Raw genomic sequence first — 72,089 nt, 5'->3', positions numbered from 1 at the left:
ATCCAATTCAACTCAACCACTTAAGAAATAAATATGTTGATTTTTCCCCATTTTTATTTGAATTAGAAACAAGGTTGTTTTACATGTCAACCCCAGGTCCCTCTCCCTCCCATCATCCCCTACCAACCCACAACTAAACCCTACCTATCACATACCCTTTCTGCTCACCAGGAAGGATAAGGCCTTCCACAAGGGGTCATCAGAGTCTGTCATATACTTTGGGTTAGGGCCTAAGGCACACCCAGGTTTCTAGGCTCAGAGAGTGTCCCTCTATGTAGAATGGGTTCCCAAAGGCCATTCCTGTGCTAGGGATAAGTACTGATCTACCAGAAGAGTCCCTATAGATTTCAGAGGTCTCCTCACTGACCACCACATTCTTGAGGTCTGGATCAGTCCCATGCTGGTTTCCCAGCTATCAGTCTGGGGACCAAGAGCTCCCCCTTTTTCAGGTTAGCTGTATCTGTGGATTAACCAAAGATGGTCTTGACCCCTTTGCTCATCACTCCTCCCTCTCTACAACTGGATTCCAGGAGTTCACCTCAGTGCCTAGATGTGGAACTCTGCTTTGGCTTCCATCAGCTACTGGATAAAGACTCTAGGATGGCATATAAGGTAGTCATCAATCTCATTATAGGGGAAGGGCATTTAAGGTAGCCTCTCCACTATTACATTGATTCTTAGTTGGGGTCATCCTTGTGGATCTCTGGACATTTTCCTAGTGCCAGCTTTCTCTTTAACTCTATAATGTCTCCCTCTATTAAGGTGTATCTTTTCTTCCTCCTCTCTATCATTCCATGACTCAACCTTCCTGATCCCTCCTGTCCTCCTCTTCTCTCTTCCTCTTTATCCTGCCTCTCTCCCCACTCCCCCTATGGTCCCAAATTGCTCCGGAGCTCTTGTCCCTTTCCCCTTCTCTGGGGGACCATGTATGTCTCTTTTAGGGTCCTACTTGTCTCTTAGCTTCTCTGGAGGTGTGGATTGTAGGCTGGTAATCTTCTATTGTATGTCTAATATCCATATTTCTGAGTAAATACATACCATGTTTGCCTTTTTGTGTCTGGGTTACCACATTCAGGATCTCAGGATGCTTTTTTCTAGTTCCATTTTTTGACTGCAAATTTAAAGATTTCATTGTTTTTTGTTGTTATTGTTGTTCTGTTTTTTGTTTTTCTCTGCCAAGTAGTACTGCATTTCATAAATGTGCCACATTTTCTTTATCTATTATTCAGCTGAGGAGCATCTCTGTTGCTCCAGATTCTGGCTGTTACAAAGAATGCTTCTGTGAAAATAATAGAACAGATGTCCTTGAATTATGAGTGTGCATTGTTTGGGTATATGCCTAGGAGTGGAATTGCTGGATTTTGAGGTGAACTGATTCCCATTTTCCTGAGAAACTGCCATACTGATTTCCAAAGTGTCTGTACAAGTTTCCACTCCCACCAGCAGTGAACGAGTGTTTCCCTTTCTTCACATCATCTCCAGAATAAACCGTCATTGGTATTTTTGATTTTAGCCATTCTGACAGGAGTAAGATGGTATCTCAGAGTTGTTTTGATTTGAATTTCCTGATGCCTAAGGATGTAGAGCAATTTCTTAAATGTCTTTCAGGCATTTATATACTTTATTAAGAATTCTCTAGTTCCATACCTCATATTTTAATTGGATTCTTTGGTATTTTGGTGACTAGCTTCTTTATATTAATTTCCAACTTCCATGTTTTTTATCCAAATGTAAGGCATGGGACAGCTAAGAAAATTTCCTGGCAAGGAGGTAGATATAGCTTCCTAGTCCTGCAGTCTCTCATGTGGACTAGCGATTAGCAGCATACAGAAGTTAGGCTGACATAATTGTTTAAGATCCGTCTCACACACACAGAGAATTCTTCAGATGCTCTCTAAAGCAGATCCAAATTGAAAAAAAACAAAAAACAAAACTCTATGCAGGATACAGTGTTTTTAACACTTGGGTACAAAAGAAATGGGCTTAGACTGTCATAGAGAAACATAGTTCATTAATAATAATAGTAAGTCTTTAAAGAGAATAAAAATAGTATAAAATGGATAAGTCACATAAAAAATTTGCACAGACTCTGGATCCTAAGGGTCACTTAGTTGATTTTGAATTTTTTTTAATTCTGAAGATTAATGACAGCTTCTGAAGGCAGCAGATTGTGGAAGGGATTGATAACTTCAACCAGCTGAAATTCTCTAGAGATATCCTGTCTTCAGAATTAAATATGGAACATGTGTTGCATTGGGGAAGAGTTTCTGCCTTGTTTTTCCCACCAGAAATGAAAACATATGGATCCAATCAAAATCATTAAAGATCAGATTTGAACAGGGATAGCCCCAGAAAATCTTAATTACTGATACAGAGAAGTAAACCTAGAAAATGACAAGAGATCTAAAGTATAATTTACCTGCTCAAACATTAAATTATCATTGGCTAGCCTGTGTAGAAAACAGAGTCCATACTTGTATTAATGCAGATATTTATATTACCTTTGAAAATTTGTGTGTTTTTAGAACAAAAGAAACAGACAACAATGAAAAGAGGAATTCCAAGTGATCCAGTCTCCTAGAATGCCTCAGTTGCAGTTTCCTCAGATTTCTATATCAAGAACAGCTTCAAAAATGGTGACTGAATTGGTCCAGCTTCACAGATTATTCTAGCCAAGACTGCATGCAGATAAGTCTTGCATCCAGAACTTGACTACTATTCTAAATTTCTCAAGGTCACCCAAATTTTCCATTACCCCAGGACAAAAGGAAGCAGTCTAGAGAACATGATGTCCACATTCTCAAGATGTGAGTTGAATGGTTTTGGTTATTTGATGGATTATGAATGTTTGTCATCATTTACAGGAGCTGAAGATGGATGCCCAAATATTATAAACATTGGATGAGTGTCCTGGCAGCCAGCTGTTTCTGTCATTTCTCACCGATTTGGAAGTTGTTTGATCTCTGCTTCCTGTTTACTTAGGTAATATTATATATTTCTCAGGTATTTGATGGGATTAAAGACTAAGTCATGATAGTGACTGTTTCCGAATATCATTATAGAAAGCAAACAATGTACAAAATTTTGGACACATTGACAGATGACACATTATGAAGTATTTCCTCTGAATTTGCCAAATACAAGAGGACTGGATATTGTGAATATAATTCTTACCTGATTATTGCTCTTACTGTTTATAGTTTTATTACATTAGAGTCAAAACATTTTCTTTTTACTTTGAAAAAATCAGGAAATATTGTGGAACATTTCTTTCAATGGTGTGAAGATGTGTCACTATAATTGATTTAAGAATGTGCTGAGTGGTCAATAGCTAGGGAGGAAGAGGTTAGGTTGGATTTCGAGGGACAGTGTAGAAGAATGGTAAATTCACCTGCAAGATGGTGAGGAAGCAGGATACAGAGCACAGAGTAACATAAACAAGACAGATGAAAGAATAGAGATTTAAAATATAGGTTAATTTAATTTATAAGAACTAGTTTGAAGCAAGCCTAATTTAAGCTACAGCTGAGATTTTATAATTAATAATAAATTTCCATTTCGTTTTCATGATCTGGAGGTCTAAAAGAAATATCCTTCTATAAATATACTTTTTAAACAAATTTACAAATAACTGAATTCTTATTATCAGCAAGAAAGCATAGCCCTTATGACACAATCCTTAAGGAGAAAATAAATAATACATTAGGAGTATGCAAGAAAAGTTACCCATTAAATGCAAGGTATTCATGTAAGTTAACAGGAAACATTCCTGGAAAAACAATCTCCAGAGAGGGTTTAGGTCAAGTTAGTGGTACACAAGTCAATTAATTTCATTGAAAGCATTAAGAGTGTTTCCCAAAAGTAAATAGCATTCCTGTACTGATAATTGCTTTAATTTTTCTAATGCTGTATTAATGAAGGAGAAATAATATCCCTAAAGAAAATCGTAAACACTGTGTTAGTTTATCTAAGCTAATTAACAGTGCTGCTCCCAGCTCCCCCAAAAAGACAGCCAAAGATATTGGAGACACATTTCTTAATCTAGTAAACATACTTCTGAAGCATTTGATAATACTACTCTTGATCATCTTAGCCAGTAATAGGAATGTTTTACTTGGTGAAAATTAAACCTGAGAAAAATATTAGAGTTCTCCAAGAAAACTTTCTGACACGTGCCTCCCTATGAGAAGTATGTACATCCAAATAAAATTGAGTCTCCTATTGAAATGAAATAAAATAAATATTTATATTTAATATTCTCTATATACCAGGAGTATATGGCTTTGTAAAATTTGATTAGAGAAAATGTTAAATTATCCAAATTTTCATTGAATATTAGAGATAGTAAAAACCATTAAATCTGTAAAAACAAAAAAATAACTATCATTATTACCCTTTCTTTATTATCTATCTCTTAAAAAGTAAGAATTTATCTAGAAAGTCTTCATTTCCAATGGTTTATATAGAATAATAAAATATTCAATTTAGTTAACTATTAAAATTATCAATATAATAAACAGTACTGGAAAGAGGCATTTTTCAAGCCATTAAATTAAAAGCTTAAGCAGATACCTAAAATATAAAGAGAAGAAGTATTTCAGTTACATATTGTTAAGACTATGTAGGAAAAATTAAGCAAAGTGTGCCACCGTGAAAGATATCAGAAGTTCTACAAAGAGCAATCTTTTTAAATGACCTAATCTCCCCAAACATCAATATAGTATAAACCTGGATATTTATTTTACAATAGATTGGAGTATACCTCAGAAAACTTCACTATTGTGAAAAATCATATCTGAAAATACTTTTAGCCAGTGGTGGTGGTCCACGCCTTTAATGCCAGCACTCAGGAGACAGAGGCAGGCAGATCACTGTGAGTTCAAGACCAGCCTGGTCTACTAGAACTAGTTCCAGGACAGCCTCCAAAGCCACAGGGAAATCCTGTCTCGAAAAACAAACAAACAAAAAATCTTTTAGCAAGAAGTCAGCATTTCACAGATAATCAAGAGGCATAGTCTCCCAAAATGTATTGGTTTTTCAAAAATCAGTGGTCTTGTTAAACTGCAATCAGAAGACATGAATGTCCCAGGCTGAGCTATATATATGTTTATAATATTTCTCCTCAGATGTTGTCTCTTCCCATTTGTAAAACAGGCTGAAATGGGTGAATGTTCTGTCCAGTAGACATGTCAACCAAAGAATCCCATGTATAGTACCAAACACTGAATATTCAGCTTCTGGGAAATTCATTTTATATATTTATATATATATATATATAATATATATATAGTCCCCCCGAAAAAAATCTAGTATTTTAGGTAAAATCATGATTTCAAGTATCTTAGAAATACTTCCAAATTTTAAAATTAGTAGTGATTGCTAATTACAAAGTATAACAATTTTAATTGGATTATTTGTTGCGTTGGTGAATAGCTTCTTGAGTTAATTGTATATTTTGAAAATCAGCCCTCTGACAGATGTAGGGTTGGTGAAGATCTTTTCCTATTTTTTGGGCTGTTATTTTGTATTACTAACTGTGTCCTTTGCCTCATAAAAGCTTCTCAGTTTCAGGAGGTCCCATTTATTAATTGTCAGTTTTAGTGTCTGTGCTACTGGTATTGTGTTCAGAAAGCTGTCACATGTACCAATTCATTCAAGGGTACTTCTCACATTCTCTGCTAAGAGGTTCATTGTGGCTGGATTTATTTTCATGTCTTTGATCAATTTGGGCTTGAGTTTTGTGTATGGTGATAGATATAGATATATCTGCAGTCTTCTACATGGCAGCACCATTTGTTGAAGAGGTTTTCTTTTTTCACTGTATACTTTTAGCTTCTTTGTCAAAGATCAGGTGTTCATAGGTGTGTGGATTAATATCAGGATCTTCAATTCCATTCCATTGGTCTACATGTCTATTTTTGTGCCAATATCAAGCTGTTTTCCAGACTATAGCTCTATGGTAAAGCATAAACAAAGGGATGGTTATGGCTCCTGAAATTCTTTTATGTAAAGGGTTCTTTTGGCTATCCTCAGTCTTGTGTTTTTCTATATAAAGTAAAGAATTATTCTATTAAGATCTGTGAAGAATTGTGCTGGGATTTTCATAGGGATTGCATTGAATCTGTAGATTGCATTTTGTAAGATTGCAGTTTTTACTATATTGATCCTACCTATCATAGAATATGGAAGTTCTTTCCATTTTCTGGTATCTTCTTTAATTTCTCTCTCTAAAGACTCAAAATTATTGCTATATGGGTCTTTCAATTGTTTGGTTAGAACAAAGTAGAAAATAGGAAAACAGTACAAAGAATCAATGAAACAAAGAGTTGGTTCTTGGAGAAGATCAACAAGATAGACAATCCTCTAGCCAAAGTAACCAAAAGGCAGACAGAGAGCAGGCTAATTGACAAAATCATAAATGAAAAGGGGGATATAACAACGGACACTGAGGAAATCCAGAGAACCTTCAGGTCATACTTTGAAACCCTTTACTCCACAAAATTGAAAAATATAAAGGAAAAGGACAGCTTTCTGGATGAATATCACTTACCAAAATTAAACCAAGATCAGATAAACAGTTGAAATTGACCTATAACCCCTAATGAAATAGAAGCAGTCATCAAAAGCCAGCCAACCAAAAAAAGCCCAGGGCCAGATGGCTTCAATGCAGAATTCTACCAGAAATTCAAACAAGAGCTAATTCCAGCACTCCTCAAACTGTTCCGCACAATAGAAGCAGATGGGATATTGCCAAACTCTTTCTATGAGGCTACAATCACTTTGATACCCAAGCCACACAAAGATATGACTAAGAAAGAGAACTACAGACCAATATCCCTCATGAACATCGATGCTAAAATACTCAATAAAATATTGGCTAACTGAATCCAAGAACATATCAGAACAATCATCCACTATGATCAAGTAGGCTTCATCCCAGGGATGTAAGAATGGTTCAACATAGGAAAAGCCATCAATGTCATCCACCATATAAACAAACTGAAAAAGAAAAACCACATGATCATCTCACTATATGCTGAAAAAGCCTTTGACAAAATCCAACATCCCTTCATGATAAAGATCTTGGAGAGAACAGGAATAACAGGAACATATGTAAACATGATAAACACAATATACACCAAACCAATAGCCAACATCAAACTAAATGGAGAGAAACTCAAAATGTTTCCTCTAAAATCAGGAACAAGACAAGGCTGTCCACTCTCTCCATATCTCTTCAATATTGTACTTGAAGTTCTAGCTAGAGCAATAAGCTGAGAAAAGGGTATCAAAGGGATACAAATTGGAAAGGAAGAAGTCAAACTTTCATTATTTGCAGATGACATGATAGTCCACATTAGTGACCCAAAAAACTCAACCAGGGAACTCCTACAGCTGATAAACACTTTCATCAAGGTAGCAGGATACAAAATTAACTCAAAAAATCAGTAGCCCTACTATATACAGATGATAAATCCAATGAGAAAGAAATCAGGGAAAAATCACCTTTCACAATATCCACAAGCAACATAAAATATCTTGGGGTAACACTAACCAAAAAAGTGAAAGACCTATACATTAAGAACTTTGAGACTTTAAAGAAAGAAATTAAAGAAGATATCAGAAAATGGAATGATCTCCCATGCTCTTGGATAGGTAGAATTAACATAGTAAAAATGGCAATCCTGCCAAAAGAAATCTGCAGATTCAATGCAATCCCCATCAAAATCCCAACACAGTTTTTCACAGACATTGAAAGAACAATAGTCAACTATATATGGAAAAAATAAAAACCAAGGATAACCAAAACAACTCTTTACAATAAAGGATCGTCTGGAGGCATCACCATTCCCGACTTCAAGCTCTACTATAGAGCCATAGTTCTGAAAACAGCTTGGTATTGGCACAAAAATAGACAGATAGACCAATGGAATCAAATTGAAAACCCTGATATTAACCAATAGACCTACAAACACCTTATTTTTGACAAAGGTGCTAAATCTATACAATGGAAAAAAGATAGCATCTTCAACAAATGGTGCTGGCACAATTGGATTCAGACATGCAGAAAATGGCAGATAGATCCATACCTGTCACCATGCACCAAACTTAAGTGCAAATGGATCAAAGATCTCACCATAAATCTAGCGATACTGAATCTTCTAAAAGAGAAAGTGAGAATTACCCTTGAACAAATTGGCACAGGAGACTGCTTCCTGAACATTACACCAGTAGCACAGACACTGAGTTTTGCAAATAATAAATGGGACCTCCTGTAACTGAGAAGCTTCTGTAAGGCAAAGAAAACAGTCAGTAAGACAAAGCCACCACCCACCGAATGGGAAAAGATCTTCACCAATCCCACATCTGACAGAGGACTGATTTCCAAAATATATAACCAGCTCAAGAAGCTAGCCACCAAAACACCGAACAATGAAATTAAAAAGTGGGGTGCAGAACTAAATAGAGAATTCTCAACAGAGGAATCTGAAATGGCTGAAAAACACTTAAGAAAGTGCTCAAAATCCTTGGCCATCAGAGAAATGCAACTCAAAACAACTCTGAGATACCAACTCATACATGTCAGAATTGCTAAAATAAAAAATACCAATGACAATCGATGCTGGAGAGGATGTGGAGAAGAAGGAACACTCCTCCATTGCTGGTGGGAGTGTGACCTTGTAAGACAATTCGAGATATCAGTATGGTGGTTGCTCAGAAAAATGGGAATCACTCTACCTCAAGATCCAGCCATTCCTCTCTTGGGTATATACCCAAATAATGCATACTCATACAACAAGTACATATGTTCAACCATGTTCATAGCAGCATTGTTTGTAATAGCCAAAACCTGAAAGCAACCTAGATGCCCCTCACCTGAAGAATGGATTGAGAAAATATGGTACATTTATACAATGGAGTACTACTCAGCAGAAAAAAAAGCAATGGAATCTTGCAATTTTCAGGCAAATGAATGGAACTAGAAGAAACCATCCTGAGTAAGGTAACCCAGTCACAAAAAGACAAACATAGTATGTACTCACTCATATATGAATTTTAGACATAGAGCAAAGGAATTCCAGCCTATAATCCTCCTATAAACCAAAGAAACTAGGAAACATGAAGGACTCTAAGGGATAAATGGTCCCCAGAAATGGGAAGTGGCATGAACTCCTGAGCTAATTGGGACCATGAGGGTAGGGGAGAGAGTGCTGCCACAATAAGAGCAAGAGAAGAGGAGTAAAGGAGAGGAAATGGAGGAGCAGAAATATTGAGTTGAGTGAAGAATAAGGAGAGAGAGCAGGATGAGAGATACCATACCAGAGGGAGCCACTACAGGTCTGAGAAGAGACCTGGAACTAGGGAGATCTCCAGAGACCTACATTGAGGACATGATCTAACAATCCAGACAATGGTGGAGAGCAAAACCTAAAAGCCCTTCCCCTCAAATGAGATTGATGATTTCTCTTTATGCCATCCTAGAGCCCTCATCCAGTGGCTGATGGAAGCAGATACAGACACCCACAGATATACACTGAGCTGAAATCGGGAATTTATTTGAAGAGAGGGAGGAATGAAGAGCGAAGGGGTCTGTACCAGGTTGGAGAAATGCACAGAAAGAGTTGGCCTGAACAAGGGGGAGCACATCGACCCCAAATGCTGTCTGGGAGGCCAGTACAAGACTTATCCAGACCCCTGAACATGGATGTCAATAAGGAGGCTTCTGCACTCCAGGGAGCCTCTGGTAGTGGATTAGTATTTTTCCCTGGTGCCTGAAGGGACTTTGAGAGCCCATCCCACATGAAGGGATACACTCTGGCCCTGGACACATGGGGAAGGGCCCAGGCCCAGAACAGGAAGATTTGGAGGACAATGCAGAGCCCCCATTGAGGGCCTGATCCTGCTTGGGGAGTGGTGGGTGGATGGATTGTGGGTAGGTTGGGGGTGGGGGAGTAGGGATGGGGGTGAGGGGAGGGAGAGGGAGAGGGAGAAGGGACTTATATGTGAAACAAACTTATTCCCTAACTTGAACTAATAATAATAATAATAATAATAAAGAATTACTTCAAGGTATTTTATGTTGTTTGGTTGTTTGTGGCTATTTTAAAGTGTGATGTTTCTCTGATTTCTTTCTCAGCCCTCCTATCATCTGTTTAGTAGAGCTACTTTTTTTTGAGTTATTCTTATATCCTGCCACTTTTCTGAAGGGGTTTATCAGCTATAGGAATTCCCTGGTAGAGGTTTTTAGGACACTTAAGTATTCTATTATATCACCAGCAAACAGTGAAAGTTTGACTTCTTCCTTTCCAATTTGCATCTTCTTGATCTCCTGTTGTTGTCTTACTGCTTCAGCTAGAAGTTCAAGTATAATATTGAAGAGATATGGAGAGATTGGAAAGCCTTGTCTTGTTCCTGATTTTAGAGGAATTGCATTGAGTTTCTCTCCATTTAGTTTGATGTTTGCTGTTGGTTTACACTGTATTGTTTTATGATGGTTATGTATGTTCCTGTTATCCCTTATCTCTCTAGGACCTTTAATATGAAGAGGTATTAGATTTTGTCAAAGGCTTTTTCAGCATATAGTGAGATGTTCATGTGATTTTTCTTTGTCAGTTTGTTTATATGGTGGATTACCTTGATAGATTATTATTTGTTGAACTAACCCTGCACCCCAGGGATAAAACCTACTTAATCATGGTAGATGATTTTTCTTATATATTTTTGGATTTGTTTTGCCAGTTTGTTATAATTTCTGCATCAATATTCATGAGGTATATCTGTTTTCTTATCTAGGAACACATATACTAGCATTGTATGTAATAAACTATTTCCTTAGGTAATACATTTTTTTAATTAGAGGTTATTTCTTTATACTATAGCTAATGTCACATTCTTTATATCATTTTTTTTCTGCAAACTGCATGAGGCTTCATTGTTGTTTAACGAGCTAACTCCATGTTAGCTCGGGTCTTTCACCCACCCGCCAAGGCAGATGGCTAGCAAAGACAGCTCGAACCAGGTGCCGAGAGATCTTGTAGGGCAGCATAAGGGGAGAGTCTAGGGGTGCACACAGGCTCAGGATTGGTGTGCCTCCAGCCTTGGAGGACTTGCCCTGTGTTGATTGGCCAATTGGTTGTTATGGTCTTTAGGCCCTCGCAGACTGGTTGCTATGCTCTGCGTTTCATTGCTGTGCGCTTGTCAGTAAAGCACACCCAGAGCCGTAAAGCATAGTGCCACCAGCTAACTTCTGATTTGTTCCTTGCCATGAGGCAGGCATCTGACTTAGCATTTTAACCAAGGAAAATGGGCGGCGAATTCTTTACCATTCTACTTCCTGCTGACTTTGGGATGAAGTTAGGGACCCCAGAAGGTTGAAATCCTAGTGAAAAGAAAAAAAAAAGGGAATTTAGGCAATGGGGAATCCATCAGGGGCTGTTGTCAGACTCTGTTGTGGAGACAACAGGGGGTGTCCACATCAGCTGGACTGTTCACATCCACAGCAAGTCCAGGGCTCACAGTATACTTAGAACAGCCTATAGTCAGCAACTGATACTCAGATATCTGCCAGAAGCAGAAAGCTGTTTAAGACATGTTTAAACTAGGAACAGAAGTTAAAACTTATTTACTGAAGCCCACAGTGCAGAAAAAGCAGATATCTGGATATCGGTTCAAACAGCAGGAACATATTTATAATTTTGAGTCCTAGCAAAAATATAGATTTGGGCTATAAGCATGTACATTTTTCTTCTGTCCAGAGAGACTGGTATGGATTGGACAGAGGTGCCTTTGGCCTGATGAAAAGCCCTTTATGTTTGTACTTAGATGACAACCAAAATAAACCTAAAAACCTTGAGCTTGTGCCTGAACAGTAGATAGTCATTATTTTATCAGCTAACATACTGACTAGTCTATAGTGGATCTGACTGCCTGATGCTGTTAAGCTGACAACCAGTAATATTTCAGAGATCTGAGAAGGGTATATTTTATCTGAATCTACTAAAAAGTGACAGAAGCCAGTCCATATACAGTTAGCCATACCCAAGTTTCTCCATTACCGCTGGAAGCAGATGTCTCAAAGAACAGAAATCTTCGCCAGGCCTATAAGGTGAGAGGTTGTTTTCCTCTCTGTGGAAGAGGGACATGGAAAAGACTGACCTTGTTTTGTCTGGGCAAAGGGGGCACAATTAATTTTCCAGTGTCCATCAGCTTTGTCCACAGTCTCAGCCAGGTCCTGGCAGGTGGCAGGTATCACATCTGAGCATATTGCTCCCTGGTCCAGATGCAGGAATTGGGGTGTTTCATAATCTTCTTTGGAGTGACTGTCAGGATCTGGCAGTCTGTCTGATTTTATAAACTTTAAAGATAACAATTTAAATGCCATATTCTGCAGGTCTCTGAAGCATTAGAGGTCTATCTGTCTGTTTTAGTTACTTGCCCTATTAACACAAGAAGATAGATGGGTAGGTATGGTCTTATTTCTGTAATTAATTTTCAGCCTGGCTGTAACTGGTTTTAACTTATTACATATTTGAAACTTAACACAGCTGAATTTAAAACTGCATAGAGTTACCGTATAGTCCCTAAACAGTAGCTATATGTACACATTTTAGCTGTTTTCATAAACTTCTTTCTGAGACAGGATTTTTCTGTGACTTTTGAGCCTGTCCCAATTCACTCTGCAAACCAGGCTGGCCTTGAGCTCACAAAGATCCACTGGCCTCTGCCTCTGAGTGGTGGGATTAAAGGCATGTGCCACCAATGACCTAAACATAAAGGTGTGTGCCACCAATGCCCTAAACTTAAATTCTGAAAACATAAACTGTAACATCTTATAATAGATTAGCATCTTTCATAAAACAAGAACTTTATATTGTCAGGCTTTCTTAAAAATGATTCTAAATTGAAGCTCTTTAAGTACAAACATTAATAAAAAGACATTAAAAAACCATAAACATTTAAAAAACTGATTTTAAAAAGAAATCTGAATTCCCTTAATGTCTTTCTGTAATATATAAAAGCATTAACAGTTTAAATCTTAACTGCAAAACTTGTTCCTAAGATGGTTCCTCTAATTTCCATGTGGTCACCTTTAGTCAAGATGGCGGTTTAAGTATCTTTTTTTAACTTTAGCAAAATGGCTACCAATCATTTTGTGCCATGTAGCTGGCTACAAAATGGCAGTGACCCTCACCATTTATTTTCGCTACATGCTTGTAACAGAACTTAGGTTACACCAGGAAACAGAACATTTTAAAACAACTATACATAATTTACTTGAGAAATAAACAGGAATTTTTAAACAGAATTAACTTAATATGGTTAAAATTTTAACTCATATTACTAATTTTTAAAATTTATTATTTGTAGACATGAGAAACAATAGCAAACAGTATTGGATTAAAGTCTCTTTATTCCAAGCACAGCCGGGTGAAACACAGGCCAGAGCTAGGTTAAGAACCCAGCCAGCGCAGCCAGAACAAAGAGAGCGCCCGGTCCCCACGTGCAGCCTTTTAAGAAGCCCCTCTTACGTCATGCCGGCTTTCCTTCACCCCGCCCTTATGGGCGAGTCCCCAGGTCCACCTGGTACCTGCCCCAGGACTAGTGGGCGGGGCTAGGGTTACTCCCTACAATTCCCCTTTTAGTCTAAGAGAGGATTAAAACTTAATAGTGTAAAATATCCAAAACTAACAATCATAAGGGTGGAATACAAGAATATACAATAATCTGCTATGATACATCCTATGTCTATTTTAGCTAAGTCTTAAAGTCTTACACTATCCTAGTACACAATAATGGGGAACGGGGGCATAGCATCTTCTAGGTTACTTCCTGCTGAAACGGGACGAAGATGGTCATGTGGGGGCCCTGTGGAAAAAAAAAATGCCAGTACAGGGAAAGTCTCTAGTGAGTTATATCTAGTCCATGTTAGATGATTTGTTTGATTGAAGATCTACGTTGAAATCCTCAACTTGATTGAAGTCGTCATTCGAGGTTCTGGTTGGAGTGTCAGTCGAAACGGAGTGAGTTGAATCCAGTGTAGTCAGGAAGGTGTAGTCCAATTCCTTTTCCGGAGCATGTAGGGATTGCTGTCAGGATGGGTCTTGATGGCTGTATGGGACTCAAACATAAGTGTCATCAGAGAAATGTTCGCTTGTTTATGTATGTGTACTGGAAAAGGTACCTTGATGAACCTTGACTAACAACGATTCTGAGAGGGTGTAAAAGAAAAGCCAAGAAAAACAAAGATAGTCCTCTTATTCTTTATTTATTCTGTATTATAGCAATTGGCTTCTTGATATAACACAGAAACTTTTAAATGTTGTTAAATAACATACTTGGATTTTAGAGTAGGAAAGCCAAACCCAACTCTAAATCCAGTCTCGATTTAGTTGAATAGGGACCAGGAAATGAATAGACATAGAGTTATTCGAGAGACAGCTGTAAATTTTTACCGTATATCACGTTCCTTTTGTTCGATGGTTATAGCTACGTTCTTTCCTTGAGTATCCATACATGTAATGTCCTTTGACTTATAGAGGGCAGTTCCTCAGAAAATACCTGTCAGTCATCCTTGTCGAGGGGGTTGTCTCCTTCAACTCGAATCTTGATCAATTTTGATGGTATCGGTAGAGCATGAGACTCTTAATCTCAGGGTCGTGGGTTCGAGCCCCACGTAGGGCGCCAGATATTGGATTAAAGTCTCTTTATTCCAAGCACAGCCGGGTGAAACACAGGCCAGAGCTAGGTTAAGAACCCAGCCAGCGCAGCCAGAACAAAGAGAGCGCCCGGTCCCCACGTGCAGCCTTTTAAGAAGCCCCTCTTATGTCATGCCAGCTTTCCTTCACCCCGCCCTTATGGGCGAGTCCCCAGGTCCACCTGGTACCTGCCCCAGGACTAGTGGGCGGGGCTAGGGTTACTCCCTACAAAACAGTTTACATTTTTTTCTTTTAATAACCTTTTCTCTGACCTTCTATGACTTGCTTTAACCCTCTATAACTTTCTATATACATTTGGTTTATTTCTCTGATTTTCTTAGACATTCTTAGACAAATTTCTCTTTTCCTTTTCCTATTTATTACTTTAGTACATTCTCGTTTATTTCTCAGTCAACATAAAAATTCTTATCAAAGTCCCTTTTATAGTTTTTAATAACTTAAAGGCTGTTTTTTAGAAATCCGGATCAGGACAGATAAGTTTATATGCCCCAGCTCCATGAACTCAGGGCAGAGACCTGGGTGGGGGGTGCTGCTGGTAATCCCAGACCCTCGGCCAATGCAGGGGTGGGGAAAAGACCCCCACAGACCCCCTGAATATCATGTGTGTGGAGCACAGAGAAGGCTGGGCAGCCAGACAGATGGCAGCCTTGCAGCCATGTTCCCTCAGAGCAGGGAAACTCCTGCCCCAAGTCAGGACCCACAGCAGGACGGCAGTTGGGGCAGAGACAGTCCCACTTTGCATGTCTCATAGACTCACAGGTGGGGATAGAAAAACAGACTCACATTGGCCAGACACAGCTGTGAGGGCTACAGCAGTGGTTGGAGTTCAGAGTAGCAGCCTTAGGGGACTCGGCCACAACACATCAGATAATAAACCTGCTCAGTCACCCAGCCCATTCCAACCCTCCAAGCCCTACAGAAAACTGTACAGAAACAGAGACTGGAGAAGAAAGTTACCTAGTGTGGTGCCACGTGACTCAACAAAAGGGGGTGTCGTGGTGGATGCTGAATTGAAAACCAAGGATGAAAGCACAGAGACAGAATGGGCAGGAAAGAACAGAAGCCAACCCAATCCATCCAGGCCACTTATAAGACAATGGCACCAGGAAGCCTGGCGGCAGAACCAGGCGGCTACAATCAACTCTAACTGAGGAGGGTCCAAGTGTCCTTGGCCTCCATTTATACCTCCTGGGTTTCCACAGGACAGCAGTCTGTGATCCTCCAGGTGCCCATCACAGTTTAGGTGGAATCCAGGGATGGGGTGGTTAGTATGGAGACAGACACAAACAGCAAAAATAGGACAAACCGCACTGCAAAGGAATGGTGCCCCAAACCAAAATGACAAACAATGCTTGGACTTTCATCCAGGGAGGAACCAAGGGGTCCCAGAACATGTCTGCTTTCCCTATGGTCCAAATCAAATGACCCACAGACTTTCGTCTAGGACGGGACTTCAGAGTCTCGAAACACGTCTGTTTCCCCCTGATGTCCAAATTACAAATTCCAAATACAAGTAAATACAAGTACAAGTCCTGCGCATGTACAGATCAAATTCAAGTCATGGCACCAAACCAACAGAACAGCAAGACACAATCAGAACATTGAACATATAAGTTGCAAGCTCAAATTATCTTACCTAAAAGATCGAATACACTCAGGCGAGGGGTGGTCTCAAATCCAGGATGAGGCCCTATAGTGGGAAATTACCAATACGGAGTAAGGGAGAAATGCAAGGGTATTTAATAGGGAAAAGCCTTACTTACAGAGCAACCTAGCCAGCCGGCATGGCAGCAGTCTGTATGCAAGTCCAAAAGAGAAACCGAAATTGAAAACACAGTCACCCTACATCTCCTGACCATGCCCTCACAACCTTGTGAGGGCATGGTCAGGCACCCCTGTAGCCAGCCCCTAAATAGGTGTGGCTACAGCTTCCCCTACAATTCCCCTTTTAGTCTAAAAGAGGATTAAAACTTAGCAGTTTAAAGTATCCAAAATTAACAATCATAAATGTAAAATATAAGAAGATACAACAATCTGCTTATTATGTCACATTCTAACTATCTATTTTAACTAACCCTAAAGTCATATGAAAGAGGTGTCCAAGCCTGGACACCTGCTTCCAATCCCAACCATAAACAATAGGAAGCTATTCCTAACTAGGTATATACACTATCATAAGTGACAACAATGGGGAAAGGGGGCATAGCATTCTCCAAGTTACTTCCTGCTGAAATGGGATGATGATAGTCATGTGGGGTCCTGTAGGAAGAAAATATTAGTATCCAGTCCATGTTAGATGGGATTCTCTTGATTGAAGATCTTGCTTGAAATCCTCAACTTGATTGAAGTCAGTACCCGAACATCTAGACAGAGTGACAGTTGAAATGGAGCAAGTTGTATCCAGTGTAGTAAAGGGGGTGTGGCCCATTTTCTTTCCAGGGTGTCAAGGGATTGCTGTCAGGCAGGTCTTCATTGGCTGTGTGGGACTCAAACATAAACAGCAGAGAAATGTTTGCTTGTGTATGTACACATGCTGGGGAATGCAACCATGAGAGCATAACAATTATGAGAGGGTGTACACCTTGAGAGAAAGATCCAAGAAAAGACAAAGACAGTCCCCAAATTCTTCTTTTATTCTGTATTACATCAATTGACTTCTTGATACAACACAGAAACACTAAAGTTTAGTTAAATAACGTGCTTGGATTTTAGAGGAGGAAAGCCAAATCCACCTCTAAACCCAGCATTGGATTAATTGAATAGGGACTAGGAAATAAAGAGAAATTGTTCTCTTAGAGACAGCTGTAAAGTTTACCATGTGGCACATTCCTTTTGTTTGATGGTTATAGCTACCTTTTGTTCCCAAGTATCTACCCACGCAGTATCCTTTGCATTCTCGAGATGAGTTTTCCTGAGAAGATAAAAGCAAAACACTTCCCTTTCCTTTGCTGGGGTTTCTAGTTAGTTTATAAGATATACTTTAGTAGAATACCTGTCATTTGTCCTAGTCAAGAGTTTTTTCCTTTTCCACTTGAATCTTGATCAACTTTGATGGTATCCAAAATTTTTCTTCTCCCATAGAAACCAATGCAAAACCTCTACCCCAATGTAACACATGTCCTGGTTTCCATTCAGAGGTTAGTAAATCTTTGAAGTATACCGGCTGATTGAGTTCAGCATGATTTGTTGGCATCAGTGTAGAAGGTAAGAACTCCAGAAATAGGAGTTTGTCATACAATACGTGGAAGAATCCAGACTGTCTTTTTTATGAATTTAATTCTGTCAGTTTTGGGATAATTGTTGCTAATTGTTCCCAAAATGTCAGTAAGAGCTATTTGCCAATATTCCTTATCTTTCATAAGGAAGAAATTTCTTCATTAGTTAAAGGTACTATAATTTCTGCTGGATCTTTTCCAGTCAGCTGAGGAAGTCTTAATTTACCCTTTAAAATCAAATCAGAAATCTTTTCTATATATGTCTTTAACTTTTTATTCTGTTTATGTGGCAGAAATATCCATTCCAATATAGTGTCTTCCCTCTGCATCAGAATTCCAGAAGGGTATTCTCTGGATGGCAAGATAACCAGAATACAGTCTAAATTAAGGTTTATCCGATCTACATGTGCATCCAATATTCTGTTTTCTACCCATTGTAACTCTTTTTCTGCCTCAGCAGATAATATTCTAGGACTGTTTAGGTCCTTATCACCTTTAAGGGCCATTTTTAAATGCTTTAAGTCATGTCCTTCTACACCAATAATCGTCTGTAATTGAGAAATTTCCCCTAATAATTTCTGCAGAGAATTAAGAGTTTGATACTGATCTCTCCTAATTTGTACCTTTTGAGGTCTGATTCTTTGTAAGTCTATCTTGTAACCTAAATAGCTAATAGAATCTCCTCTTTGTATCTTTTCTTGGGCAATCTGTAATCCCCAACGAGGCAGAACTGCCTTCACCATTTCAAACATACGTTCCAAAGTTTCCTTATTAGAATCTGATAAAAGAATATCATCCATGTAATGATAAACAAGAGATTGTGAAAATTTCTTACGAATTATTCCCAAAGGTTGCTGTATAAAGTGTTGACACAAAGTAGGGCTAGTTAGCATTCCTTGTGGCAAAACCCTCCACTGATATCCCCTAACTGGCTGTGAATTATTAAGAGTTTTTACAGTAAATGCAAATTTTTCTATATCAATTTCCTGTAACGGTATTGTGAAGAAACAGTCTTTTAGATCAAAGACTATGATAAGCATTCCTTTAGGTATTAAGGAATGTAATGGCATTTCAGGTTGCAGAGATCCCATTGGTTGAATTACCTTATTTATAGCTCTCAGGTCTGTCAGTATTTTCCAATTACCTGACTTCTTTTTTTTGACAAATACAGGAGAATTCCAAGGACTGGTAGATTCCTCTATATGTCCATCATCTAGCTGTTCCTGTACTAACTTTTCTAAAGCCTCTAGCTTCTCAGAGGTCATAGGCCATTGTCCTACCCAAACCGGTTCATCTGTAAGCCACTTCAATGGCAGGGCCTTTGGCTCCTCTCAAGGTCCATCATTTGTACCTAGTTTCTGTACAGCATGGATGGTTCGTAACCGTATTCCATAGCGACTTACCAGATCTTTTCTACTATCTAAAGATTGTACATAATTTGTATCTGATACTGGAGGAATATTAACCTGAGTATTCCATTGCTGTAAAAGATCACGACCCCAGAGATTTATAGCTATATCTGCCATGTATGGTTTCAGTATCCCTTTCTGTCCTTGTGGTCCAATGCAGACCACTGAGTTAACACTCTGTCGAACTCTAGATAGAGTTCCAATTCTTAAAAATTGTACATTTGCCTCTCTAAGAGGCCATTTCTGAGGCCAAGACTTTTGAGTAATAATAGTTACATCCGCCCCAGTGTCCACTAAGCCAGATGTAACTTTATTATTAATTTTCACTTTCAACTGAGGCCTTTTATCATTAATAGAAGCTTGCCAAAATATTCGTTTCTCATTTTGTCCATTCACACTTGATTCTTCATCACTATTCAAACTACCATCTAGAGCAGTATCATTTTTCACAATAGGCAAAGAACTATCTATTCTTCCTGTGAGAGACTGTCTCCCACTGCTACTGGGAATGACCCAATCTTTCTCGATGTGGGGGACTTCTTGAGGTCCCCCTTGGCGTTTCCCGACCTTAAGGGGTTTCCTTGTATGTCCCTGGTCCATCTACATTCATTGGTCCAGTGTCTACCCTTACCACATCTTCTACACAATCCAGAAGGCAATGGCCTTTCATATGAGGCATTGTTAGTATTCATTTGTCTACAATTTCTCTTAGTATGTCCCATTTTACCACAGTTGAAACATCTAGGTTCCTGGAACCTTCGTGGTGTCCATGTGAAGGCTCTTCCTACCCAAGTTTCTGGTTCATAGTAGTAGTAACCTCTAGCCTCTTGGTATCTATGTTGACCTCTGTAAGGTACTTCTCCTTGCCAAGCCCTTACATCCTCACCTCTAGACCTTTTAATTTCCTGTTACCGTTTTAAACCTTTGGAGATGACTTCTCCTATTCAAGTTCCAGTATCTTGCACATTATAGTCAATGTTGGCTGCATACAAAACCCATTCTTCTAGCGGAGCTGATATGATCTTTAAAGGCAAAAGTATTCTTTTGCATATATGGTTTGCATTTTAGTATATATAATTGATTGTCTTGTTTCTGGATCTGTTACCTGTAATTCTACTGCCCTAGTTAACCTTTGTAAGAAATCCTGGAACTGTTCTGTAGGTACCTGTTCTATTCTGGTATAAGCTTCTAGGCATTCTCCTGGCTCACGAACCTTATCCCAGGCATTTAATGCTGCTTTCCTGGATAGAGACAGTATATTGTCATCATATTCAGCCTGAACCTGTGGGTCAGTGAACTTTTTCAATGAGAGACCCTGTCTCAAGTCACTTCACACACAGAGAGGAATATCTGCTTATACTTTCACTAACAACTACATAACACAAACACACACACACACACACACACACACACACACACACACACACACACACTCGCGCGCGCGCTCGCGCGCGCACACACACGCACACACACACAAAATACACCAGGATACTTTCCTCTAATTAATATATAAGTATTGTTTTTTTTTGTTTGTTTGTTACAGAGAATCACTATAGTGCAGGCTGGCTCTTTAAATTAATGATCCTCTATGTTAAGCTATCTAGGGCAAGGATTATAAGCATGTGTTGCAAGAACTGTGCCCATGTAGTATTTTTCAAGATTATAAATAATACAAAATTGTATTTTTAAATTAAATGTATTAGATTGTATATAAAGTGCTAGAAAATGAGTAACACGTGTTCTAATTCAGACAAATATGCTTAATATTTCAGATAATTCTTAACATCAAACAAGTGATAAATTTACTGGGATACATTTAAAGTCCTGTCTGAAAACTTCAGCCAAAACATATGAAAGGAACAACTGCAAATGTTTAGTGTGCAGAATATGTTGAAATAGTTTGTATCATATGCAACTGAACTAACTAGATTTTATGAAACCACATCTCTTTCCCATAGATAGGCATTATTTGTTTGAATAAAAATCACTTAGTGTATACATATTTTACATGGGTACATTAATCTAATGACTCTACAAGTTTGACCTTAAACACAATAGAGACTAGAAATCCAGTTGCTATTATAACTCATCAGCTCCTCAATGCCTGCGGCCACAACAAACAAAAAACGAGGAGATGAACATGAGCTAATATATGAGGTCGCAAGTCAATAGAAGAAAAAATACATAAATATTTAATGGGCAAAATTCCATTTTATCGTTTCAAATAAAAGTGGGTTTAATCTAGGTTTAAAATAAAAAGAAATAAATTGAATACAGACATTTACTTTTGTATATGTCTGCAAAACATTTAAGATAAGGGAAAAATATTTCTAAGAAAGAGCACTTTTTTTCCTCAGAGTGAAGGTTTCTATATTCTGAAAATTAATTTCTAATATACTTAGTTTCATGAACCTAGCTCCTCTGTTTAGTGCCACTATATTTAAATTTAAAGCAAATTTTCTCATCATTTTATGTCTAATATTTCTTAGTTACAAAGTTGGAGTTTTTGATATTTCAAAAGAAAAAAAAAGTAACATAGTATTGTTACCTACATTTTGCATCTGCTTATTTAATGCATTCTTTTCAAAAAATTATTTCATGGCCATCACAATTCAATTAATCTAAAGAAATAGGCAATATAGGAAATGTTTTTAAATTACCAGTATTCCATTGAAATATTTCCAGAATTAATTGTACATGAATTCTAGGACAACTCTAGCTTTTAAAAATGTAGAAAATGCTTATTATTTTTCAATATCCTAAGTTATTTTGCAAGAATGCCATTGCAATATCTTGGAAATCAGCATGCTCTTTAGATATGAGACAAATATATGGGAAGTGTAAGTGATTCTGTTGTCTTGCTGACAGATTGAATCTAAGAAACAGGTGCCATGCAAAGATTTCTTGTTTATTAGGCAGTAATAACATAAAGGTAGTAGAGCCATCAGTAAAAATGGCCATGGAAGTAAAGCAAATTATATTATTTCGATATGATGTTGCTTTACTTAAAACCAAAGTTTTCCCTTTGCATTATCATGGATAATTTTGATTGACTACTTGATTTCAACAAGATATCTTTAAGAGATCAATAAAGTAAACCTGTTAAAATGTCTCTGGGAAGGTTAAATCATGTTTTTTTTTTCTGATAGTAGATAAATTCCTTGGTGTATTAGTAATATCATAAGGAATTGGGAAGGAGTGTAGTATATTACATACCTACTTGACCAAAAATAAATCACTAGTGATAATATTTGAGACAATTTCATACATTCTGCCCTTCCAATATTTGATTTTCTCTGCTCCCTGGAAGAAATGCTGTGCCATTTTTGCTCTATCATTTCTGTTTTTAAATTTTTTATTTAAATTAGAAACAAGTTTGTTTTACATGTTGGTCCCCATTCACTCTCCCTCCTCTGACCCCCACTAACACCCTCCAATCCAATGCCTTTTCTGCTCCCCAGGGAGAGTGAGGCCTTCCATGGTGTCTTCAGGGTATGTAATAGCCTTTGGAATAGAGCCTAGTGTCCCTCTATGTGAAATCGGATCCCAAAGTCCATTCCTACATTAGGGATAAGTGCTGATCTACCACAAGAGGCCCCACATATTTCCAAGGCCTCTTCACTGACACCCACATTTAGGGGGTCTGGATCAGTTTTATGCTGATTTCCCAGTGATCAGTCTGGGGCCAAGAGCTCCCTCTTGCTCAGGTCAACTGTTTCTGTGGGTTTTACTAGCATGGTCTTGACCCCTTTGCTCATCACTCCTCTTTCTCTGCCACTGGATTCCAATTCAGTTCAGTTTTACCTATGGGTATCTGCTTCTACTTCCATCATCTGCTGGAAGAAGGCTCTGGAATGGTATCACTTTATCAGAGGAGGGCATTTACAGTAGCCTCTCTACTGCTACTTAGATGGTTACTTTGTATCATCCTTGTAGATCTCTGGATTTTTCCCTAGTGCCTGATTTTGCTTTAAATGTATACTGGCTCTTCTTTGATGGTATCTCTTATTTTGCTCTCCTCTATTTTTCCCCTATACAACCTTTCTGCTGCCTTATGTCTTCCTCACCCCTCCTCTTCTTCTTCCCTTCTCATTCTCCTAGTTCCCTCTCCCCTATCCACATGCTCCCAATTTTCTCAGGAGATCTTGTCCCTTTCCCCTTCTCCAGGTGACCATGTATGTCCCTTTTAGAGTCCTCCTTGTTGCCTAGCTTCTCTGGTTGTGTGCATTATAGTTTTAATCCTTTGCTCTATGTGTAAAATCCACATGAGTGAGTGTATACCATGTTTGTCTTTTTTGAGATTGGGTTACCTCGCTCAGAATGGTTGCTCTATCATTTCTTATCTTCTCAAAATATAAGGCCATCTTTGAAAAGTCTACCAAAATCAATAAACCCTCTTTAATTTGTTCTGGTCAGACAAGATCAGGCATGTTCAGGGTGGTATGAAGTGTAAGGCATTTTGGTGACAAGGGAGAAATCTACTGCAATTGAAACTCACTGGAAAATATGATGGTGGCCCCAGTGAGGACTCCTAGTAATAGAATATGGAGACCCTGAACTATCTATCTCTTTTCAAAAAGCAAGACTTCTAGTGTGGAACTTTGAAGCAAACCCACCCAATAACCTTTTAAACTTCAATGCAAATCTGTCTTTAATGGAAAATGTGCTGGGGTAATACTGGTACTGAATGTGGGGGAGGGTCTAACCAATGACTGTTCCAACTTGAGGCTCCTGACTTTTGAGAGAGACCATAACCAACACTGCATGGAAGACCAAGAATTGGGGCTGAATAGCCTAGAAACCAAGGGCAGAACTTAACACACCTGGGAAAAAATCAATTAAAGGATTTATAATTATATTTTATTATATTCATAGATTGGTGCCTAGGCCAGTTGATATAAGAGAGACTTTGTATGGCAAGTTATGAAAGTGGATGCAGAGACACACAGACAAATACTAGGCAGAGAGAGAGAGAGACAGCCCAGGTTGAATGTCTTTATTGGGTCATGGTCCTTCCAGGTCAGGGAACCCTGATGAAAAGGGGTGGGAATAAATTTGGTAGCTAGAGGACACTGAGAGAGCATAGCCCTTGTACTCAAGGAATTACAGATCATGAGTCCTCAATATGATTGGTGCATCAATCAAATAGTCAGCATAGGACTTAGCTGGATCCTCTGCATACACAAAAGGATTTTGTTGTTATTTGCTTGCTTGTTTTGGCTTGGTGTTTTTATTGGAATCCTAATAGTGGGACTGGGTGTATCTTTGAGTATTTTACCTGCTTCTGGGACCCATTTCCTTCTACTGGGTTCCCTCTCCCAGCCTTGATGCGAGGGTTTGTGCCTTGTGTTATTGCATGCTGTTATGTCATGCTCCTTTGCAGTTGATGAGGTCTGCTCTTTTCTAGGAGAAGGCAGCATGCAATGGAGGGGTAGATCTGAGGAAGAAAGGAGGTATTGAGGTGCTAGGACAACTGGAGGGAGGGGAAACTCTATTTGGTATGTAATATATGAGAGAAGAATAAAGTTAAAATATGTCTATTCTGTTCAGGTTGGTATGTTTGCTATAGTTACGGATAAGTTGCTAACACATGCAAACACTTGTTAGGCATGATGAATACATATGAACATGTATTTCTTGAGTGAATAACCTTGCTTATGTTTCTAAACAGTTGATGTTTGCATATGTATATATATTAAAATGCTGGCAAATACACATTATATATTCACATATATATGGATAAACATATATATTTATATCTGAAGACAGTAATTTGATAAGTTCCATTATTGTGAGAAAATTTATATTTGAATGTATATTCAGGTGAGTATATAAGAAATATTAAATATGATTAATTAGTTGAAAGAAATAGAAGGAAATAGAATTTTCACTATATTTCACAATTTAAAAATTTGAAGAAATGTGCACACACATACATTCATGTATATATTATGGTCAAGGTTATATACCTTACCATATTTACTAAAATTGTATTCATTATAGTAATGTAGATATATACTAACTCGTACAGTGTTTTGAATGAAGAAAGAATGAATTAAATTTAGATAAAAGAAATACATTTTGTTATACTCACAGTTAGTAGTCACAAGTGAATTATGACAGATTGTATGTTTGTCAGTTTTCAGTAGTTTATTTAAATATCACAACTCCCCTGTGATTTTTTTCCATGAGAATCAGCAGTAAGTCCTTGAATGGATGTCCATATAGTCAGATTTACTCATGGTAATGCTATGTGACCTATGCCTGCCTTTGATATTTTATGACTTGCCTTGTAGAACAAATTTCACCAAATGTTAACTATGCTAGAAGAACTTTTCTCAAATGCACATAAAATATATCGATAGGAGCGTGGATGTTATATGCATTCTAGCCCAGTTCTTGGCAGAAAGAAGATTATTCTCTTTAAGCCTAGAAATCAGCAAAAGTTTCTCCTGTCAATGTTTGTGTATATTTATACTGACTTATTTCTTAAAATATTCAGATGTACACATTTGGTTTTTGATTGGCAGGTATTAATTGTGTATACTCATTTCAAATTAGATATTTTAAACCTAACAAAATTATGGCAAAATTATGGAATTAGCCTTTAAACTGCCTTCATATTACAGTATCAAAACTAGAAAGGGGCTAGGTTAATACCATGAATTATATGGCAAAAAAGAACAATTTCCTATCTTCTAAGTATATTTTTAAGTTTGTAAAATATCAGTTACATTCAATTAAAGAAAGATTTTTTTAAATTGATGTTTTTCTTTCACGGGTTTAATTCTTTCCTCTTAGTTATTGGAGTCCAGCCTGAAAAGGTAAACAGGTTTTATATTTCATTACCATTCTAATAGTTCACACCCAGCGCTTTTCAAACATTATATTGGCAACATTTTCCAGAAGGCATATATTTGTTGCCAATTTTCCACATTTAATATAGGGAGTTGATCATTGTTATGTGCCTTGTGTATTACGTTTAGTATCTTTCAAAGATTTATATATAGGATATAAAATGATCACTACATAGTCTATATGGTATATGCATGTAATTATATATAAATAATTTAATTGCAGGTTAATATACAAAGCTGTAATCATATATACATATACCTTTATATCATGAAATACATATACCATTAAAATTTTTATATTAGAATATTGATATAAATATTTGTACTTAGTAAAATATTAGTTGTAATTTAGATATCTGTCAGTATAAGATGAATTATTTTACTACAAGCAAACACTGGAAGCAACTATAATAAAGACTGAATTTTTTTCAAAGGAAGAGAAATAGATTTTTGTACTCTCTCTGCATTTCTACACATGGACTATATTAATATCTGAAGTAAATGGAAGCTATGTGCACATAAGAATGTGCATGTGAATTTTCATGAAATTATAATTTGCAATAGCTACAAAGTAGAATAATTCCCAAGATCCATCAAATGATGAAAAAATGGACATACTGTAGCACATTGGTTTTAAAAACTCAATTTATCAGTACTAACAAGGAAAAAATATGAGCCACATCATGGATTTAGGCCAACAATGTCATACAAACTGAAATGTGCTGGATAAAAGCAACATACTCTGTTATCCCTTTATGATAAGAAATGTTGAGATGGCAACTTTACATGGGTGGATAACAGACCCTCAGAATGGAGGTGGGTCTCTAAAAATGCTTGTGTGCATACAATCACACTACAGACAGAAGATTCCCTTCAGTTGATTTATCCTAAGAGTTGTATCAGGTTTCCAAATTGAAAGTTACTTAAAAGGATATATTTGAATCTGAAGAACTACATGAAACAAAATGTTCCTCAGTGAACGGTTTATTGTCAGACAACTGGAGAAATAAAAATATTGAAAAATACAGTAATCTCAATTGAATAATCAATGATGTATTATATTTTAAAACAAATTTTAAGTAACTTATTTGCCTTTTCAAGTTCATTTTTAACTACCCCTGTCTATTTTCTTACCAGCAAAAACGACAATGCTTGCAAGTATATGACCTTCCTAATAAGTAGGTAAGTTAACCCACGTTTCATCTTACTCCCCTAAAGGAATATTTTAAAATTGCTAAGCCTATTGGGAAATTAAATAGCCTCATTTAGTTTTCATCTTTTCTTCACTTTTCTGTGCCAAATCTCTAATGAAAGTGCTAAAGAGCAATGAAATGGCCAAAGGCAGAAAGCCAAAGAGAAATGGGGAGAGAATAAAGAGCCAAATAAGCAACCTTTAAATAACTAAGAGTTGATTGATTGATTCAACCCATTTAGACAATTATCTTAATAGCTCTGTTTGCTGAAATTTCCTGGTAGTTGTGCCAGATGCTATAAAGTAGCTGTGAACCAGAAACAATGTGAGTGGTTAAGTGCAGCAGATACAAAGCCATACAATTTTGATTTAAGCAAGGGTTCCATAAGTTCTGAACTTTGCAACTTTCTCCATGGTACAGATCCAATTTTTTGTAATTTATGGAATTAATGGGGTCTGATATATAAAACTTTGAAATGGCCTTAACCAGTATTTGAAATTACTGTATGCAGTTATAGGAATAAACTAGTAACGTTTTAGAAAGTCATTCACTAGTGTATAAGAGTAAGGCTCAGCAATTTATTAAAGGTTAGTGTAATTAGGTAGGAAACCAATGAAAACCCTTGCTTTAAAAATAAAACAGAAAATCAGTTCAATTGGTGAGGGATATGTTTAGTGTTAGATTGCTGGCTAGGCATTAGTCTTTTCCTTTATAACCATTAACTTGTGAGACAAGGAATTGAAACTCTATAACTACGGTTGATACTCAGAGAAATTGTATCAGAATGAAATTGCTTAACTGACCCTGAGAAAAGACATGGTTTTCCTGAATTACCTGGAAGGTGACAGTTCTTAAGAGTTACTTGCAATGGCCAGTAAAACTCTTAGGGGCAGAATATAGTCTTCAGGAGAAGGTGTCTATTTTACACCCTGAATGTAAGTGGGTTATGTAGTCCATCAGGCATTTGTTTATCGACATCTGAGGTTGCATCATTTGTTCTCTAATAGCCCCTCCTTGTCATCTACACTATGATTTAGTACATCTCTTCATACTTTTTTGTTGCAATGGAAATTAAATGCCCCACGGAAAGAAAAGTTCACAAGATGTTAATATTACCAACCTTATGAAGACGAACTTTCTGTTCTGCCTGGTATAGCAGCCGTTTGGGTCTGAAATAAACACACAGAGGCTTATATTAATTATAAACTGCATGGCCAATGGCTCAGGCTTCTTATAGGCTTGCTCTCTCTTAATTATTAACCCATTTCTATTAAACTATGTATTACCATGAAGCTGTGGCTTACCCATAATGCTTAGGCATGTTACTCCCTTGGCAGCTACATGGTGTCTCGTTTAAGGCTCTCGCTCTGTGTTACTCTTCATAGCATTCCTAGTCTGGTAGCCCCACCTATACTTCCTGCCTGGTTACTGGACAATCACCATTTATTCATCAACCAATAAGAGAAACATATATTCACATCATGTAGAAGGACATCAACCATCAACCATATGTCTTGTTAATTGACTACTTAATTCAATCTAAATTCCTACATGATTATACTATGAGTCTAGGTACTTCATGATTACTTTCCTTTTTAAAATATCACAAAAATATCTTCATACCTGAACCTGACCATTCATAGATAGAGCTGGGACCTGCAGCACAGGCTACTAGTAATGAAAACACATTACTAGTCTTTCGCAGTACAAAGTCCTGTGAGTGGCATGCCCTACCTGCTAGAAAAGGTGTGACAGCTAGTGTAAAATTGTCAAGACTATTTATGAGTATAACTATCTGCTCTTGTGACTATGTGTGAAGCCTATTGGATACAAGGGAATTCATGATTGATAACATGGTCAAAAAGAATTATTTTCAACATTTAGTGTTAGAGAACCTATTAATGTGCTCTTCTCTGGTAAAGACTGCATCATTTCTTAGTTTCCTGTAATTCTTTGTGTAGGATTGAGACATCCTAACTCCCCTCCTTATTAGCTTATCTATTGTGATTTTTAGATCATGCCTTATTTATGTATTTTGTCTATGTATGTATTATGTATGTATGTATGTATGCATGTAATAACAATGAAAACATTTCATAAAATAAAAAAACAAGGAAGGGAACATGTGAGGGTATAAAGGAAGGAAAGAATTGTATAAAATAATCCAAAATATTATTACCTCAAAATATAGAAGAAATAAAGACAAAACAAAAGTGGAAAATGTTACATCAGAATTTTTTTATTGAGTCTCCTGTGAAATGACAATTTAGAAAGAATAGAGCAAGACAGTAGGACAAAAATGTACAGAACAGAGTAAATACATCTGGAACAATTATGATGTGCTTGCAGAGTAACCACACCCTGCACAATTACAATGTGATTGACTCAGGGGCTTCACCAAGGCTGTTAGCCTTGGAGATATGCATTCTCTATTCTCTAAACATACAAAGAAAGTCACTCAGATTAGAGCAATCTAACCTGCTCCAGAGGAAGATTAAAATATCTTCACCTGATTTCTTCAATAATCATAGAAATCAGATTCTACCTTCTGTAGCTATGATTTTCTCAAATTCCTTTAGTTTACAACAGTCAATATGTGGAATTTGTACTTTTAGATTAGAATAATAAATTTCATCATAAAATAACAAAACCATTTAAAAGAAATGAAAGCAAGGTAAAGGAGTTGCAATATATTACCTATAAATATAGGGATGATAGCAACCTACTGTCATATTTCTTTGATCTTGTTTATTGAAATCCATCTATAAAGTGAACTACATGCATGAGGAAAATTATGTTTTCAATAGTGATATATCTATATAGTTTAGCGCTTTAAATCATAGGAGGTTAAAATTGCCTCCCATAATGTACTCACTATGGGAAATTTTGTTGTTGTTATTGTTTTTTTGTTTGTTTGTTTTTTTCGAGACAGGGTTTCTCTGTGTAGCTTTGGAGCCTATCCTGGCACTTGCTCTGAAGGGAAATTTAATATGAAATTAGTAATTATTTAAATTGCCACATTTCTGATTCAGACTTTATGGGTTACATATAAAAGTTTGAGGAGGTTTCATTTGCATATCTGTGTAATTCACAGCCACACTTATTGTGTGTGTGTGTGTGTGTGTGTGTGTGTGTGTGTGTGTGTGTGTATTTCAAAACTAGGCTATCAATTTTAGAGTGAAGGGGCATGAGTGTCATTGAAAGAGGGTATCTGGGAAGGAGTGAAGGGGAAAGAGTGATTTAAAGTGATTTAATTCTATTTTAATTAAAAAAAACTTTTTAAAAAACAAAAGGAAATTCAAAACCCAAATTGCTGAATTTGTAGCATGAAGCAGTCCTGAATTTTAACTAAGCCCTGAGTGTACTCTTGTCACAACACTTATGTTGTAGAGGCATCACTATCAAGGTCATTCTCAGTTGTGTACTCATTTCAAGATTGGAATGTGCTACAGGATGTCCTGTCCGAAAAAACTCAAAAACCTTTTTCCCCTATCATTTCTGTTAATATAAAAGTTTCTGGACTTCAGATGTGTATCAAAGTACTTCGATTTCAAATTAATCATTGACCCATGCACATAATCAACTGTGCTTAATATCACAGTAAGGTAATATCTAGTAATGATCTTATCAATGTGTCTCAATTTGTAAAAACTAAGAGGATAAAAGTTTAGAAACAAAATTAATTAACCTACTGTTTAATGAGTAAACCCTGACAAATCAAGTGAATCTTTAGTAGCAGGGAAAAACATTAAACAGATAAAGCAAAACAAATTATGTCTGGATACTGTTTACCTGTGTTTCTGAAGAAAAACACCTTTAGTCCATTTTGTGTTGGAAAGATAATAGCTTTGCCCTACATTAAATGATAATAAAGTAATCTAATTATGTAAAACATTTTATTTGTTTTCAAGTGATAATGAGTCACAACTTGCAGATAAGATGTCACTGTGTAAGAGAAATCTCCCTTAGGAAGGTAAATTGTTTAAAGCTGTTCTTGTCCATTAAAAATACAATGAAACTCACTGTACTGTTTTCTAAAAGCCTTGTTAAAAAAATAAGAAACAGAATACAATCAATATACCATGATTAATGATCTACTTTAGTCTTATTTTCATCTCATTCTTATCTGAATTTTAAAGACTTGGCATAAAAAAGTATCATTCATCATTTTATATTGATCCTTTGGTGAAATATTTTTGGTGATAGGATAAAATTATTGTGGTATTAAAAACATATTCTTTCTAAATGAAGGTATTTATTCTTGTACTAAATAGTAACTCTGGAGAAAGGCTGGGACATGGGTTCAAATGACAGATTTTATATGTGGGATGGTAGTGATGGTCAGGGAAACAACATAAAGTAAGCCATATCTACCATGTCTTCAAAGTACTCTAAGGGAAAGGAGAATCTGAAAATTCAAAGTTACTCTCAGATACCTAAAGAATTGAATTTCAGCTTGGGCTACTGGACACTTGGTATGATAAATAAATAAATAAATAAATAAATAAACACAGAAAAAACAAAATATTTAAAATATCTGAATTTGTGTGTGGCTATGACCACTATACTGAAGATCATAAGCTAAAACTGCTGATTCGTCTCTGCAATGTAAAACCACTTAAAACAACCTTGTAAATCTCAAAGTCTTTGCTTTACATTAAATACAAATACAGGAAAATCTTTGTTGTACATGTGAGGTAAATTATAACTATACCTACCATATTAAATATTATTGTCATCACTGACATTGATGATAACATATAAATATAGCTGTTATTCACTAATAGAAATTTATGTACTAATCAACTCACTTGGCCTTTATTTGATGGAATGATGAAACTCATGTAATCACTGAGCTAGCTTATTGTATATACTCATATGTCCAAGAACATTTTTTGTTCACATAAAATATTTTTGTATTTCATTAACTTTAAATCAGCTAACTTAGAAGAAAATATCCTTTTCATACAATTTTTATAAAGCATGAAATCTGTGGAAGCCTTATAAGAAAAGACTTGGTTTCACAAAGAAGTAATTATATTTCAAGACTTAGTTAGGATTCACGATTAGAGTATCAATTCTTGGAAGAATTTTCATATTACTTAGAATACCTTAGACAAACACAGTTTGCTTTAATATTTTATCTTCACAGCAAAAACTGACAATGGAATTAAAGGACAATATATATTATTATATAACAGTGCAATTTTCTTTCTAATATAAATACTCCAGTTTTCACAGAATTAACAGATCTTCTACTATGGCTTTAAAATGAATAATAGTTATTACTTATAATTTTAAAAATCAGCTTAAAAGACTATACAATATACTCTGATGACACCCTATGAGAGACCTCACCATCCAGGGGAGCAAAAAGGATATGTGATAGATAGGGTTTTAGTTGGGGGGGGTAGGGGAGGATGGGAGGGAGAAGGGAACTGGATTGTCATGTAAAACAATCCTGTTTGTAATTCAAAATATACACAAAACGCAACAACAAACAATAAAAAAGACTATACTAAGAAACATATGAAAAATATTATCTTTTAGCAATCTCAGAATTTGAGTACAAATTTTCAGTCTTTTACATTTGCTCACTTCAGCATGTTATTCAATCATATTAAGACACTTTAGTTCTCATGTTCATCACACAACTAGGAACAAACAGAAAACTGCTCTCTTCTATTCTCTCTGGAGTTACTGAGCCATCAGCATGTAGCAGACAAAGGAGTTGCAGATCTTGTAAGCCAAGACAATGTGGAAATACATAGATTAGTAGTTATTGGTTAAGAATAAGAAGCTCAAGTTGCCAGCTAAAAACTTTATACTAATATATCCTGTGTGTATGTGCGTGTGTGTGTGTGTGTGTGTGTGTGTGGTGTGTTATCTCTTTGGGGCAGAGAAAGGTAGTGGACCTACTGGGCCAGATACCTCATGTTATATAATATATATATTAAAATATTTAGTTAATGGCAATAAAATTAGGATAGAATCATGAAAGATAAAAGAGCAGAATTGGTATTTAAACAGTAATATACAAATATTTCTTTATGACAATTAAAATGGTTCAGTAGGCAAAAATCTAGAAACCTCTGAGGAAACAGACTTCATTGTGGATTGTCTATGTTAAAGTTGCCTTTGTAAAAGCTTGGAAGAAGTCGTCTTGATGAGTGGCAAATCTCATCAATCCTGAGTGACATGTGACATCATGCCCTGAATATATAAGAACTGAGAAATGAGCTGGGCACTGTCATGGATGCATTAATTCATTGCTAACAGGACTTGACTATACATGAAATGTGACCACTTTAATTTGCTCTTGCTTTTACTAGTATAATGATAGAATGCAACTTGTAATTTTTTTAAATAAATCTATTTATTTTTTTTATAGTTGTCCAGTCTCCTGTCCCTCTTCTCCTCCCACTCTCTTCCCCCATTTCCCACTCTTTCCATCCTTCAGTCTACTCCTTCATTTAATTTCTAGTTAGGAAAAGACAGATTTCCCATGAGTATCAACAAAACATGGCATATCATGTCACAGTAAACCTAAGCACCTCCCCACATATTAAGGCTGGGCAAGGTGACCCAATATGAAGGATAGGGTACTAAAGGCTTGTAAAAGGTTCAGAGAATGCCCTTATTCCCATTGTGAGGTGGCCCACAAGAGGACCAGCTACATGACTATAACATATGTGCAGCCTACCTAAGTCAGCCATGCAGGCTCCGTGGTCATCGGTTCTGTCTCTTTAAGATCCAAAGTTCTATGAGTTTTCATATGGTCTCCTTGACCCCCTGGCTCCTGCAATCCTTTCTCCTCTTCTGCAGGATCAGCCAAACTCTGCCTAACATTTGAATGTCTGTCCTAGCATCTGTTTCCATCAGTTGCTGGATAATTCCACTATGGTGACACTTGGAATAGGAACCAATCTGGTCACAGGAGGTGGTCAGATCAGGCTACTTATCCGCTACTGCTAGGAGATTACCTTGTGCCAGATTTTTTCCTGATCTGAAAATGCTCCCCCCATTTCAGTAGTTTCTTTGAATAGTCTTCCCTTCTGTTCTGTGTGACACAATCTGATTGTACATGTTACCACCCCACCTCGCTTCAGTCCACTCATGAAATTTCTTCTCTTTCCCTTTCCGAGGGAGATTCGGTGTCCTGCTAAGAGCCATCCTTTTACCTAGTCTGAGGCTGTGGAGTATAGCGTGGTTATCCTTTCTTTTACTGCTGATATCCACTAATGAGTACATATATAAGTTTGTCCTTCTTGGTCTGGGTTACCTCTCTCAGGATGATCAAAAACATGAGTGATAAGTCATTATGGAGAGGATTTGGAAAAAGGAGAACACTCATTACTGGTTGGAGTGCAAACATGAAGAGTCACTGTAAATCAATCAACCCAAAGACCCAAATATCCCACTGTTAGACATGTACACAAAGGATGCTCAATCAAACTGCAATGATACTTGGTCACCCATGATCATATTAGCTTCATTTGTAATGGTCAGTACCTCAAAACCACCTTGATATCTCCTAATCAAGAAATGAATAAATTAAATGTGGCACATTTACACAATGGAGTATTACTCAGCTGTTAAATAACAACAAAAAAGAACACCAAGAAATTTGAAGGCAAATGGATGGAACTTTGAAATATGATAAAAATTTACCTCATCTCAATTATTTTGTTTTTGTTGTGGCATTTCATTACAAATAGGAAAAATGAAACAGGCAAATATGGGTACCAAGAAGTAAAGAATTGATGTGTTGAATTTGACCATGTGAAATTTAATCTCTTGGAAAAATTTGAAACTTTGGATAACAAAAAACCACACAATTCCAAAGGTAGAGACTAGTGGTCTTTCTGTTGGAAACTCAGAAGACAGGCACTTTGAGAGACATGTGTCAAATGAAGAATAATGCCCCTAGGTTTCAGAAGAGAGCAAAGACTCCCTTGTATGTGAGCTATAGTCCAATTATGTGATATTTTAACCAAGAATTCAGCTTTATTCACCCTGTCTGAAAAGTTTGCATAAAGTCTAATATAGCTGACTACTGTTTGGAAGAGACAAGGAAAGGTGTTATTCAGATTCATGTTACAGCAACAACTGTAATTGGTAATGAGATCAGCATTATTTTAGAGAAATTTCTCCAACTGCACTATTAAAATAGGAATAATGTTTTGATGGCAAAACTCTGGTCATCAGAGTATTCATCTGGTCATGATACAAATTCATTTAAAAGTAAAAAGTTAAAGTGGTGATGTTCTTCATCCCTTGAAAGCAATTGACTGGGGAAGTATTTCAACACAATATGTACACAGAAACTGAAACACCTGTGTCCAAGTGGCAGAAATATGTCTCTAGATGACAGTAGAACATAAGAATGGAACCCACATATTTTGGGGAATAGTATTAATTAATGAGAAGTCACATCCACTATGTACAAACCCATTTCTTGAACTATATAATAACGGGGAAAGTGATATGTAATATCATATTCATGAAGCAAACAAACATAAAAGGTTTGCAGAGATCAAGTCCCTTTAGAGAGGAGTCAAGAAATCCACCATAACTGTGGAAATATGCATATACACCCTAATTCTTTAGTAACAATTCAGTCCCTGATCCTTAGTGCTTAGTACCAATCAATCTCAGAAATATAGTAATTAATTTATTTTCAATATTAACAAAATAAAAAGATGAGCCTGAAATGATCAAATTGACATCTCAAATTTGCATTTATTGAGACCCCTGTTGAACTGGCTATCCAAACTCACTTCAATAATATTTCCTAGGAAGAAATTCTTTATTTGAAAAGCTTACACTACACTTTCCTATCTCTTCCAACACCCATATTTAAATCAGTGCAGAACCTTTCCCTGAATAAATTAAACATTATTTCAAAAGTATCAATGCAAATAACAGATTTGAATTACCAAATTCAACACTGGAATATATCAGACTATAATCTATCCAAGAGAGACAGTTATGTATATATACAAGGTCATTATACAATAAGAATTGTAAACTCTCCTTTTTGCTTCATAGACTAATGAATTTACAATGGAAGATATGCTACCTTCTAACTTGCCATTAATTCAGTGAATACATTTTCTTCTCTCTGTCAGTGTCCCAATATGATAACATATCACTTAGTGTAAATTACCCCACAAATCATCATCTAGCCTTCTGTCAGGCAACCTACTTCAGTGTGGTTTACATACCATTCAAATAATGAGAATAAACAAGTGCAACATTCAATTAATTTGCAGTTATGTTGCTTGTCAAAAGTTATGGTTTGAGAAGAACTATGATGATAAACAAATATTTGTGTCCATATTACTATTTTGTATTCAGGAATGGTAAAATCATTTGAGTAGTGTGTGTACTTTTCAGAGAAGACAAAGCTTTGTTCTGTTTCTATGCAAGTTTTAGACATGGTCAATCTGTCACTGGATAGCTGCTGTGGCAGCTGCAGTGTGGCTCTACGTCAACCTTCAGCTATTCTCTCTCCATTTGCAAAATGAGGCCATAGCAGACACAGTGAAAATGCACTGCCAGATGTTCCTTTCTGATAGTGATGACAGAATGCTTAACTTCTGGATGTATCCACAAGCAGATATCTAATGTTTTCAGAAGAATACTGCTAATATGTTCCACAACCTAGCTTGTTTTATTTATTAGATCCAATACATACAGAATATTCTATTTCTGTTGTTTAATCAGTTAGAAAAATATAGCATGACAACACACTTTGTGTATATTTTCTTGCACTCTTGTTGAAACTGTGTCAGAGTTTGAAGGTTTGGGTTAAATTTGGAATAATTAGTCCATACTTGATTTTTCAATGAATTGGATGGCTTACTCTGTTGTGCTATTATTCCCTGCCATAAAAAGATTAATTTTAACAATAAGATATGTGTTTATATGTATCATGGAGTCATAGGAACTCAAAATTAAACTTTAGGAAATCTTGGTGTTTAGAGACATATTTTGATTAGATTATCATGCTCTCTTCAAAGTCTTCTGATATAAACAACTGATAATCTTCTCAAACTAGAAGGAATGTAAATTTCATGTTCATCTTTTACATTCATTAATAGGTCACCAATTCAGTTACAATGGCAAAGTTTTCATAGTAAAAACATCAAGTGCTTAATATTCCTTGTGGACTTAGATTCCATATGACTTTTGAGGAGACACAAACATTCAAATACTAATATACCTTTAGTTGCTCAATTTTCATTCTGTTCTCCCATTCAAATTTTGAAAATTCCACTTATTCTTTCCTATTCCCAGTTTTAGCCTGTCACACATAATTGTATTCACATCAGATATTTGTTCTTACACTATTAACACTGCACAAATCAATTGAGACCAGTCACTCTCCTCCAGGTGTGAACGTCTGATGAAAAAAAAAAAAATCACATGCTTCTGAAGCACAGAGGTGTTGTCAGCATAGAATAAAAATTCCCATTTCAAAGGAAAAATATTACTAAAACAAAAATGAAAGATAGTTAGGAGTAAGACTTTCAAACTATGTCAAAATCTAAAAGAGAAAAATTATGTAAATCAAATAAAGACCAATAGGTAAGAAATGGAAGGGAGCCTGGACTTCTAAAGTGTACAGACAGGAAAAAAGTAATTGTAGTGTTTAAATGTAGCATAGTTTGACATAAATACCATTTAGCTTTTATGAACCAAAGGCTGAGAAAATTTAATCATTTTATTTTTGTTTTCCATCTCATTTGATATTTAATTCAACAGGTAGCACATATGTGAATATTAATCAAAATAAATGTATAGAGATTTTTCAGTGAATTTGTTTGTTAATTGCCACACGTTAATTTCCTTAATTAGACAAGGAAGTAAAAATTTTGCTGATAAAATAATATTATTATGTTACTTAATGTTTTGTAATTATTTCTTTTACATTGCAGATCAAGTATATGGTAAGCAATAGCATTAGTACTTATTCACTACTTTATAGTGGTATATTCTATTGGTTTGATAATGAACTCTTAAATTTTCAAAAGCTTATGAATTCAGTATTATTTGCAACAGTTTTTTGTTGAGCAAAGAGAGACAGAGAAATAGTAGACAACTTATAAACTTTGACCTAGTATTCCTTTGTTGATTGATATTAAACAAATATATTGCCCCTCCACTCTTAGAATTCCTTCTTTAAGAAGAGCATTTGTACAAGTCTAAATGGTTATCTGATTACCTTATTATCTCTTGTCTCTGGGTTGACAATTTTTCCAATGGTCATGTATATGTAATTGTTTTTTTTTCATAATGTCAAAGTGAGAAGCATAAAGAGAAATGTACCTAGGTCTGTTCTTACCTGTATCAGGTTTTAAATAATAGCTACCTGTATAATTTTCTAATTCTATATTCATTTGTAGCTAGTAGGGTTTTAATTCATGTTCTTGTCATATTCACTTCTACTAAATTTGAATGAACTCTTCTGTAATTGATAAAGGAGGTTTGCACTAATCTCTAGATCAGAACTTATACAATGCTATGGCCAATGGTATCTTAAACTTTCAGGGTTAATCATTAGGTTGTTACTATAAAATGATTATTGTTTTTCTTTATAGCACAATAGATTTGGTGAGCATTAGAATGTGATAGTAACTGTGAATCAAAGAGTCATCAGACAATTGTCAGACAGTTTTACTCAAGTGTCTCCTTTGAGAAAACACAACCTTAGGTAAGATCCCACTTCAATGAGTTACCTTTAAGGTTTCTGGTGATGCTATTTCTGGAAACTACACAGATATAAAGGGCAACTTTATGTCTTAAAAAGCTATAAACACTGTGGGAAAAGTGAGTCCTTTCTCTCTCCATGATTGCCAGTTTCATCAACTTTACTTAAATGGGCTACTTAGCTTTCTTCAGGTAAGTGTTATATTTATCATGGATTTAGCATGGAAGGAGTTAGTTTAGGAATTTTGGGAATGTCTTCTTAAGTTAAATCTTTATAAAATTAACTTTAGTCTGTTGACAAACATAGACACACATAAACACACACATACACACAAACATAAAAACACAGGAGAGTCTCATTCCTACTATTTTAACACATGAATTACATTAACACTAGTAGATGCCAAAGGAAAAGTTTACCAACTGGCCACCTGCTTATTTATAAAGCTGGTGAATTTATAATCTATGAGCAATATCCTTTCAAATATACTAATTCATGTGCAAAGATATATATTATTTAGAAGATGTTCCTATCCTATCCAAATGAAAATTTTCATGTAAACAATTTCTATCTTGTATTATTTTTCAGTCTTTTAGTAATCAAGATAGATTGTTGGGAGCTGCAGAGTACCACGCCTAAAAGATGGCACCTGTTTCCACCTTCCGCCAGCCTGATGGCGAGTGCTCTCTGTGGTAAACTCCTCCTAATTTGGTAAAGGCCATGTATCCTCTTAATTCTGCTTGGAGACAACCTATCCTGGGGAGCCAGGTAGGGTTAGGTGATTGGGAGATGTAGACTATATCAGGCCCCATCTTCCTCTGCCTGGGGCTGCCACTCCCTGTAAAGCAAGGTTCCCGATTAAACTGTGAGAAGAAGATTCCTCGGTGTTGTGTCATTCTTGCTGGTCAAGGGTGGACGCGACAATAAATTATATTTTTGATATTCATAAACACACACACCACAATCCTAGTCTTCTGGTAAACATTTTTGAATTTTTGCATATGAAATATGCTCACCATTATGCTTTATATTTGACACATTTTTCAACGTATTCACAAGTAAATGGTGATTATATTGGATAAGTGTATGTAACTGTAAATGATAGTAAAAATTTAATCCCTAAGAAAAAGCTGCATGGCTTCAATATGACTATTTTTTTCAATAGAAGTTTATAGTGAGGCATAAAACTTAGACCTATGTAACATGGTTGCCTTGGTGATGTGTCCAAATGTCTCCACACATGAGTTAAGCAAGATTACAGCAAGTATATCAAACTCTAAATTGGTATAACATTTTGTTTGGATTGATGCTACTCTCTGCAGTGTGGGGGTTTTACATATGATATATTCAGAAATGACTTACTAACAGCTGCATCACCAACAATTAGCACACACAAACACTGGTGATGGGTAATGAAAATTGGAAATCTGGAGCTCACTACAGAGCTTGCAGGCACCTCATGAGGTTGAAGAGTGTCTCTTTCAGGCTTTACCAATAGTTGGGGACTCTTTAAGAAATCCCAGCTTGTTAGAGAATGTTTCTTGGCACATATTGCCTATGCTAGAAACTTGTAGATGGAGGGAATGTGGTCAGTCTCGGGGCCATTGAAGCTACTAAGTTGTTAACTCTATAATCCTCATCAGCTTGTCTGTATGATGGGATGATTTTCTTCCTTTTAGAATATTTAAAGTTTTTGTTTCTAATTTTGAGCCTGGAGAAAAGATGTGAGCCAGAAATGTGGTTGGCATGTAAAATGAAACATCATTAAATAAACAATAAAAGGAAAACAAACCAAATTGTTAAACATTTTAACAAGTTTCTGCAGAATGGCATGTTAAGGTCCTGGTAAAGTATACTGTGTAGATTTCATGTCCAAGTAGAAACTTTTTAAAACTATTTTTGTCTGTCATATATCTTTAATGTTATAGGTTATTAAATAATAGAAAAGCAAGGATGATACGTATCAAAATTACAATCATTGCCATAATATTTGACAGACAATTGAAAGTTGACCTAATGAAACATTGAGCATAATTCAGGAGTTATATTCTATGAAAAATTCTTACACATTATGTACAATATTGACATTTGGGATAAAATCAAATAATGAAGTGATAATATTGTGATTCTTAAAATTAAACAAGGGTAAGGCTTACAGATCTAAAATTTCTTTAAATAGTATATTGTGAACTATATAATTGTATGAGTTCCATTGAAATTATGTGTTTAGAATTAATTAGTTCAAAATTAAAAACAGTAGCTAGAGAATCTTGGTTGGTGTGCTTTCGTTTTTGGTATATTTTATTACACACACACACACACACACACACACACACACACACACACACACACTAATATATATATTAGAGTGAGGTCACTAAAGGAAACAGGCTATACTTATAGGTTATGGTTGAGAAATATTATAAGGATAGGACCTAGAAATAAAAGCTGATATAATATGCTCAGAGCAGAGCACCTGGATTTCACAGAAATGAGTCAAGTACTATGGCATTTTAAATAGTAACCAAGAAATGAAACAGAATAAACACCTTATTCTTCTAAGCAACTGACAATTTTACAGCATCTGCAAACACCATCCTTAGATAGCCAGAGTCACAAATTCATCGAAGTGACAGTAACTTTTAATTCTATCTGAAAATTAGGTGGCATTGACTAAAGGACACTGGAGACTTGATTGATAAAATAACTTAACTTGTGATAGCTCCCAGTGGGTCTCATAAGATTAACAGGAGGAAGTGACCATTTGATTACAACGCAAGGCCATTATAAATTTTTGGCCATGCCTTTTGCTACACTTGCTTCTAATGTTTGTGATGAAAAACAGATAAATATTGATACATCCTTGGATCATAATAAATAAAACCTAGAATTGGACATATACATCCCTTAGAGCTGGGCATACACATCCAGCATTGATAAGAGTTATCAAAGATTTTCCAATGACAGGAAATGGTTGGTGATAGACTATAATAAATCTAAGAATCTGCTACCTCCTTTAACCATAGATAAAATGAAAGCTTGTTTTCTTGCTTCCATTTAAAAGGAAAGAATTCAGTTGCCAGCATCAGTAGCAGGGAAGAATTCAGAATAATCAGCCCTCATTGACAGTGGAAGAATTAACACTTAAGATAAACATTAAAGTGTAAAAAATGTTTCTCATACTGTTAAAAAGTGTTTGACTAGGGAAAGACCAACTCATCATGCTTCACATTACAGGATTTCATTTTATTTTATTTTACTTAGCAGAGATTCCTTTATCTCCTACACTCCTGATCAAACTTAAATAGTTTCCCTGGTAAGGAGGAAAAAGACAGAAATGATGAGCTTTAGTTGAAAACAAGGTCACATTTTTTATTAAGCTGTAAGGTGATAATTGCAACATCAGTGGGCAACACATTAACACAGGAATTCAAATAACCTTGAGGCTAAATAGAAAGGCCTATCATTTCCTACTCTTGTACAAATTCTTCATCATAGATAGCACTTAGTTGCTTTAGAATTCTTTCTAAATTCTCCCCAGTGCCTCTGGGAGCTCCTGTCTGGTAGGTGATAAAGGTGGCTTACTTCAGCATTGGTGGCTGAATGATTTTTTATAAAGTGAGATCAATGTTCAGAAATAAAACTATATATTCTTTATTTTTAAAATATTATAAAAACCTAATCATGCACAAAGAAACTTTTAGGGCTCATAATGATTGATATAAAATGTCAATTTAAAACATTGGTTTTCTACTATCTAAAAAATTCTTTTGCTAATTATCACCTATAAAATACTTTAGGGCATTTTCACAAATCCAATTTCTCCATCGGTTTGAGTTTGTCAACTATCTATCAGAAACATGGTAGCTGTCCAACACCCTCCCAGTATCAAATTGTTAAAATTCTTACTTCTTTCAAACAATGATAAAACTTTTCTATTATGAAGCTGTTACTTTGGATTTCTCTTCTTAATAGAACTGCCCAGGTTTTCTTTTTTCTCAAATGATGTTTAAAGAACGCTTCTCATAAGTTTTTGCTTTTTCATTTCACTTGATAATTCCTGATGTAAAACCAAAAGAAATTTAAAGGCACTAAATTAATTTATGAGTAAATAAATTGTATGAGAAAATACTCATTAAAATTTAAACAAACCTCAAAGTGATTACATATATTTGCAGATTCTGGAACTTGTATTAATGACTTTAAGATCAATATATAAAAATACCATAGAAGAGAACAATGACCAGGAAACTTTTACCTATTTTCACTTCAGTATCTTTCTACTTATAAAACAGTGAATTGATCACCGCAAAGTACACGAAGCAGTAACATTCTGCTTTCCCCTAGGAGTTAAAAGGAAAAAAAATGTTAAAGTAACCTTTATTTTTTTTTCTCAGACATGGTGAGAGATATAAGTTATCAAAGAAATGAAGTACACATAATCTATATGGACTTCAAAAATGCTCTTGATACTGTCCTGCCAACCATAACACTAAACACCCCAGTAAAGTATGGCCTTGACTGGAGAATTATTGAGGAGGCTGAAGCACTGGTTTTGGGTTTATAGTGGACCCTGTCAGCTGAAAGGAGGAATAAGGGATGACTTCCACGATTGCTTCTCAGCTCAGTGATATTTATTACTGCTGTCCATTACCTCGATCAATACCTTCTTTCTGAAAAAAAAAAAAAATCCCTGTTTCTACCTTGAGAAAACCCTGGACAGTTACTGTCTATCAAGTGTGTCATTCACTATTTAATCTTCATTCCCCTAAACATCATTCAAACCTCAAACACTTAATTTCCTTGGCTATTTGTGTTTTCTTACTCACCTTCTTAGATCATATGCTAAGAACATACCATTAGGCAGGTAATTTCTTTGAAGGGCTACCATGTCATACTGTACATGCACTGAATAAAGCAGGCTTTGGTAAAGGTCTGTTCTTAGGACTAACGGAGCCCTTATTTACAATTCCACTCTCAAGATTCATCCTTGAAATTACTCATTCAATTCTTCTGAGTTTGGATCCAAAATTTCACACATCCCGCTAGTACCTCAGAAGAAGTCATGTTTGGAGAAATAATTATGTCAACCTTGCAGTCTTGCATGTGCTTCTACTTGTTAAATTAAGAGGTAACGGGAATGAAGTACGAGGTCTGTAATTTATGGTTTACTCACTCTTTACACACAGGTACTTGAAATCATGGGTATAACATGGTCTGCATCTGGAATTTGATGATTGAAACAAGAACTTGAGAGGACATTTACATATAAGCACCATTTCAGCATCACAATTAGACATAAGCATCTGAATACAGCATTCAAACAGGCAGCTTTGAGCCAATGTGCCATAAAATTGAGCCTTCTTTGATTATATATGCTTTGTTCCATCCATATTTGGGGTAAAAAAGTCTAAAAGTTTTATAACAAATATTAGTAAAGTTCAAACCCAGAAATACAGTTCTGGGTTGACTACTAAAAGCGAACACATATGGCTCTAGAATCTAGAGCATCATTAACCCATATGAGAATATTCATTAATATAGGTACTTACATTTTATGTCTCCAAAAACATTATTCATCAATTTTTACATAGAAAGAAATAAATAATATATTACCTAAATTCATGTAGTAGAGTGACTTGATAGTAAGCTCAACTTTGGCCATATGTGTGACAGCATAGGTACCTGCAAAAGCAAGAAATTTTGGACTTTGTACAGCAGTACTTTTACCACAACACCTCCAAGTTTGCAGAGCTGGAAATATTGGATTCAATAATAGCTGCTTATTTTTTCTCATTAATTTAAAAATTTGGTAGTCTTTGTTATCTAGAATAAAATAATGAATGTAATTATATATCTAATTGATCTCCTTTACTATAAATATAAACATGAGCATGAATGGCAGTAAAAGAAGTCCTACATTGATATAGAGTAACTCTGTAATTGTGGAAATCTGAGTCTATCCTATGCTCAGTGAGAAGACAAGATTATCTGGTATTTACAGTTGGTTTAGATAACTCAGTTTAACCAGGAATATTTCTCAGCATATGTTGAAATAAACTCTTAGCTCCCCATAGCAGCTGAGGAATGACTAATACAATTAGTAAAGAAAATATGATCATGGTAGCATCATCATTAATTCCTTGATTTGGTGTTTATAAGTATCACCATAAAGAGTTACAAGTAATTAGACACTACCTTAGAAATTCACCACAAATGGTGTATGACCAATAAACATGTGTGAACTGTACTTATAGCAAACATACAAATATACTGCCATATTCCTGCAGTTCAATTAATCATATGTGTAATGTAAATAAATGTGTAATGTAAATAAAATACTGGAATAAGGTAATTTGAAATTCTATAATTTTGAAAACATTATATTCAAAAGGTTACTCATCACGATTTTTCTAGGAATCCTCTAGGTCATGCTTAATGTTTTCCCCTCACATAATCTGTATAGCACTTGTGAAATAAAAACAATTTTAAAAATATTAGTGGTCCAACCATAAATGTAATTGTTATGCTTTAAAATGTTTTTTGCTATAAAATATTGAAATTTAACATAGTTTGCATCATTTAGCACTCTCTTTAAATTGATGCTTCAATGTCATTTTATTTTTTCATTTTTATTTCTGCAACAAAATAGGTAATAATAGTTTAGAATATTTACATGTTGTAGAGGTTTTAATGTATGTATTTTGTGTACGGTGTGTGTGTGTGTGTGTGTGTGTGTGTGTGTGTGTGTGTGTGTGTGTGTGTGGTGTGTTGTGGTATCAAGGTCAAGGTAAGATACTTGGTTCTTCATGCAAGGATGAGGAATAACCTAAGTGCTCGCTAAACAATAAAAGTTCTATTGCAACACAGACTGAGTAACATTCTAATAGCTGAAGAGTGCTTTGTTAAGTACTTGAATTTTCTGCATTATAGCATAAGTATTGACACTTAATATTCTTTAAGTATTTAAAAATACATACAATACGTTTTGATCATATTCATGTGTGCATCTATCTTGTGTTTAGAATATGGTGTAAACTTTAAAACATCCACAACCCTTAGCCTATACAATTGTTCCACTTTTTTCTCTCGCATACAATCCTGAGCATCCATGGAAGGCATTTGATGAAGGCATTCCGTTTATGTCTGAATACTTGAAAATCTCTCTCTCTCTCTTTCTCTCTCTCTCTCTCTCTCTCTCTCTCTCTCTCTCTCTCTCTCTCTCTTCTCTCTCTCTCTCTCTCTCTCTCTCTCTCTCTCTCTCTCTGTACTTTGTCTAATTTTGGTTATCTACGATGATTACAATCTACTACAAAAAATACCACCTTCACATGAACTTGAGTAATGTAATGACATATGGTTATAGAAATACGTGAGGAATCGTCATTTTACTGCAGTGTTTAAATAATAAATTTATAATTGTAGATTTTCCTAGCGTCTATGACATGCATATGTAGTCACAGCTTCCTTGTCACTCTTGCAATAACAGATGCAGGGTACATATAATGGAATGTGCCTTAAACCCAGTCAAAATTGTTTGATTACTACTGTAATATTTGTACAACTATTTCACCAGTAGCTATCTATATCTTACAGCAAGATAAGGTCATTCTTGTAAATCACAGGATTTGTAGCTTCGAGAGGTTGATAACTACTTTTCTTCTCTTATAGTATGCATAGCTCCTTCATCACTATAAATGTTAGGCAGAAGGATTAAAAATTCTAGTAAATTTCCCAGGTTTCAAAGAAAAAATTATATGTTGTCTTCCACAATAGTGTTTTGGTGTCAAACTATGGAATGTAACCAATAGCATTTTCAGGAGCCTGCCATTTTTGTAGGGGTTATCAGTGGGAACCCTTCAATATCAATGACTTAAAAAATGAAACTCATCCTTGATATTTGGTTTTATTTGGAAGGACATGAGGCTTAGTTAGCATGCTGTCTTATCAATATATGGTACCTACATTTGAATTCCTTTTTTATGAGCAGCATTTAAGTAAGTCCCATGGTATTAAGCTTTTACTAAAGCTTTCTTAAAGTCTTTAGTATTACTTACTAATTCCCATATTCCCTTTATTAGCCTTACCCCCTTCTGCTCCTCATTTTTTTTTATTCTAAAAATCTCCCTTATATTATATTCTATTTACCTCTCCCTGTAATATCCCCTTCTGTTTAAAATTTCCTTACTACCTACATAACTTCTCTGGATATTCTGACTGCTACACCTACTTAATGTTTAAAAACTAGTATCTATTTACAATATAAAACATTTAATATTTGTCTTTTGTATTATGAGTTATTTCACTTTTAAATCAAATGACAACAGATACTGGTATGAATGTGGGGAAAAAGACTTATTCATTGATGGTTTCTTTGCAAAATGTTAGCATTAGTATGGAAACCATTGTAGAAGTTCCTTTAAAAGCCAAAATCTATCTACCATAAAATCTATTTTTTCTATTCTTGCTCAAGTTCCCAAATTACTTTTTTACATGCTACAATGATATATGCTAATCCATGTACACACACATACATTCACATAAGTTTTTAAATTACTGACATTGAAGTTGCACACTTTGTGATAAGCTTCATATATCATATTAAAGGATCTCATTACAAGAAAACAGAGTTTTTTTTTTTTTTTTGACTAGGAAGTCTCTGGATTTCTTCCTTGTTCTAAGATCCAAGCTTTCATACTGTATCTCCTCATAGTGGATTTGAGGTGCCTGAATACACTAGAATTATTGCTTTTCATTATAGATAAATATCTATTATTCTTAAGTGGCTTAGGAGTCTGAGAACACAATGCAGCTTCAGCCTTGTATTTATCAACAAAGGGAATAAATGATTACTTCATGTTCAGAGGTTGAAAAATTCTTGCCCTAAGAATGATAAAGCATAAAACAGTTTTCTAAAGTACTTTCTTTCACAAGTAGTAATCAAGAAAACTGGGGTTCACTCAACATATAAAATGTATAGCAGCAGCAGTTCATCAACCAACATTAATCAGCATAAAGTATCTGACACTATTTAATTGGAGAAAGTTTTCATCCAGATCCATTAAAGAATAAATTACTGACTGTAGCATTTTCTTATTTGTCTTCAACATGACTTACTGAAATTATAAATAAAATTCATCATATATCTAAATGCATAGCTACAACTAATTTGCTCAACTAATTATAATAATTTGAATAATGTCAGATCAAAAAATGTTTTCAAATACATACTTCAGATGCATCTTCTACCTTACACTGCTTGGTAAAAGAAAGGAAAAGAATGGTAAAAAAATATGTGTTGGGAAAATTAATTTTGTTGGAGAAAGATTACTAGGCCAATATTCATGTAAGGATTGATTTTGAAACATAATCTGACAATTATTATTTTCATAAATGTGCTTGAGTCTCATTTTATAACATGAATAATAAAAACTCAGAGACGGATATTGATGTACAAGCTCAAGATCATATATGCAAAGTGGCCACGGTATTAGAGAGTTCTCACCTCTACCAATACTCAGACTAAAGGTGCCATCCACTGAATCTCAGATTGCATATCCAGATTCCACTGCTCCTCACCAAATCTCAGACTTCTGCCTCAGACGAAGCTGAGCTCCTTATATTCATTCTAGTGCTGGGATTAAAGAAGTGAGCTGTCGTGTTTCTCACTTGGATTGATTCACTCTCAGGTAGCCCAATTTGGCATTGAACTCATAGAAATCTATCAGTCTCTTTCTCCTGTTTCTTGGGATTAAGGTGTGTGTCACCACTGCACAGCTTCTATGGCTGTGGCTAGATTTGCATTCTTATATCCAGTCAAACTGTATAGGTTATAAACAATGTATCCCCACATACTTTTATATCTTAAACTTCTGGTCTCATGCTACACTTCTGCTTGAGCCTCACAAGTAGGTTGGCTAACAGGTAGTTTGAACAATGGCAATTCAGCAATTAATATATTATATATTGAAGCCAAAGGTACACATAAAATAACCAATTGAGGTTATAAAAGTTATAGAAAACTAATTTCAACATAAGTATCTATGCTTGTTTTAACACTATGGGAGAAATTAATTCTGGAATGCTTTCTAACAAGTATCGCACAAGACTTCTGTATAAAAAACAGATCCCATAAAATCTCTGCCATTGTGAAACTCTACAAATAGTTATGAGAGTAAATTGATTATACACAAGATATTCAAATGACAGCAGTTGCAGATGAGACGTGTGCCTGAAGTTCTGGCTCTTGTAACCACAATGCACCTGACAAATCCTTTCATTCACATTGTGATTGTAATTGATATTATTTACTAACTAATCTTTGGGACCCCCAAGACGTTTATGCCCTAAAATTCATCTTTTCATTTAATCACAATATTACAACTCTATGCTAAGTGAATGATAAATTGATAATTGGCATCCTGCCTCTTTATTCCATCAATAGTAACAGAACTAAAAATGTTCATAACAGTAATAACAAGAGGTAAGAAAGTAAGAATCATATACTGCTATAACTTGTGTCACAAATGGTAATATTTCTTCTTAGTTTCAATTCCAGAAATACTTATCAGGGCACATATTCTGGAATAAAATTTAAAGCCTTAAACTCAAGAAGACAAAAATAACACATGAAATAGTTGGGAAATTAAATCTAGGAAATATTTCTGTATCAAAATGAATGCAGGAAATTTATTTAATTATATATGATCCAAATGATGTCATTACATTGCTTTTAAAGTGGACTCACCTGTCGCATCGCTGTATTTTATTGTCAGTGGCAATAGCTGCAATTACTGAGATTTCACAATTTTACATCACTGTATATTAACTCACTTAATGTTTTCTTCAACTCTCATCCATTTAGCTCTATTAGAATACTGGTTTAAATGTCACCATGAGGCTTCACGAGGGTTGAGAATTTAAAAATTTGATATGTATAAACAGTTGATCATGGTAGATGTAAGTCTTAAGGAAATGAATTCTGAAGACAAAAATCTGAGGGTTGAGTGGTCCATGCCATTTAGCATGAGAAAAATGCATATTCAGTAACTCTCCTGAAGCCTCAAGGTCAGCGAATAATATCATAAAGTAATATGCTATATTCACTTCTGTCTAATTAAGAGAAAATATTAATTAAAATGAATAGTTTTGCCATTAGTGAAATTCACAGGTTCCTTGTTTACAGTACAAAGTGACCAACAAACATTGGGTACTTTCAACAGTCCTTCTGTGAATTGCCACATTGTTTATCCTGTAGAGGAGAACCTGAAGAATTCTGAGATTGAAGCTACTTATTAAGCAAATCATTATTGTTATTCCTTCCCATTAAGCAGATAGCTCATGTCTGTGTTGAAAACAAACACTAGAGGCTGAAAGTCAGCAAGTCACCTGTAAGCTTTCCTTTTTCTCTGTATTTTATCTGAGTTAACTGAGTGAGTCTAATAAAACCTTCCAGGCAATCATTCCTGAATTATTATATGCTACTGACTACACCCTGGAGACACATCCACTGACAGAAATACAGGTGGCTGTGGAGTACTTCGCTTAATTGGACCAATGTTATGAGCTCACATTAAGCTTTAGTATGACAGTGCTTGTTTGGGCAATTCAGAAAGCCCAAGATTTTCAGTACCAGGTAAGTAAATAAATGTTGGGATCACACTGCTCATGTTCTTTAAGATGGCTTCAGGCAAAATGCACATTAAAAGTCTATCTCAACCCATCTCACATTGCCAACTACCAAACTCTTCATAGAAGACAAGGTTTGATCTGTTAACAAACTTGTGGAACTGGGAGTCAGTGTGCTGCTGGGCCAGGTATATTTGTTAACCTTAACTGCAGTTATAAAATAGAAGTCTGTTCAGTTTAAAGGGCTGAGAGTTCAGAAGGACATGGGATAATATTCAGCTTTCATGCATAGTTATTCAACTTATTTCCCTCAGTAGCTCTATTCTTTCCTTCAGGCAAACAACAGGATACCATGTGCACTAGCAAAGGTGGGAAATGACAGAATGCTCTTAAAGTGAAAGGGACAAGGAGTGGAAGAAGGAGAAGATTGTGAACAGGAATTCAGAGTGATTAGTACCCTATTGAGTTGATTACTGTTGCACCTCCAGGTTTCATTCATTCAGCTTTCACTTGAGGAATGTCAACACCACTCTTGAGATTTATGTATTTTTCTGGAATAATCTATTAACACTATTTTAGTTAGAGAAGAAATAGTATATAAGATAATTATATCTCATTCTATTCTTATTCTTCTATTACAGATGATCAGAAATATAAGTAAAAAGAGTTTTTATGAAAAAAAATAACATACCTATGTATTCTGGATAATCATATGAAAACATAAAATATTTATATGTTTTAGATTGTGATTTAAAACTCACCAAACTTAAAAATAGAATCTAAATAATGAGATCAATTTTGACTATATTTGCTTACCAAATATCAAAGAACTAAAGTAAGTCAGCGTATATTTCTAAGGGAATGGGCACATAAAAGATGTTTATTTTCCTAAACTTTCTATTAGCTAATGAATGAAGTAAAACTTAATAAAGAACAAATGCGTTTTTAGTTTTTCTTTGGAAATACATATCTGCAACCTAGTAATAACTTCCCCCATATGCCCCAAGGCTGTTAGTTGCTCTCCAAGGAATTGTCTTTAGAATATGTCACAGCTTCAGAACACTCAGCAGTTTCTCATAAATTGATTCATTTGTTGTTAGTTCCTTTGTTACCTGATCTTTCTGATGGGACAGAAATAGGCAAGTTTAATACTGTAATCCATTGGTGAAATATTATTTGATTTACAGTAGTTGTCTGTGAATATACAACAAATTTCAGATGATACATTTCAGGCTTATAAACAGTCAAATGTGATGCCTAAAGATAATAGCTAAAATGAAGAGGGGTCACTCTCCCACTGTCTACAAAACATAATTCTATCATTCTGTTGATAAGTGTCAAAAGACACTACAAGGTTTTGCAGGTAATTGAAGCCTTTGCGATAGGACTTAGATGGTTACACTTGTGCTAGATAAATTTGCAGAGCTAGTATGCAGATTGGGGCTTTGCTCTTAATGCAATGTAATCTAGGAATAGATATTTTTGTGACTGATGGATTTGTGATAGGCATTTAAAAGGAAATCTTAATCTATAATCATCAAAGAAACAACCTTTTGCCTTATTAACTAAATCAAGGGAAATAACTGATCATTTTGTCATGTATCTATTGACCTTGTGTTTTTATCTTTTGTAATAAAATTCTAATAATGAATTTTGTCTTGCCTCAATATTAGCATTTCTGATGATATTAAAATTTAGAGTTTTTTTTCCAACATAAGTGCTAAGTTCTGTCATGGAGTAGGGAAACTTCTTAGTGGCTATACCACTGAAGAAATTGACACCTCCACCTTAACAACTATTAAATGCCAAAAGTTCAAAATGGGGAATACTTCTTCCATCCATGAGGAAATTGTGACTTGCCTAGTATTGTACAGAGTCTCTTCCAATAACCACAGCTGAGTGAGTTCATGAGTGCTCTAACACCATCTTGTAAGAGGAAAGAATTTTGCTTCTCATCTCACCATTGTCACCCTCTTATGTTCTCTGTACCCTCCTGTTTCATGTTGTTACCAAGCTCTGGAGTGGAGCACTTGTTACAAAGAAAATTTTCTGTGGCATTGGAGGGAGATGAGAGAAAGGAAATAGCATGAACATAATTTAAATTCATTGTACACAAATGTGAAGATTTCAAAATTTTAAGACATTACCAAAGGCAGATAAATGAAAATGAGTACAGAGACTAATATTGAATTCATGAACATATAAACCGGTGTGAGAAAAAAATGAAAAAAGAAAAGAAAGCAATTACCATCCCAGTCAGTAGGAAATAAATCATATTGTATTAAAATAGTGATATAAATAATCCTTTATATTTACTAAATTTACTAAAACATTTTTAGTTTTAGTAAATCTGCTTAAACATTTTTTCTGTAAAAACAAACCTCAGCTTTAAAAAGTATGTTACTTCACAAAATCCAATCTGTTCACATGGCAGCTCCTGAATAATTCCAAGAATACACACCATGCAGTGATAGGCATTGAACTAGAGCAATCAAGTTACAGTAAGATAACCAGGTCTGAGTATATTTAAATAATTTCTGAATAGAAATTATCTCATAAGATCTCATTTGTTTTATTTCTCCTAATTTTATTTGTAGGTACCATATAAGGCTTTTGAACATATGCTGTGCTTCAAGATCGTATTTTTGGGTCCAAAACCCATGACTACTATCTGATAAGATCAGAAGATTAACTGCTATTGTGCTTCTAAATGGACATAGTAATTTTGGACAAGTTATTATGTTTGTAAACATTGATTAGTGCATTTCTCCGAGCTCATCGGGGAAACTGCTTTTTGTCATATATTATGACTAAAACAGATTCCCTCAACTGTCTGATGTATGAATACTGAGAGACTATGGTGTTCTAAGTGAAGCAGCCCTGACACACCCCTCACCCAGAGGTCAGACATCAGTGCAGAAAGAACAGCAGGATTGTGACAGTTAGAAATAGTGTGTGACTAAAATGAACAGAATTTATTAGGTTGATTGTACACATGATTTCACAATCCTTCTCACTACATGTACAGGACATATTCTACGTAAGGTCTCAGAGACTATGAATGATGTGGTAGATAGTCCCGTACTCATTATATGTAAGGCAACATTATTTGGACTCAATTAAGTAAAATAAAAGAGCAAAAGAAGTTTCAAGAAAATTTAGGGTAATAAGAGAGGAATATAAGGGGAAGTAATGGGAGTTAACTTGATCATAACATATTATATATCAATATGTAAATATGAATATTTAATAAAATAATATTTCTCAAAATAAAATTATATATCATGAAGATATTTTCAGGCAGTTTCTTTGTTTCCTTTTCTCTCTCTCTCTCTCTCTCTCTTTTTTTAGTCCTCCTCACTTGTTCCACTTTATAGTTTTTAAGGCTTTATCTATATTTATTTACACTAATTTAAACTTTCACACATGTACATTACAGGCTAGAAAAATATGAGGTTCCTGCTTTTCTGAGTTAGTATAATTTCATTTACTATAATACATTTCAAAGTCGTTGCCTTCCTTGAAAATTTTACCTCAGTATTGTTTTTCTATGATTAAAATCATATGGACATGCACTATTGTGGTGATACCTTGTTTGTACAAATAAAGATTGCCTGAATATCAGAGGATGGAGCTAGCCACTAGTTAATCATAGAGGTCTGTACACATGTACAGGTACACAGGAAGTGATAGGGCTGGCCAGAGACAGGAAGTGACAAGGTGGTATGAGACAGGAGGTCACTCTCTTTTTGGCTGGAAAGTTGAGGACATAATGGTGGTATGCTCCATCATCTCTCTGATCTCTCACCATTTGCCCCTAAATCTGACTCTGGGCTTTCACTATTAAGACATATTAGAACTTGTGCTACATGTCATATTATCGTATTACATTTAACTATTGATTGACATCAAGATGGTGCCATATCACTGATTTTCTGGAAAAGAGCAATATATATGTGTGTTTAAATGTCTCTGAAGGAAGATGCAAATATTTTGCATCTACGGAGATTCTGTTTTCGTTTGTTTTAATTTTTGATAATAAAATTCAATTATTACGTCATTGATTTACCTCCTTCTTAGCCATCAATTGCACTCAATCTTGTTCTGTTTAATATCATGGCCTCTGTTTAATTCATTGTTTTTACATGCAAATAAATTTGCATGTATTTGTATCTATATGTTTATGTCTATCTATTAGAAACTGCCTCATTTTGGCAGTGAAAAGGGGTTCTACATTTCACCTGTTTTCATCAGCCTTTAGTGTTGTTTTTTTTCAATGGCAACTGTTATTATTAAATTGAGTTCATGTCTAAAAATAATTTTGGAATTTGCATTTTATGGACATCTATTAATCCAAATGGAAAGAACTGATTAATGAAACCACAAAAAAACAAATATAAAAAGTTAAGTATATTTTATTGAGTAAAGGACAATAACAATGATGATTTGACATTATTCAATATTGAATTGAATATATGGTATCATTTGTCTTCTATCAAGAATTTAAAATAATTTAAACAACTATAAGGCTAACTAAAACCCATATATACAATTTCTATTACATTCAGTATAACTATATTTAATATATCAATCATTTTTGGAACAACACTGAAAACCATTTTACCATAAGAAATATTTTATTGAAACTCTGTATTGGCAGCAAAATTTACCTCTATTTTTAAATGGAGGGGAATTTATATCATGAAACAGTTTTAGAGGTGTTTAATGTTTAAGGGGATATTTTCTTGCCATTGCCTTAATAAATGATTCTATATACTTGAAACAAAAGTCCTAGATTAGGTTGAAATAGGAATATGCAAATTATTTATGTTGGATAACTCAATAATTCTGTCAGTAAATAATAGATTAATAAGGCATAAATCAATAAAAGTACACTAAAAATACACCTAATTTGAATAACTATCAATCAGAGTGATGCAAATGAAAACTATAGGGCAATCTTTCTGAAATCAGATACACACACATGCTTTTGTAGCTTTATCAAGGAACGTTAAATACAATACTCTATATTCAGGGCCATGAAACATATTTAAAATTTATTATGACAGAAGTTCTACCAAATGTATTTCTAGATGGAATTAAAATATGACTGCAACAACAAAGATGTGGAAAACTCCAAAAATGCTTGCAGAAAACAAAATTTTAATTCAGTTCTGAATAAAAAATGTAATGAGAAACGTTAAATATTTAGAAAGAAAAACATAAGAAATCAGTGAACTATTATATGACAATCATTTATAATAAAACATATAGACAATTGTATTTAATTAAAAATTAAAGAATGTGGTCTTTGCTAGCCATCTGCCATGTCGGGTGGGTGAAAGACCCAAGCTAACATGGGGTTAGCTCGTTAAACAACAATAAATCCTCATGCAGTTTGCAGCAAGTTTTCAAATTCTCCTGGTGATTGGGGTGACAGCTGTCCTGGGCTGGGACCCCAAAGGCCTGAGTTTTCTGGAGGTCTAACATTTGGGGGCTTGTAGCCAGCCCCTAAGTTCCTGACCATGCCCTCACAAGCTTGCGAGGGCGTGGTCAGGGGACATAGGGTGACTGTGTTTTCGCTATTGGTTTCTCTTTTGGGCTTGCGAACAGACTGCTGCCATGCCGGCTGGCTAGGTCGCTCTGTAAGTAAGGCTTTTCCCTATTAAATACCCTTATATTTCTACCTGACTCCGTATTGGTAATTTCCCATTATATCTGGTTGTCAGAAGCGGGATATTGGAAACCTACACCCCATTTGGGACAGGCTGTGGGTTCCATCGGGCCTGAGGCCTTGGTGGGGAAATGTCCCTCTCTCCACAGGCGTTCCGGCTAGCAGCCTACCCAGTGCAGCTGGGCTGCTCAGAACCATCCACCCAGCTCGGAGACAGTTTCTAGCTGCCTAGAGTCAAGGTAGGCCTAGGCTTTCAGCAGAGGCTTCCCCTGGCCACTGCTGTGGGAAAGCCACATCTGTTTCAGTGGTTGCAGCCGCAAGGCCGTATACTCTCTAAGATAAGGGCAGGCGCTTTTGTGACCTCTCTCCACCTCTGACCAACTGCTGCCAAACGCCTTTTACTAACTGAACGCCTCTGCTACCTGCTGGTCAAATGTATTTACTGCATTTTGCATATTACATGAATTCTCTGTTTGAGGAGGATGTTAATGTGCCAATTACTGGCCTATATGCCATAATGGCAGTTAGTTTGCTGGTACAAATAGTATTACTAGCCAGAGGACTCAGGAATAGGGATAAGGATAACCTCACCACTTACTTACAGGAAATAACAGCTTTACGCAGTGAGGTTTTGGAGAACAAATTAGGTCAGACAACAATTGTGTAGCAAGTGGAACAGAAATTGCATGATAAGCTTGGCTCTATGTCCAATACACTAAAGACAGAGCTGTCTGATGAGATGCAGCGTATTTATGATAAGATAAACACAGAGAGATCCTCCATGTCTGAGGCCTTAGAGGCTAGGCTGTCAGAAGATCATGACCAGCTAAAGAATATCTGTAGCCAGCTAGAAACTCAGATAGGCAATGTTACTCATCAACTAGATACAACGGTGCAAAATACCCAGCATAGGGTTGAAGAATTGGACAATGCCATTCAATCAGTTATTGAAGCATCCAAGGTAGCAGATCAGAAATTTGAGTCTAGATTTGAATGTTTGAAAGATAATTTACAGCACAAGGCTGACAGATTACATAGGTCCATATGGTCGATTGCTGAGGACTCAAAATCAGTAAATCATGACCTGGAATCTAGACTCCAATACCTAGAAGGCAGTTTCCATGCCATCCAGATGCTGCCTAAGGATGATCGTATTAAAGACCTAGAAAAACATGTAGATGAGCAGTTAGATCGATTTACAGATTCACTAAAGTGCTTGGAATCTTTTATGATTAAGGAGATTGACACTTTTCAAAAGGATATCATTGCTAGGTTTAAAGATCATTGGAATGCCTCAGAAGCAGAATCACTCCAATCCCAGGCACCTACTCCACCTAGGTATCGTGACTATTCTTCTAAGGTTCTTACTCGTACACCATTAGTGTACCCAGATACCATGGTAGAAAAGCCAGCTTCTAAGAAACACCCTCATGGATGGATGGCTTATGAATGGCAACCTATACAGCTGAAGGATCTTAAGAATATTAAAGAATCAGTTGTCTCATATGGTCTCCATAGCCCATACATAAAACAGCTATTACATTCATGGACAACCTTTAACAGGGTGACACCCACAGATTGGGAATGATTGGTAGCAGCTGTACTTGAGAATTCATGCCAAATCCAGTGGAAGGCATTAGTAAGGGAAGAGGCAATGCTCCTTGAGCATCAGGGCATAAAGGAAGGTTTTGAAGCCCCTCTAGATAAGCTTCTTGGTCAGGGTATTTATAAGTTCATAGACTTGCTAAGCTGAGTAATCACAAAGTTATAGGAATTTGCCTGTCTCCATCCCACACATCACAGCAATGCTAGGGAGATTTGGGTATTAGCACTCATTTCCATATTTGCATGGAAAACATTCTTCTATGGACTGAGCCATCTCACATGTCCAAGAAAATTATCTTTATCTTTGTAATGCCTCTACATTTCAATTCCATCAGATCTATTTTTGAATTACATGAAATTACACTAGCCCAATAATAACCTGTCCATTTTGTGCAAAAGATACATTCATTTCATTTTCAAAGGCAAACATGCCTTTATTAAGGTTACAAGAGTGGACTTATTTATGGAAAAAATTTAGCTGTGCATAAACAGGAACAGTTTATGTTGTATATTAATTTGTTTTCCTTATTCCACACAAAAATAATGGATCCTCAACATCATTCACACTTTTTAATAGATTTTCCATTGTGAAAGCAGGGATAGTAAGACGTGTCACATCTATGACACTGTTTAGTGATATTTTCCACTTTATAATTGGAGCAATATAACAGTTTTATCCCACCTGCCTTCTGTCACATTCACTTAGAAAATGCCCCTATTCTATTCATGGATTTGGTACTATTTCAATTGGTCATTATAGTCATATAAATTTTAGATGGGGTTCATTTCTTATTTTCAGACACATTTTATCTTTTTTAATATAGTCAATCAATATGTATTGAACAGTATAATGGAAAAGAAAACTTCATTTACAAGGCCTGTAGCACGGATATGGTTTAAACAAATATTTTTAAGATTCCTTTGTTTGAAAAAGCAGAGGAGTCCAGGATGGCATGAGAATTATTTGAGATATGTGAACTGTTACAGAAATCAGAAGAAAGTTGATAAAAGCCATTATTACATGAACCAAACACTGTGGAATAAAATTAAACAGACACTAACACCAGGCAAAATACAGAAGATGGAGATGATGGAACATGTATAAAAATAACTATTTTCTATTGAATATTATTATTCCAGAATAAATCTGAACTCCTGAATCATCTGTTACTAGTTAATTTCTCAAGTTTTATGGAAATCTTTAATAAAGGAAAATGCAATCAACTGCAAGTTCTAGAATCGTCTGTATGCATAATTAATGATTTATCTTGATTGCCTATTATTTTGCTTTTTTACTTACTTTTATTGAGAATATATTCTTTTCTTACACAATATATGCTGATAATAGTTTCTGCTACCTCTCCTCCTCTCTTTTTTTTCTCCCTAACCTCCATCCTGTCTGGATTAACTCCCTTTCTGACTCTCATTAGAAAACATAAACAAAACAAAACTTTAAAAAAGGCTTCTAATGGATAAAAATCAAACATTACAAAATGAAATACAATAAGATAAGGCAACAACTATTAAATTGAAGTTGTAACTAATAACCCAACAGTAGGCAAAGAGGCCCAATAACAGGCATAACTATCAAAGATCCACTCATTCTCTCACTCAAGACTGCCTGCCTCCTCACAAAATACTAAGCTAATAGCTATAATACATGCATAAAGGACATAGTGCAGACCTATGTAGGCTCTGTGCTTGCTGTTTCAGTGTCTGTGAGATCACATGTTCCTTTCTTAGTTAATTAAGAGGGCTTTGTTCTGGTCTCCTTCATTGTTTCTTTCTCTTGCAGTCATTCCATCTCCCTCCTGTAGGATTCCTTGAGCTCTGAGTGGATGGATTTGTTGGAGAACTTCATTTAGGATCTCCCACTACTACATCATTCGGTGGTGGGTTTAAGCATCTGTTCCCACCTGATGGCAGACAAAGCCATTGTGATGTTGATTGAATGAGTCAATGATCGATGAGTATAGCAGAATATCATTAGGAGTCATTTTCTTAATACTTGGTGATAACCAGTTATGTTTGGGTTTAACCTATGTCCCGTGGCTATAAAGGCTTTTGTTCTTGGTTATCCAATCAGCATCAGGCATGGGTCTTAAGTCAAATCAGGCATTGTTTGTCTTCTCTCACATGTTCTGTGTCACCATTGCCCTAGCATATGTATCAGGCAGGACAGATTTTAGGGCAAAGTGCTTGTGGTTGTGTTTGCATTTTCATTGCTTTTGGTAGCCTTCAGAGCACCTTCTCATAACAAAGAGACTTAAATGTTAAGTGAAGGCTCCATATCAGCTCCAGCTCAGCTTTTCCATTTCCAGTGAGCTGTGTTGTGTCAGTAACAGGGCTCTATCTGTCAGTTTGCAAAGAACAACTTTTTGTCTTAGCAACAGTCTGGGTTGTTTGGGAATGTCTATGGGAACCCCTTCACGAACAACTCAACTGAATGCAACCAAGCAAGTCCACTGGAAATCTTGTCTGGCTATAAGAGATGGCCAGTTGAGACTCAGTTTCCTCCATTACTGGAAGGCTTGCCTTGAGATCACCTTCACATATTCCAGGAAGATTCCATTGTACTACCTTGTAGCACCACACCCTAAATGCCCCCAGTTGCAGCCATTTCTCTCTACACTTTCTCTGGTCACACCACCTCCTTTACAACCTAATCCCCCAGCATGCAATGACATGTTATTTATGATTTATTAAAGCTTGACTGAGGATTCAGAAAGCAAAGTCAGCTACAAGCCATAGAAGCCAGGCACACACCTTTAATACCAGCAGCCAGAAGCTGGGAGGTGGTGACACACACCTTTAATTCTAGAACTCAGGATTAAGTGGTAGAGATAGTTCTCTGAAATCATGGCCAACCAGGGATACATGCAATTGAATCCATGTAAATGAGTAACAGATCAGACACCTTAATCCCAGCAGTAGAAAGGTATACAAGATAGAAGCAGGGTGTTCAGTAGTCAGTAGGAGCCATTCATTCGTTCTCCAGCCACAGATAATAAGGCATTGATTTTTCAGCCACACAGCAGATAGGGAGACTCCGAATCAAGGACAATAGGAAGGCATTGAAGTCTCAGGATTCTCCAGCCACACTAAGAAGTGGCAGCAGTTTGAGGCTTGGTGAAGAGCTTGTCCATAGATCATCCTTTTCAGCCTGAACTAGAGGTGAGAACAAGTGGCTGGGCTAATTTGCTTCCATGATTTTCAGCTTGCCTACAATATCTGTCTTTGGGTCATTTATTCATTTGCGTTATAACAGCTCCATCACTACCAGACTAAACTGGGCCCCAAAAATCGATTCTATTTCCTGCTCGCTGAGAGATACATGCATTGGTACTCTACCCCTCCGCTTTACCTAACTATTTGAATCTATAGATATTAGCTTTGTTTCCATTTATTTAATGGTTTCTATCCACTTATAAGCAAATACATACTATTTTTATATTTCTGAGTCTCTGTTACCTCACTCTAGATAATTTTACCTAGTTCTTTCCATTTACCTGCAAATTTTATGATCTCATTTTTTTCAGCTGACTAATACACCTTTGTGAAAATGAAGCAATATTCAGTGAATGTTGCTATTTCTCTGATTCACTTACAAGTCCATTTGTCATTTGTATATAGGATGTTGTGAGACTTTCTTCATGTCCAATTATGTGGTCAATTTTGGAGGATGTTACATTAGGTAGTAAGAAGTTATATTCTTTTGAGTGTGGGTGACATGTTTTATAAATATCTGTTAGGACCATTTGGTTTATAATGTCTGTTAGTTCAAATATTCTGTTTAATTTCATCTGCATAACCTGTCAATTGTTGACAGTGGAGAATTGAAGTCGGCCACAATCAATGAGTGAAAGTCAATGTGTTATCTAAGCTGTAGTGATGTCTCTTATATGAACTTGGATGCCCTTGTTTTTGAGGCAAGATGTTAATAATTATATCATCTTGGTGCATTTGGAGGATTCTTTTGCTTTAGTGAGTACAGTGTGTCTTTTCCAAATGTTTTTTTCGTTGATGTTGTTCTTTTGTTTGTTTGTTTTGAAGTCTACTTTGTTAAATATTAAAATGACTATGCCACCTTTCTTTTAAGGTCCATTTGCTTGGATTATCTTTTGAAAACCCTATATTTTGAGGTAATATCTGATCTTCCATCTCTTGTATTTTGTTGGTCAATCTTACCTCTATAGTTCCTGTGTACAGTTTTAATTTCCATAAATTCATCAGTTTTGTCATTTCCCTATTAATCTTATTTCCATTTTTGGTTCTTGAACAGTTTCATTTGTTTCCTTCTTCTGTTTGTGTTTTCTTGGCTTGCTTTTATTTGTTTATTCATTTCCTCCAATTGTTGTATTTTCTTGGATTTCTTTAAGGAACTTTAATTTCCTATTAAATGAACTCTATCATCTTCATGTAATTGCTTTTAGTGCCCTTTCTTTGCACTTTGGCTTTGATGGAATATTTAGCACCTGCTGCAGTGGGAAATCTCTACTCTACAGGAGATACATTGCCCCAGATCTTCTCAGTTGTTTTTAAACTGCTAACTAGCCATCTGTGTTTGGGATCACTACAATTTTCAGTTCTGATTTCTGGGTTTGTCTTTGTTGAATGGGTGTTTTTCCTTGGTTTCTGTTTCTTCTCTGGGTTTTTAGAGACATGGCTGTGTGTTGCACGATTTACTTTTTTGAACATTTGGTGTTCTTACTGGTGATACCTACTAGTGAGGCTTGGATACTAAGATGAGTTGGGGAAAGTTTGGGGAAGAAGGGCTTTATGGTCCACTGGGGATGAGATCAATGAAGAAAGAGAGATTGAGGCAGGCTTTCTGCTACAGATCTGGGATGAGAATGGAGGCATTGAATCTCAGGAGCACAAGGAAAGGTTTGCTCTCAACATCCTCTTAGTCCTCATGTTGTCTCAGGGGAACTGACCCATGGGTTAGGAGTGGGTACCTGACACAAGTTGTAGTCCAGGACATAGCAGTGAGGGGAGAGAGGAGGGTTAGAAGAAGAAGATCTATGAGATCCACAGGAGATCAAAGCAAAAGGGAAGGAGAGGCTGCCATGGAAGGCTTGTTCAGCTGCAGACTTTCGGGTCACACTATGGGATTGGATCTAGGGGAAAAGAAACAGAAATAGGTCCTTTGGCAACCTATTTCATTTTCTGGCAGGTGTGGCCAGTGGGTGTTGAGGGTGTTGAGGGCTGGGAAAAGTGACAAATCAGAAGGAGGGAGCCTTGGAGGTGATGTGTGTGGGCAGGAGGGCAAGGAGGGCTTCATCTGGCTGTCTCTTGTAACACTGGAGCCAAGACTGAAGATTTGGATCTGGACAGCAGAGAGTGGTGAAAAGAGTTTCCACTGAGCTTACCTCTTTCCCTTTTCTGATTAGTTGGTGTGTTCCCATTGAATACCTGCTGGTGTTGGAAGCTGGGATATTGGGTAAGAAAGATGGAGGGAGAAGATCTTCCTGATCCATTTAGAATTGTGTAAGTTAAGAAAGAGAAACTGCTGCAGATTTCTTGCTGCAGAGCTTGTGAAAAGGCTGCTCATTGAATCTTAGGAGCAGTAGAAGAGGTGTGGGTCAGCCTTCTGGCAATTTATTCCACTGTTTATAATTTTCATTCAACCCATCAAAATTCTTTTGCATGTCAATATTGGGACAACTCTTCTTCACTTAGTTCCAAACTGCCTTTTTACAACTGATTAAACTTGTTTATACAAAACTTTTCTTATTCCTTTAATGCTAACACCTATATAAAATATAAAAATTATCTTAAGAAGACTTATATTTTAATAAGCTATTCATTAATGATATGTATGCTGTTTTTCTAGATATGTGTAGAAAAATATGTGTATTAACTATCTCAATCCACCTATTTCTTTCTTGCCTCATAGTCTCCTTCCTTCTTTCTTTCCTCCTTCCTGTTACTTAATTTTATTTATTGTTTTTTACTTACCTGATTTTCCTGCTTGCTTTCTCCTCTGACACTGCAGATCAATGAAAAACCCTTAATACTACATAATTTTGATGTTTCTTATTGATGATGATATCAATGATTCTTTTAAAATAAAATGCTATTCTTTGAATTTTCCATAAAATAATTCTTCAGGGACATGCACGACTATTGAATAGCAGGACAGCTGAAATGTTCATCTAGCTGTCTTTTGACTTTCCTACTTTTCAAGTATATTTGGCAGTGTACATATATGGACAGGTCTATGTGAATATTTCTAGTCCTTTCACTGTATTCCTATCCATTATTGCAGGACCATATTACTTGTTACTCAACCTCTTAAAAATCTTTATTCTGGGGGATGGGAACATGAGAGATCAAGAAGACCAAGTTGGGGGAGGGGCTGAGGAGTAGAGCAATGAAATAGATATTTTGATAGAGGGGACCATTGGGGAGTTAGGGAGAAACCTGGTGCTACATAAATTCTCAGGAGTCTACAAAGATGACCCCTGCTAAGACTCCCAGCAATAGTGTCTGAAATAGCCTTGCCCTTTAATCAAAGTAGTGGCTATCTAATTGTCATCATAGAACCTACATAAAATAACTAACAGAAGCAGATGTAGTATCCTACTGGGTTGTACTCTTGGAATTTAATTGAAGAGAGGGAGATGGGATCATATGAACAAGGGGGTTGAAGACAATGATGTGGAAAACCACAGAGACAGCTGATCTGAGCTAGTGGGAGCTCATGAACAACAGACTGACAGCTGGGAAACCTGCATGGGACTGAACTAGGACCTCTGAATGTGGCTTAGTTATATGACTTGATCTGTGGGGGTGGGGGTTGCTGTCTGTGGTACCAAGTCCTATCCAGGTGCATAAAATGGCCTTTTGAATTACATTTTCATGGAATGTTACCTTGCTCAGCCACCATTCAGAGGGAGGGGCTTGGTTCTGGCTCAATTTGGTATTTCAGACTTTGTTGACTCTTCAAAGAAGGCCTTAGCCACTCTGAGGAATTGATGGGACATAATTAGGAAGGAGGTGGGGGGAGGAGGAGAATGGGAGGTAGCTGAACTGGTGTTGGTATGTAGAATGAAAAATAACTTTTTGATTAAAAAAAACCTTTATTCTATACAAATAGTTATTTACCATTTACTTAAGATATTTCAAATGAAATTATTTCTTACCCTATTTATATTTGCATGTTCTTATATGTTTATTTCAATGTTTATTAGTGAAGAGTGACTTTTGTGATCTGTATATGTTTCTAAATTATTTCTACTTAGTAGTATGATTATTTTTCTTCAGTTTTACCTTGATTTTAATCAATTTATAGTGCATTTTGCTATAGAGAAAAGATTAATATTCTAAAGTTGCATCTTAAGATGAAAGAAACAAATTTATTGTGGTAATTTCTTTGAATTAATAATTTTATCAATTCTCAGACATAAAATGTATAAATTGTCTTCATTTCAATGAGTTAATCTGTAATAAATATGCTAGTGAGCCTGCTTCTGGTAAAGAAATTCTATTGTTTAAAGCACCAAAAACATCTATATAATGGTATCCACAGGTATGTTACTAAATTGGAAATGTTCTTGTTTCACTTTTTTCCTTGAAAACCAATCTCACCTTGTATATCAATTTCACCTTGAGCTCTCAACAATGCTCTTGCTTAAACTGCCCAGATGCTGCATTCCCAGAAATGGGTCACATGTTTGCATTCTCAAATGATTTTAAAGGCTTTATATTTATGCTTACTTATGTGTGTATATCTGTGTTGGTTTGTGAAGTTGAATAATTTCCATAAAAAAGCCAGAAGAAGACGGAGGATACCCAGAAGTAGAGCTATTGAGAGCTCTGAAACTGTTTGTGACAGTGCCTTCAAATCTAGGCTCTTCTACAAGAGCAGGATGCTCAGTTATTCCAGGCTCATGTCTTTGGCCCCTTGAAGCAACCCATTATGTTTTAAATTCAGAATATAAATAAGTATGCATGAGCCATGGAGATGAGATATTAATTAGAAAAAGTCATGGTGAAAATATCATGCCAATAATATGTTTAATATGCATTGCTGAACAACATGACAGTTTAGAAACAGCATATTGCAGATGATAAGATGTGTGCTTTCCTAATCACAAGGCTGACTAACAGCTCTGACTCACTGTATATGTGTAATTATGCCTGAAAAAATAAACAGGCTCAGAATTTTGGAGGAGAGCTTCTTTTTCTGTACTGTTGTACAATTAAAAATTAGAAAAAGCAGTAAGTCATATTGTACTGTTTAATGTAGCATAGAAGCTTCAAAAAAGGGTGTTGTTCCATTTGAAAAATGGTATCATTAATGATGTTTTGAATTATTATAATACCCAATAGGAATGAATGGAAAGATTTGAGATATAAATATCTCAAATAATAGGTAAATAGTAGCAATATATATAAGCACCTAAAAGTGATTGATACTCAGAATAAAAATAACAAAATGAGCTCTCAGGGAAGCATGTAGACTAATTGTAGATTTCCAGAACTCTAACTTCTCCAAAGTAAATCTCCCAATCTTTTCCCTGGCTCTTTAGCCACCCTCTAGAGGATCATATAGATATTTTTCTCTGACCTTTCTTCCTATCACACATTGTTTTGGTCCAGCCACCAAATTCAACAAGCATTCCTTGTGAAACTGCAGGCCACACCTGCCAGTGCAGCAGGTAGACCAACTTGGGCTCTTCACTCACCCTTCTCTCCTCTGTATCTAATCCCTAAGTCTCATCTGCAGCTCTGTATCAAACTACCCACTGAGACATCTCCTAACTCACTGCCCCATTCCCAAAGAATTATGCAGATACACTGGATTTCCCTGCTTTTGTCCCTCCTGTGTAACTTTCTGTCCCACATTAAAACCCAACTTGATGACTAAGTACTGCCTCTAAATACCTATGAAGATATTTTAGACAGAATACCCAGATGCCATGCCTATCATTATTCCCTAAGAATTTCCTAACAGACACCAGAGCCATCACAATTTCCTAAGAACTAGAGAAGGTAGCAGAAACCAATGACCTAAATTCCACCCACAAAGACAGCACCAGATATCAGCACATAGAATTATAGACTTCCCAAACATAGATACATAAATGTCACTGTAAATAAAACAACAAAAAGGACAAAGTCTCCACTAGAGCCCAGAAACCCTGTAACAATAGGGCCTGAGTATTCCAACATGCAGCATTCTTATGAATGGAAATTTAAGAAATAATTTTTAAAAGTGAATTTTTATGAAAAGGAGTTCAGAGCCATGGTGCTTGAAGAAATATTTTGGTTTGAGTACACTTAATCAAAATGATTTTTTAGACATTTACAATTCAGGATTGATTTAGAGAGTTTAAATATCATTTGCATATGATAGTAAAGTATATTTATGCAGAAACATAGCACACTAAATATATATTAAGTATATTATTATGTAAGTATACTAAAAGTATACTGAAAGTTGTAAGGAAAAAAAGACCAAATATTATAAATAAAGCAAAACTATTGCATAGCACAAGACTTTTTAATAGAATTCTGAAACTCAGAAGGGCCTGGCCAGATGTGCTACAGATTAAAACTCAACACAAATGACAGCCCAAACTCATCAAAATGTTCAATCACAATAGATGAGGAAAATAGGAAATTCTAAGATAAAACCAAATTTAAGAAATATCTGTCTACAAATTCAACTCTATGGAATACATTATACAACTCCAACATAGATAGGTTTACCACAGTCAAGATAACAAAAGGAATAAATGATTCCAAACCACCAAATCTACAGAAGAGAAACACAATCACACTCATGTGTGCACTTGAGCATGCGCTTACACACACACACACACAAACACACACACACACATACACACACACACCTACACATCTACACACATACACACATAGTCATGGAATAAAACCACCGTAACCACAATAACAGCAAAAGCAACAAAAACAAAAGAGCAGGAATCTAAAAATGGTGCTCATTGATATCTCTCAATATCAATGGTTTCGATTCCCCAATAAGAAGGTGAATACTGACTGAATGGATAGATCCTTCTATCACATCCAAGAAACACACCTTAATACCAGGGACAAATATCACTTAAGGATCAAAGAATGGAAAAGTGTAGTCCAAGCAAATGGATCTAAGAAGCAAGCCTTTTTAAACATTTCAATATCTCACAAAATAATATTCAAACCAAAACTCATCAAAAGAGATAAGGAAGGACAGTTTATACCCATCAAAGGACAATCCATGAAGAGGACATTGCAATTATGCACCTCTATGCTTAAAATACAAGAGAACTCATATCACAAAATAAACAATACCACTGCATAAATCATATAAAGAGCCTCATACAATGATAGCAGCAGACTTCAATGACTCACTATCACCAATAAACTGACCATTCACCATAAAGTAAACAGAAAAACTCTGCATCTAACTTATATAGTGAAACAAACAGAACTAACAGGTATGTCTAGAAATACAACAGAATATATATTTTTTCTCATTGGAATTTCTCCAAAATTGATCACATATTCTGACATAAAGCAAACACCAACAGATACAAGAAAAATTCTAATAACACCATGAAACCTCTTAGACCATGACAGATTAAATCTCCCTATCAAAAACAGAATAAAGAGAATACTTAGATACATATGGAAATTACACAACTCATTATTGAATAAAAATAGCTCAATATTTTTGAACTATTGACAAAAAGCAATTCCACTAAAATCTGGAAGAAGACAAGGTTGTTCATTTTCTCTATATCTGATCTCTATATCTGATATAGCATTGAAGAATTTTCTAGAACAATAAGTTATATAAACATGATCAAGTGCTACAAATTGGAAAGGAAGAAGTCAAAGTATATTTATTTTCATAAGTTAGGGTCACATAAATGATCTTAAAAATATAACCAGGAAACTTCTACATCTCAAAAACACTTTCAGCAAAATAGCTGAATTCATAACTCATGAAAATCTGTAGCCCTTCTTTACACAAAAGAAAAATGGGCCAAGAAAGAAATCAGTGAAGCAACACCCTTCAGAACAGTCCTCAAATATTATAAAATCCATTGAGGTAGTTCTACCCAAGCAAGGAGAATACTTGTAAGATAGCAACTTCAAATCACTGAAGAAATAAATTGAAGAAGCTACCAGAAGATAGAAAATATCCCAGGCATATGTATCTATAGGATTAGTAGACTAAAAATGGCTATCTGATTAAAAGTTATCCATAGATTCAATGCCATTCCCATCAAAATCACAACACACTTCTTTAAAGAACTTGAAAGGACAATCGTCAGCTTCACAGAACTTCAAAGTATAACCATCTTGGAAATATAAAATCCCATGGAATTTAAAAGAATCCCAACTAATAAATGAACTGCTGGAGTGATCACTATCCCTGGTTCAAGCTGTACTACATAGTTATAACAATAAAGAGACCACTGTTTTGGAACAGAAGCAGACATGTTAATCAATGGAAGCAAAATTAAGGTGCAGAAAGAAATCCACACATCTATAGATACTTGATTTTTGGTAAGGAAGCCATTATTTCACACTGATAAAAAACATCTTTAATAAATTGTGTTAGTTAAACAGGACAGCTGCATGTTTAATAATCAAGATGACTATTATCACACAGTACAAAACTGAATTCCAAATGGATCATAAATACCAACATAAACCATACACACTGAACCAGATAGATGAGAGACTGAAGAATATCTGTGAACAAATTGGTACTGGAAAGGACTTTCTGAAAAGAACACGATTAGCATGGATTCTAAGATCAACAATTAAGAAATAAGTTCTTGGCTATGTAAAGGTTCATGTTTCTACTGGAGGCCATGGTCATATTCATAGTCAGCTTTCTAAGGAGCATGTCTATATATGTGATTCTGCTCCTGCTGGGGGCTGTGTTACCACCAAAGGCTCTGTATGTCAGTGGTCTGTACTGCTACCTGATGCCATTATGAAGTCTGTGGGCCATAGCCACCATAAATTATGATGACTTGGCCTATGCTGCAAGCTCACTCCATGTTGATATCTGTAATCTGTGCTGCCACTGAGGACCACTGTTGGTCTCCATGATTCTGCTTAGGCCATGGGCTGTTTCAATTTCTGTGGTCAAGTGGATGTCTAAGGCCAGTGTTACCACCAAAGCCCAAGTGAATATCCAAGTTCTGAGCTGCCATGTTAAAGTCAGTAGTCTATTCTCCTTCCCAAGCACCATCGTTGTTACCATGTTCCATGCTTTGACTGAGAGCTGTGTTGTTGCCCATGGTCAGTGTTACCACCAAAGGCCATAGTAATGCCTATGATCTGTGCTACCAGCAGAAGCTCTGTTGATGTGTATGACTTGTGATGTAGGCAGAACATGTGGAAGTCTGTGATCCATGCAGATGTTGACTATAAAGGGAAAAGGAACTTCATTGACAATAGCATTGATGATTGCAGACTTACAGTCGAGAATGAAAGACATAGAGAACTTCTGTGACAACCTCTGTCCCTTACATCTCCAGTAAATTAAACAGTCAACTCTGGACTCCAATGAAAACTCTTCTAAAAAATAGTTGACAATGTTGCTGAAATGTAGCCTTTCAAAGTTCTTCTGGTGGGGGTGGGGCTGGGGAAGAACCCAGATTTCACTGGGCGTTTGTGACCATACACAAGTGATTATATGTAAAACACAAATTAGAATTGGTATGTTTTCTTCTCTTTTCTTTTACCATTTGGGGGAGGGCACAATGGTAGGTTATAGATCTTGGAAGATTGGAAGGCAAATGTATTGTGGGAGGTTTTCAAAATATCAACAAAAATGCCATGATAATAAAAGGTGAGACTTCATGAAACTGATAAGCTTGTGTAAAGCAAAGGGCACTGTTATTAAGTCAAAGCAGCAACCTACAGAATGACATAATGTTTTTACCAAACACACATCTAATAATGTGCTAATACAAAAATTATAAAAGTCAAACAACAAGGTAGCAAGAAAACCACCCAATTAAAATAATACAGATTTAAACAGAGAATTCTCAAAAGAGAAACCCATTTAAAAAAAAAAAAACATTTGAAGAAATTTAATGCATTCTTAGTCAACAGGGGGTTGCAAATCAAAACCCCTTTCAGATTTCATCTTACACCTGTCAGAATGCCTCCAATTAATAAAGCAAGTGACATCTTATCATGGCAAGAAGGTGGAATGAAAGCATTCATCCATCGCTTTTTTAAGTGAAAAAATTTTATAGCCAAAGAGGAAATCAGTAAGATGAGATTTAATTTGGCTCAAGATCTGTCTATGCCACTATTTGGCATATACCCTAAGGGAGCTTACTTCTACCCCAAACACCCTTGTTCAAAAGCCTGTTCATTGTTACTTTATTCATATGAGCAAAAAACTTGAATCAAGCTAGAAGTTCTTTAACAGAAATATACAGAGTAGAATACATTTATAAAACATAGCACTCATGACATATAAAAATATATACATGAAAATTACAAGTAAATATTTGTAGCTAGAATAATCCTGAACGAGGTAACACAGGCCCAGAAAGACAGTTATGTTATGTTTTTGCTTATATATGAATATTAATTATAGAGGGATAACCAAGCTACAGTGCAACATCACCACAGGGTTTTGGGTAGAGAAAGTAGCTGAGGAGTGGGACAGATAGAACACCCCAGGAAAAAGGAAATAGCATATATATGCTTGGGTGGTATGCAGGATGGAAGGGGAGGATCAACTAGAGAGCAGGAGGGAAGAGATAGATGAGAGCATGAATACATGTAAAGCCAATTAAAATTGAGGTACTTTTAAGGGGTAGTGTGAAAGCCTATTAGAGTAGAAGCTCCTAAAATACATACATACATACCTGCATACATACATACATACATATATGTAAGTGATCTAAACACAATCACCAAATAATGGGTGTCAGAGCTGCAACTGTATATCTCTTGTCTTTAAATGTAGGATCAACCCAAACCTGGGTCAAAGAAGGAAGGATTGTTTCAAAAAGCATCCCTAGTGTGTCAAACTGCCCATACATTAAGGGCACAGGATGCTCATC

This window comes from Cricetulus griseus (assembly GCF_003668045.3).
Source record: "Cricetulus griseus strain 17A/GY chromosome 1 unlocalized genomic scaffold, alternate assembly CriGri-PICRH-1.0 chr1_1, whole genome shotgun sequence".
In the NCBI taxonomy this organism is placed as follows: Eukaryota; Metazoa; Chordata; class Mammalia; order Rodentia; family Cricetidae; genus Cricetulus; species Cricetulus griseus.
The sequence above is the reverse complement of the archived record's forward strand: the minus strand, read 5'-3'. Positions refer to the sequence as shown.